Here is a 70,751-nt window from a genome sequence, read left to right on the forward strand (position 1 = left end):
GGCTGCCAGAGGCCTGGGGGACCAAGGCAACGTGGGGGACCTCCATCTGGCCCACGCCTGCTCTCTGGGCCTTAAGACTATATTGTTGAAGGATGAAGAGAAGCCTCGTGTGTGTGTGTGTGTGTGTGTGTGTGTGTGTGTGTGTGTGAACTAAGAGTGCATGTGTGTTCATGCATGTAACATGTAGCGGTCAGAGGTGGGTATCTATTTAGTTTCTTCCTCAATCACTCTCAACATTATTTTTTAATTTAACAATGAAAAAATTTCTATTTTTAAGTGTGTGTGTGTGCCTATATGGGTACCTGCAGAGGCCAGAGGTATCAGATTCCTGAAGCTTGCTTCACAGGCAGTTGTGAACCACACAGTATGGGTGCTAGGACCCAGACTACTGCCCTTTGCAAGGGCAGTACATCTCTCTTCTCACAGAGCCTCGCCCCCTCTGCTGCCCTCCCCCCCTTCTCCCCTCCTCCTCCTCCTCCTCCTCCTCTTCCTCCTCTTCCTCCTCTTCCTCCTCTTCCTCCTCCTCTTCCTCTTCCTCTTCCTCTTCCTCCTCCTCCTCCTCCTCCTCCTCCTCCTCCTCCTCCTCCTCCTCCTCCTTCTTCTTCTTCTTCTTCTTCTTCTTCTTCTAGACAAAGGCTCTCTTCTGAACCTGGAACTTACTTATTCTGCTAGACTGGGAATCTAACTGCCTATTCCACCTCCCTAGCATGGGGACTACAGGTATGTGTCACCACGCCTTGCTTTTTAACATGAGTTCTGGAAGATCAAACTCAGGACCCTCAACTTCCAAGACAATCATTCACCCACAGAGCCAGATCACCCCGAAGTTTTTGACCCTCTTCCTGGATATTTTTTTCTGATTAGAGCCTTTTCATAGCAGGCAGATAAGCCAAGCAGGAAAGCTATGCCAAGCTGCTTGCTGGGGGTGACTGAGTTTGTCTTATCAAGTACCAAAGAGAGGACATAGGGAAAACATAAAACCTGGACCAGTCCTCCAGGAACCCACCACCCTGGTCATGTCACATGTCCAGTGTGAAAGGTCAAAGGGTGTTTCCTTAATCCTCAGCCAGTGCTTTGCACATGTGCATTGCTGAGGTGATAATGTGGCCTGTGTTGCGATGCATGTTCCTTCTAAGAAGCCTCCAGCTTCCTGCCAAGGTCTCTGGGAGTCCTGGGCAGATTCACTTCTTTCCTTCCCTCTATTCCAAGGCCAGAATTTCTCATCCTCTTACACAACCAGCAAAGTCTTGACACAGCCTTCGGCCTGGTCTACCAGGCAGTTAGTTAGCCTGAGATTTGCACAAACTCAAGTGCTGGAGCAGCCAGCAGTCTGAGATCTCTACATCTCTACTGGCGTAGCTGGGCGGGGTGGTGCACACAGTTCATCGAAGCACTGGGAAGCAGAAGCCAGGTGCAGCCCTCTGAGGCCAGCTTGGTTTACAGTGTGAGTTCCAGGCAAAGAATTATATGGTAAGGCCCTATCTCAGAAGAAAGAGAAGGAGGAGGAGGGGGAGGAGGAGAGGAAGAACAGGAGAAGGGGGAGGAGGGGGGAGGACAGAGGAGAGGAGGAGTTCTCCACTGTGAACTGCACCTCCATCTTCAAACATAGAACACTGTTACTGAGTTTTGAGGTTTGTTTTGTTTTGTTTCTGGTGTTGGTGATCTAACGCAAGGCCTCACAGTGTACTTGGCACATTTTCTAATACTGAACTGTACCTGCAAAGCCCTCAGTGATGTTTTAGCTGTGCAGAGCACTCTTGGGAGAGGGAAAGCAAAGGTGGTAGGAGGAGAGTTAGCATTGTGTATGTGTGTGTGTGTGTGTGTGTGTGTGTGTGTGTGTGTGTGTGTGTGCTTGCCTGTGCAGCAGAATAGAGGCCAGAGATCCATTTATTTTCTTTAGTCACTTCTCCACTCTATCTGTCTGTCTGTCTGTCTGTCTGTCTGTCTGTCTATCTGTCTTTCTATCTATCGGTCTTTCACGGAACCTGGAGTTCATCAGTTTGGTTAAGCTGGCTCGCTAACTGAGCTCCAGGAATCCACCAATCTCTACTCCCCTGGTGCTGGGATGATAGATGTGGGTGCTACTATGCTCTTAACTAGGGTGCTGGGGATCCAAACCCAGATCTTTAAAAAAAAAAGATTTTATTTATTTTATGTAGATGAGTACACTGAAGCTGTCTTCAGACACACCAGAAGAGGGCATTGAATCCCATTACAGATGGTTGTGAGCTACCATGGTTGCTGGGAGTTGAAGTCAGGACCTCAGGAAGAAGAGTCAGTGCTCTTAACTGTGGAGCCATCTCTCCAGCTCCCGAACCTGGGTCTTCAGGCTTTATAGCAAGTACTTTACCTGTTGAACCATCTTCCCAGAATCCTTGGTTTCTTGTTTGTTTGTTTGTGTTTGTTTTTTGTTTTGGTTTGGTTTGGTTTGTTTTGGTTTGGTTTGGTTTTTCGAGACAAGGTTTCTCTGTGTAGCCCTGGCTGTCCTGGAACTCACTCTGTAGACCAGGCTGGCCTTGAACTCAGAACTCTGCCTGCCTCTGCCTCCCAAGTGCTGGGATTAAAGGCGTGCGCCACCACTGCCCAGCAATTTTTTTTTTAAACAAAGATATCCTATTGAGAATTGTAAGAAGCCATTTTTAATGTGCAAGCTTTACTAAAATAGACCACAGCTAGATTTATCCATAGGCATAGTTAGCTACCCACTACATCAGATGAATCTACAGAAGACTCAAATTTGGCAAAACATGAAAGCTTTAATCACAGACAAAGTAAAGTCATCCCCAACAGATCGCCAGTGCTCCAGGAGGCTCCTAGCTCTGCCATATCTCAGCTGTGCAATCTTAGGCTGCATAACCTCCTTAGCCTAACATATCAGTAAAGTTGGGAAGCTCTCGGAGCCTTTACAGAGTCCACATGAGCTGTAAGTGAGGCAGGGCATGGAGAACTGCACAAATGCAAGCACACAGGAGAGCCGTAACACATGCCAGGACAGAAGACACTCTGGGGAAGCAGCAGCAAGTTTCAGGCTGTTGTATGTCCATGCTGATGAAACACACAAATGCGTTCAGACAGCTGGGAGAGTCTCTAGAAGTCTGTATCCCATAACACCAAGTTCATGTGAAGGCTACCAAGTGCCAGTCAGCCATCTCGGTGTGATGCTCACTCTGCTGTGTGAGCCCTGTCAGTGTGGCTCACTGTTTCCCCTTCCTTCCCCAGGGCTCGGGGAGAGGTTGTGCTCACTCCTTCAGATAGGAGGACTGCCAGGTGATCAGATGATCAGGAGGGGCAAGTGATAAGGGAAGCCATAGAGAGCCTGTCCTCAGGTGGGCAAGGTTGAAGATATGCCAAAGCCTTGAAATCACTATTAAGCATATATATGTGCCCTGCCCATAAAGGTCCCCTTTGGTTTAGGGGATGTGACAGTTGGCAATGTGGCTCTGTTGGACTCATACTGACCAAAAACACAAGGCTGAGTGCTTCCCCAGAAGAGGAGATAGGATCTGTGTGTCCTGTTCAGCCTCTTCAGCTACATAGGGTCACTGTGTCCCAGCTTAAGGCCACGAGCAGCTGGAGAGTGGGTGGAGCTCCATTTGGACTTAGAGAAAAGCAATCACGGATCAGATTTCATGGCCAAGCCTCACCACCCCACTTTTTCCAATCTCTTCTGGATACATGCCTAAACCGGAACCTCGTAGAGGCCTCTGGGACGTAGACACCCAGCAGGACTCTGCAGGGACCACCTGAGCTAACACCCAATTCCTGCCACCTGCCTGTGCAGGGCAGGGAAGCTGTAGTCTGTGAGTATCCCCAGAACAAGCCTGGGTGGCTCTGACACCTGCAACAACCCCATCAGAGCTCCGCCAAGAAGAAAAAACATCAATATTGTCCCCACACAAGCTGAATTTCCCTCAGCCAGAGCTGAGAACACTGCAAATTTGTAGACTGCGTGGGGATTTTACACTGCCTACAAGGTGCCTGCTTTTCTCCCCTCTAGCTGAACAAGGGGTCAAGTCCTGCTCCATTCTGTGGCATTCCCCTCTGGGTTGGCCATTTCAACCCATGCTGGGTTGGCCTTCATGGGTTATGTCTTAGTTAGGGTTTCCATTGCTTTGAAGAGACACCATGACCATGGCAACTCTTTATTGTTGTTGTTGTTGTTTTGGTGGGGGTTGAGACAGGGTTCCTCTGTGTAGCCCTGGCTGTCCTGGAATTCACTCTGTAGACCAGGCTGGCCTAGAACTCAGAAATCCACCTGCCTCTGCCTCCCAAGAGCTGGGATTAAAGGTGTGTGCCACCAGTGCTGTGTCATTTAGGTGAATTATCACCACCGGGGTTCAGACCTCAGCGCAACTGGAGACCAGCCTGTAGTGCATAGCCCAATGCCCCACAGCAGAGTGCAGGTTGGTATGGTCCTGGAGAAGGAGCTGAGAGTTCTCCGTCTTGATATGTAGGCAGCAGGAGACTGTGTCACTCACTGGGAGTAGCTTGAGCTTAGGACACCTCAAAGCCTGTGACACACAGTGTCACACTTTCTCCAACAAGGCCGCACCTCCTAGTAGTGCCCCTCCCTGTGGGCTAAACATTCAACACAGGAGTCTATGGGGGCCGTTTCTATTCAAACCACCACACGTTACTTTGGGAAGAGTGGGCTGGAAGTGTGGCTCAGTGGCAAAGCACTTGTTTTGTCCTGAGCACAGCAGAGCAAAAACAACAAAACAAACAGCACTAGGAATGGGCTAGGGAGGACTTTTCAAAGTCGTGACATTAGGGCATCATAGTCACAAGCCTCCCAGGGAATGTCCTATGCCACTCTGGGTGCCGGACAGTGAGCAGGGTAAAGTACAGAGGGAGGGGGGAGGCATCCTTACTGCCAAATCAGAAGCATCACTTTCACTTTTAATCACAGGCTGCTCCTCCCTCTCTGGGCTGCCATTCAGTTGGCATCTGCAGTCTCAGCTCTTTTCACATCCTTCTCTATGCATCTGACCTCTGACAGCCTGGCTCACACCAGGTAACCCTCTCGTCAAAGCCACCAGGTTCTCAGCTCTGACCAATGCCAGCACACCATTAACATGATTTTTGCATTTTAAAACAACATACCAATCTTTCAAAGAGTGCTGATGGATAAGCAGTAATTATCAGCTAAGCAATTGGTTGCAGATTGCTAATAATTGCTGTCATTTCCAGTGGGGTTCTTCTCTCTGTTCTCGATCTGTTTTGAAGCTAACAAATATTCTATTCATTGACCTTCTTTTAGCATGGGTAGACTCAGATAAAAAGATACACCACTTAAGTATTTAAAATACCTGTCATATGGTGCCAGTGGGGTAAGGCTGCTTGCCAACAAAGCCGAGTTCCACTCCTGAGACCCACATGTTAGAAGGAGAGAACTGACTCATGAGACTTCTCATCTGGTCTACACGTGTGTACTAGGATATGTAGGTATATGCATGCACACACATGTGTGCTGGCGAGATGGCTCAGTGATTAAGAGTATCTGAAGCTCTTGCATTCCCAGGTTCAGTTCTCAGCATTCAAATGGCATTTCATAACCATCTGTAACGTGTGTGTGTGTGTATATATATATATATATATATATATATACATAAAACAATTTTCAAGAAGCTATTTGTAGGGCTGGTGAGATGGCTCAGCGGTTAAGAGCACTGGCTGCTCTTCTGAAGATCCTGAGTTCAAATCCCAGCAACCACATGAAGGCTTATAACCATCTGTAATAAGATCTGATGCCCTCTTCTGGAGTGTCTGAAGACAGCTACAGTGTACTTACATATAATAAATAAATAAATCTTTAGAAAAAGGAGGAGGAGGAGGAAGCAGCAGCAGCTATTTGTATTTTGGCTGGTGTAATGATATGGTATACCCCCCAAAAGGGGAGGGAAAATCTTAGTCTCTAAGCAGTGATATGCTGATAAATGCCAACTCTGCAAAGATGAAACTCACGCAGGATGTGCAGGAAGCTTGGCACAGTTGCTCAGGTTGCACAGTATTTCCATTGTCTGTGGGTGCCGTCTGGTGTTTCGGTGGTGGCCCATGTGAGGCTTCATGTATGACACACTGATTTTGTACAGAGGGTGAGACACATCGGGAAAAGTACTTGCTCAGCACATTCAAGGCCCTGTGTTCTTTTCATCCCCACTGTGGGGCAAGGGCAATGTCAGACAGCTCAATAGCAGTTCTCTGTGAAACATTATCTACTGCCGCAATTCAGGAAACATGCAGGGTTTTTACAGGCAGAACTCATTGGGCTTCGAGAACAGAGATACACCGTGAATCACAGTCTACAGTTGGTTCCGGATTTTATAGTCCCTCTCCCACATCCTTTTCCCACAACCAGTGTGAATTAGCATCTTTCTAGACAGAAGGATCCCAGAGAGTCTCAGTGTTCTGATTGTTTAGGAGGCAAAACCCCAAGTGTGCGCAAGCTTACTTTCTCTGTGACGTTTCCCCTCGGATTTCCAAAACTACTTTGTGCCTCTGCGTTACCACCCGGGTTGCCTCGAGCTCCTGTCTGTTTTATACCTCTCCGAGTCTCATCCCACCCAGCTCAGAGCAGAGCACATAGCAAGTGCTCACTTGTGACAAATTACCTGGCTGTTGAATACACTTCAACAGCCGGGATAAGAGCAAATTAACTGCCCATTCCCGGCACAGTTATTTAACCTCTCTGGGCCTGTTCTGTCAGCTGTGTCTTCACAATGTTGCTGTGAACATTACACTCTTGTGCCCGGCACTTCATAAACATGTAATGGATGTTAGCTATATTTACCACCAATCCCAAGAGTGCTGGACACCAAGCCGAGGACAAAGCATGCCTATGGGCAGAGAATCAGACTTCAAGGACACCCTGTGACATGGGGCCCACACGCAGGGATGATCTTTATTTTATCTTTTGCAAGATCTCAAAGCACTCGAAATTATCCGCAACAATTCTCAGCGATTCTACGCCACTGGGTGGAATCCACTATTGTCAAGGTAAGGAGGCCACAAGGACCTGATTAAGGCTACTTACTTACTGGGCCAACCACAGGCTAGGAACAGAAATTGGCTCCTGCCACCCCCTCCCTTCCCCCCTTTGTCTCAGCAGCCACCCCTCACCCCACCCCCATGTGGTTCTGGCAAAGCACTCAAGCTGACCACAACTGGGGGGAAGGTCAAAGAACAACATCTGGGGCTCAAATTCATCCTTCCACAAGAAGGCTTTAGCAGGGGTTGGGGGAGTGGCTCAGTGACAGATAGCAAGGCAGCACCCCACTCTAGGCTTCCAGCTGAACACCACAAACAAACAAGCACCCAAGCAAGAGCTGTGGCTGTCTTTCCAACAGCATACAGTCCCCTCTGACTAGGATCCCCTGACCTGACCTGACCTCTGTCAAGTGTATTTGGGATGCCAAAGAAAGGCTCTGTCACACAAGGTACTCTTTTTTTTTTTTAAGATTTGTTTATTTATTTATTTATTATATGTAAGTACACTGTAGCTGTCCTCAGACACTCCAGAAGAGGGAGTCAGATCTCGTTACGGATGGTTGTGAGCCACCATGTGGTTGCTGGGATTTGAACTCCTGACCTTCGGAAGAGCAGTCGGGTGCTCTTACCCACTGAGCCATCTCACCAGCCCACACAAGGTACTCTTGACTGTGTCTGTATTCACATCCCCCACCCCGACTCCACCACTGTCTCCTTCATCACTAGGGTCACACCAGCTTCTTGAGTAGGCCCACAATTCCCTCTGCTGCTTCCAGAGCAGGAAAGCGCACTCTGTAGCCAGGCCCCTGCCCAAGCATCCAGGGACAGAGTTGGCAACAGCTTTATTTACAGCTGCAAAAGCAGCCAAGTACAGAGAACACCGGAAAACACCTAACAAAGCCACCAGGCCGCGCATCCGGGTGTGCACACGTGTGCTTCCAGACCTCTCTCTGCCCCGACTCTCAGGTTACTCCCAGCTCCTTGCTTTAACAATTAGAAGGGTGAATTATTCATGGCACGCCATACTGCTTGCAGAGTCTCCCAGGAGCATACAGACTGTTACCGCCCAAGGAGTCTGCTGCCAAGTCATTTGGACAATGGGTAAGGAAGGCATAAGCAAGCGGACAATGACCTAAGTTGGGGCTCCCAGCTTCATCGCTGAGTAGTAGAAGACAGAAAACAACAGAGAGTCTAAATTGTCTGAATCCCCAGAGGCAGGGACTCAGAACAACGTTAAGCTGGTGAGGACACAAATCAACAATGGAGCCTACAATGGGTTTCATGAAATGTAAGAAACCACCAGAGTGTAGGGCTATGGCCCACTAGTAGAACACTTGTCTTGTATGTATGCAGCCTAAAATTCATGCCCTGGTTGGTGCCTTACAAAAAGCGGGAGCAGGAAGCAGAAAGCCTTTAACACTAGATGTACTTTCTGTTTTGTTTTGTTTTTGAGACAAGATCTTATATTTACCTTAGGTAGCCAAGAAAGACCTAGCCGACCTGGTCCTCCTGCTTCCACCCCTTGAGCGATGAGATTACAGGTGAGTGCTGCCAGTGTTCTTTATACCATTTGGGGATCAACTCCAGGGCTCTAAGCCTGCTGGGCACGCACCTCTACCAACCGAGTTACAAGTTACGTCTCAGGCCCTAAGTTTTGCTTTTGCATACCATCAAGAAAACAAATTCTATTGCTGGTATGATATAACCTGATCTCATAGACATTAAAACGTGCATCTTTTAATTGATAGCATAGCTGGGCAGTGGTGGCACACATCTTTAGTTCCAGCACCCAGGAGTCAGAGGCAGGTGGACCTCTGAGTTCCAGGACAGTCAGAGCTACACAGAGTAACCCCCATCTTGAAACAAACCAACTATAAACGATAATGTATTATTAAAGGAATCTCATGTTTATCAGGTTCTTGCTGTGTTTTAAGACACTTCCTGACTCCCTGCCGACCTTGTCAACGAGAATGAAGAACAGAAAGGGTTAGATGGATTCAGTGCGCATGCGTATGATTTTTGTTGTTTTTTGTTTGTTTAGAATTTTGACACAAAGTCTTGCTATGTATCTCAGGCAACCTCAAACTCTTGATCCTCCTGCCTCTGACTCCTGAGTGCTAGGATTACCCAGTGTTCACAATCACATCTGGCTCTGTTGTGTGTATATGAGACACACTTTTTAGGATGATCATGGCAATTTCCCTCTCCCCTGTCCTGGGTCTGCCAAGCAATTTAGGATATTGTTTAAAAACAAAAAACAAAAAAGCTAGGTATTAAACTCAGGTGCTGTCTGCTAGCAGGTACTATACCTTTGAATTCATTATTAATGGAGAGAGATCTGGGGAAGCAGAAAGGAGGTGCCTTCCAGACATCTCTTTGCAAAATGAACCCTGTCCATGCCTGAGGCTGGGTTATGGGAAAGTTTCGAGCAGTGCTTTCACAAAAGCATCTCAGGACTGAACAGATGCTGGTAGACAGGCAAGCGAGCCTGGCTGGCTTTCTAGTGACAGTGGCCAGATGACCACAGAGGTGGGAGGGATGTCATCCTGAGACCTGCAGGCAGCATACGGTTGGTCAGGGACCTGGGACTGGTTTACACTGGCAATGTGCCATCATGTTCTGAGCTTGGAAATAATTGATGTGACACAGTCTTTTAGGGGAAAATAAAGGCATTTCAGGATGAGGGGAGCTCAGAATCTCCAAAGATAACACCAGCAGCTCTGTGAGGGGTGAATTCAGTGAGAAGAGGCAAAGTGGAGAGGATTAATGAATGTTAAAATGAACATCGTTGATCAAGTTCTGAGCACAGAAACAGGAACTACAAGAAGGGGCCATTTTGAGACCATGGTAGTATAAGCGATAGACTTGGATGGCAAGTTTGACTCAGAAGAAGAAATAGTCAGGAAGAGATGCTGTGGATGGACAGACTAGATAAGGTGTCTGGGACTCATTTTTAAAGAGGTCAAGTTGGGTCAAGGGATTCTGATGTCATGGGGGAGGGGTGAGATTTAAAACTGAAAGAGCTTTAGGGATTCTAATTAATTAAACTTTTAATGCCATCTATTACTCGACTGCATGTGTGCCCACAAGTGGAGGCAGAGGACAACCATGGGTCCGTCTGTCTTTCCACCACTTCTGATTTCAGGTTACGGAGCTGGATGGCAGACCCCTTTCCTACTGAGCCATCTGCCAGTCCTGAACTTATTTTTGAGACAGGATCTCATCAAGTAGCCCAGGCTGGGTTGGAACTATAGCTCTCCTATTTCAGACTCCCCAGACTCCCATTATAGATTCTCCTGCTTCTGGACAGCTGCCAATTTGCAGGTCACATAGAGGTCAAAGACACCCCACCTTAGAATTCAGTACCTTCTGTGGGTCAATTATTTTCCCAATCCACCTGAATTGTCTTGTTCCCTAATTCAAATTTCCCTGACAAGCACATACACATTGGTATTCTGTTTCCTTCTCATTTTTATTATTTTGAACTATGGAATTGATGTAAAAAAAAAATCAGGGGCTGGAAAGATGGCTCAGTGGTAAAGAGCACTGACTGCTCTTCCAGAGGTCTTGAGTTCAAATCCCAGTACCCACAGGGTGGCTCACAACCATCTGTAATGGGATCTAGTGTGTTTGAAGAGAGCAACTTAAAATAAATACATCTTTAAAACAGTTTATAGGCATCCTTCACCAATTGTTCTAAATAGTTTCCCCAGGCTAGCTGTGCAGCCCAGTGGTAGAATACTTACCTAACATGAGTGAGGTCCCAGGCTCAATCCCCAAGCAGAGACAGTTCTGTTTTTCCAGCCTCCCAGTCTGCGGTCTGCCTTCCAAACCTCCACTCAGCCTTTATTTTGTGGGTGCCGGGATGGAACCAGACTCTTGAGTGTGCTAGGCAAGGGCTTTACCACCAAGCTACACCTCTTATTCTGATTGTTTTGTAAATCATTATGAAGACAGGGAAACTAAATTATGGAAATGCCCATTCACCCACAAAAGTTGAGGGAGCATACCCAGGCATCATGGTTCTTGCCTGTAACCTGTCACCTCAGCAGAGGCTAAGGATGCAGGTTTATAAGTTTGAGGCCAGCATGAGCTATATCGAATGATGATGCCCTGCAACACACAACAGTCTCCCCAGAGTTGAGAGAACTCTGAACTGTATATTGAAGTAACGTTTCCTGTTGACTTAACAGTTGGCATGGCTCAGTCATGCTGGTCACCCCTATTTTCCCCGTCTGTGCTCCTGCTGACTTTCTTTCTTTCTTTTTTTCTTTTCTTTTCTTTTTCTTTTTCTTTTTCTCTTTCTTTTCTTTTCTTTTCTTTTCTTTCTTTTTTTTTTTTTTTTGACTTTCTTTAAAGACAGTCCCCAGTCCCACACTGTGGCCATGCTGAGCATTGATTCAGCTGTGGATGGACATCTTCAAAATCATCACATCAGGATGCTTCTAATTAAAGCTGAGGGGTTTTGTTTTTTGTTTTTTGTTTTTTGTTTTTTTATTTTTCATGTCACCCAATAGATGATATTGGAAGTGAGGAAGTTTGAATGGTTTTTCTACCAGAAAGCACAGATGTACCATTGTCTGGCCTGGGATTGTGCTATCACGTCTTCCTATATGAGGTGGCCCAAGTATGATCTCACTGCTGTTCAGGGAGTCGGCCCCTCTTCAGAAATCAGTGCACCCTTTTCCATATCTGGGAGAGACATGGGACCTACTTTATTCTGTAGCTCAGGCCGCTGCTTACAAAGCAAGTGACTTCTGCTCCAGGCCTATCTCTCCGACACCTTCCTTGGAGAACAGCCATCCTTCTAGAGAAGTCTGTCTGTAGCCGGTAACCCCAGCAACTCACTCCACCAGCACTTCCCTGGGGTTAGTGGGGGCTCACAAAGGAAGCTCCGCTTATTCCTCGGGGAGGAGAGAACAGAGAAACCAGGTTAGGGCTGATTAGATTCGAGATGACTTGGGGGATACGCTAAGGTCTTAATTCTTCTGTCTTGTCCTTAAAATTAAGAAAACAAACACTCCTTCCCCCATGCGCACAGATACGTGCATGTGTGTGAATGTTTCTGTGTGTCTGTGTGTTTGTCTATGTGTGTTCTGTGACTCCCTTTACCCAGAGCAAAGCGTTTCGGGTGTCTCCTGATACTGCTTAACATGGCAAAAGACCCCAAATCACTGGAATTAATGGGAAGACTGGAGCAGCCCTGGATAAGACACCAGTGAGGTAATGTCTGCTTTTTATTAAATATCCCAAACAGATTACTCACTCCTGCTAGATAAGGAGTAAAGACCCTGCCATGTTTTAAACACAAACCCTGCTACAAACAAGGTCCCTATACTGGGGACCCACCATGGTATCTGAACTGGTGGCTTGATTGAGCAAATGCTGGCCAGAGAGGAAGACCCGTTAGTTCTGTGATCTTTGCAAACTCCTTTTCACACATGTTGTGAGTCTGGGATTCTTGAATGACATAAGGTCCCCAAGAAGACCCATGGAAAAGTTCCTTTTTTGTGTCCCCGCCAAGTCTATAGGGCTCTGCTTGGCAACTCCTGTCCTCTGGGCTTTCCCTTTTTGTGCCTGGAGCAATTTCTCCCATTAAAGGCATCTTACAAGTTGCAAAGAGTTCCTTTGATGTTGGATCCTCACAAAAGCCTGGTAAAATAAACTGAGAACACTGAGCAAGCTTACAGTGGCTCAGGCTCAGGCTCAGGCTCAGGCCAGGACTTAGGCAACATGCAGATCCGGAAGCTCAGGGGTGTTTTACAACCACTGAGGGGACTGGAGGAAGGTTTGGAGGAGCTGGAGAAACAACCGAAGAACCAGCAGACTCTTCCGTAGAGAGATGTAGAGCATCGGGACCGTCAAGAGCTTCGCTGCCCCCATACCCTCCCTGGCTCTGTGGTAGGGCTCCGGAAGCTACATTTCACAACTTCCTGGCAGATCTCCTGGAAGTGGTGTCAGGCTCTCTCTCATAGTCATCAGTCTCTGGAACAGACCCCAGTGCCTCTGCTTGCCCTGGGTAGACTCCTCCTTCTGCTTGCTGGCTTTCATGTCTGTTGCAAGCCTTTCACCCCAAGCTCCTCACCCCTTGTCAGAGTCTTTAGGAAAGGGCTCATGCAAGGGCACAAACGTCAAGGTGATTTTCCCCTCCTTGCTCAGTTCGGCTAGACGCTCAGGCTGTGTTCTGGGTTAGCCTTGCAGAGGGCTAATAGCCTGCTGTACAGATGGGACATGGTTCTTTCTCAGAAATGCCCATGTTCCTCATTTCTGAGAGCATTATCTGCCTTCCGGGAGCTCAGCACATCTCACTGTACTTTTTCTGCTTTTGGTTTTTCCTTGTAAAGAGGCCTCTAGGCTTTACTAGAGGAAGAAACAGGGAGGCAGGGACCATTGCAAGGAGCTGCCTTCGCAGTCCCAGCAGCGATTACCCGTCAGACCAAAGTGCTTTCTCCGTTCATCTCTCAGTCGTCGGCACGACGCACCCAAGAGATGGAGAAGTCGAGATGTAATCATGAATACCTGGCAAGGCTATGATTTATAGTTTACAAATTTTTAATTTTTCAAATACATCTCACGTTCTTTCTTTCAGTTCTCACAGTAAAACTGTGTCGGGTACAAAGGAGATGTAAACACTCATTTTCTCCCCTTTCTCCCAGGGAGGCTGGGGTGGGGAAACTCCACCATCTCTACAGAGGAGCAAAGCAGGGTCATGAGTATTCAAAACCCAAGTAAATACATTGCAGCCGACCCGAGACTCAAATACAGCTTCCTGGCTATCTTCAGAATCCCAGAGTCCTGGGATGAGTATGGGGTCTCTTCCTCTTCAGTCCTTTCCCCAGTTTGTCCTGTTATGCCGCAGCGTCTCAAACGTCTCAAGTATGTCCAGTCTCATTGTTCATGGACTTGGTTCTAAGCATTTTGAATCCCTTAACTACTGTGTTCCTCATAACACACCAAGGTAGGTATCAGCATTATTGCTACTCTTCGTGAGGAGACTGAGGTGCTTGGTGCTTGGGAGCTTGGTCCAAGGGACTGTCACCTGTATGCAGCAGAGGAATCGAGCTCTGCAGGCGTGGCGGCTGGACCTAGGCCCCTTGTCACTGTACTTCCCTCCACTTATGCTTCCGTGCAAGCACCTGCTCTTCAGGCTTCAGCAAGTCCCTCGGAGGCAAGGATGCTTTTGTTTTGATCCTTCTTTGACCCTAAGCATGGCATCTGGTACAGGGTACATGATCGGTAACTATCTGCTGAAAAAAAAAAATGCAGGGGTAGCTAAGTTAGGAAGGAAGTTAGAAGAGAAAAATTCCAGCGCTGAGCTAGGGTTGGTGCTCAGTGATAGAGCATTTGCTTGGCAAGGGGGCCACAGGTCCAAGCTGCAGCACTGGAAACGAAAAACAAAGCAACATGAACAAAAAAAATCCCAGTGCCAGAGATGTAGCCCTGCTAGATGATGTAGCCATGCTAGATGATGTAACCCTGCTAGATGGTGTAGCCCTGCTAGATGATGTAACCCTGCTAGATGGTGTAGCCCTGCTAGATGGTGTAGCCCTGCTAGATGGTGTAGCCCTGCTAGATGGTGTAGCCCTGCTAGATGGTGTAGCCCTGCTAGATGATGATATAGCCATGGCAACTGGTAGAATACTTGCCGAGCATCCCCAAGTACTAGGTACTGTTTTCAGCACCACGTGTAACAGGAAGTGAGGACACAAACTCTACAAAAGTCGGGAGGTAGAAGCAGGGAGATCAGACATTCAAGGCCAGCTTAGGACGAATGGGGCCTTTTCTAACAAAGAAGGAGAGATCTCGGAGATAAACTGATGACGGCTTTCTTCTGATTCTACACGAGACATTAAACAACTGCAAAACCAGATTCCGGATTCCAACGCAGTCTGTTTGCTGCTGGGACCGGCGCTCCCACTGAGCTAGCCCTGGAGCTTGAGGACCTGGATTGGGCAGGAACCCCACCTGAGCCCTGTCTTCAGGCTCTGAGGCTATGATTCTGGGTCTGAGTTTAGAACAGCTAAGCAGCCCCCGCCCCCCAGAAACTGGAAATGAGACCCCTAGCTTCTGCACTCAGCTAGAATCAACGCCGAGGGCTCCCCAGATCCCCCCAAGGGACCAGCTGCTCAGTGTGGGACAAACCCAAAGCAGATGCCCACAGAGGGCTGCAAACTGCAAATTGAGATCTAATGTGAGCCATCTGGTCTGCTGAAATGGCCAACAGGAGGGACAGAGGCCTGGAACCTTCCCAGAAGTGGGCTTATCTCGGGGAAACGGTGACTCAGCTCACCCAGAACAAAAGCCTCTAAGGAAATCCTTTGAAATCGGCCTCGATGACCCTTCCTGAGTAGCCAGGTTGGAGGACTCTACCTGAGGGTGACCCCAGATATAGAGTTGAGGGTCTGTGAGCACAGTCATGGTTAGGTAAATCTGCATAGCTTAGGAGAAGGAAGCATGTGGAGTTGAGAATCATTCCAGCAGGCTAGTGAGATTGCTCCGTGAGGGTTAGGGCCACTGCTGCCAAGGCTAACGACCTGCATTTGCTCTCTGGGACCTACATGGTAGAAGGAACGAATCAACGCTGGCAGGTTGTTCTCTGACCTTCCATGTGGAGCACGACACCCGTGTGCGTGTGCACACGCATAAAGAGATTTGGAAATACCTTTGGAAATGACTGATTCTGCAGCCACCTGAGGAGCAGCGAGAAGTGTCAGGATGGCTAGGGGCCAACAGCTTCCCCCAGAAGTGGGAAACTTTAGCCTTGGTTTTGGGGAATAGCTTTCCGGTGTCTTCTTCTAGACATAGTCACTATTGCATGGGGGTTGGGGGAGCAACCAATTACAGGTCTAATTATCTTCCTTCTGCCGCTTTCCTGGCCGCAGTTGCCAAGGCTCTTGCCAAAACTCTGCTTCTCCAATACCTGGATCCAAGGAACCCCATGTCTCAAGGGGAAGGAAGGTTCTTCTTCCCAGAGCAGCCGTGAGCTTCAAAGCTTCTCTCCCCTTGAGGTCCTCTAGTCCCAGCGACTGGATGGAGGAGAGGTGGCAGTGCCAGCCACTTGGCACTAGAAGATGACACATGGGGGTACTCACCACATTCGCCCTGGCCCCCATCATTGCCCCCCAGGAAGTTAGAAGGCATCTGTAAGGCCTGTTTGTGCTTGTACTCAGGGCTCCTCGGTCAGGGCTTGCTTGGAGCTGAGGCTGTGTGGGCCTCACAGCTGAGCAGCTGGCAATGGGCCAAGTGCTGGCAGGGGCACGCCAGTGTTCTCAAAGCACCTTGGGGTGACCCCTACCTCCTTGCCTTTCAAAGTAGTCCTTCCACCTCTGCCCACAGCTTAGCCAGAGACTTGTTTACCGTCTCTTGCTGGTATAGGAAGGGCTCCCTTTTGGAGGGTGCTAGAGCTGCCGCGGCTTTTTTTACTGGTAAAAAATGACTCAGCTCTAAAAACCCGGGTGCCCCAGGGGCCTGAACTTGCAGAGTTGTGGGGGGAAAACAAGGGGCCATGCTTCAGGGCTCTAAGCTTGTATCCCCAAGGGAGGTATGTTGGGAAGTTATGAAAACGGAGCAGAACCTGGCTGATTTTAGGCTGTCCTGAGAACAGGTATGTGTGGGTAGGCTCAGCGAGGCTACAGGATATACATTGATCCACTACTTACCCCAACCCCGTTTTATGTGGAAGGGGAGGGGCCGCCTAGCAGCCCCGGTTTCATCTGAGCTAGAGAAGGAAGGCTGCACCATGAAGAGCAAAACTAGATGTGTTTCATGAGCCTTACCCATCCATTCCGACAGCTCCGGAGAGCTCAGTGCTTATATTCAAGTCAACAGCTCGAGGACTGCAGAATCTCAGTCGGTGACTAAGAAGACTATTTCCCTTAACACTTTGCACGTGGGGTGGTTTTCTGGCGCACTGTCATCTTGGGCACTGGTGAAGACTTACAGAGCAGGACTGTCTGTTTGCATGGGCCTGTGTCTGAGGTACCGAGCCATAAAGGGCTGGCCCTCCCTCTCAGCTTCTGCACTCTGGCGCCGTTTGAAGAGTAGCGCAGCGCTGGGCGTGGTGGCGCACGCCTTTAATCCCAGCACTCGGGAGGCAGAGGCAGGTGGATCTCTGAGTTCGAGGCCAGCCTGGTCTACAAAGTGAGTTCCAGGACAGCCAGGGCTACACAGAGAAACCCTGTCTCGGGAAAAAAAAAAAAGAGTAGCGCAGCTTCCAACATTAAAGGAACAGACAGCCCATCCATGCTTGGCCCTGGTCACACCCGAGGAACACAGAACGTCACATCTTAGCACGGAGCTTTGCACATGCTATTCTTCTCTCCCACAGGGGGCTGGAGGGCCCTGTGTGGTGTGAGGAAGGGGAGGGAGTGCCGAGGAGAGAAGTCAGGTGGAGAGGTTGGCAAGGAAGGAAGAGGGCTAGGGAACTGCACGCAGGACTCCCAAGGCTGAGTGGGGAAACTGACACAGGACCCTGCCCAACATCATCTCACCCCCTTATCTTCTCCGTCTGCTCCTCCACAGTCACGGAGCACCTAGTGGCCAGAGACCTCAACCCTTCTCTGTATTTTCTGCATGCTGCAGCCCCATAATCCATGCTGCTAAGTATGCCGCTAGGCGAGTCCCATATCCCATGTCGCATGCCGCATGCACCACGGCTTGAAGCGGGCGGGTGGAAGATCTTCCTCAGCACAGCTCCAGCCCGCACTGCCCTCTCCAAGGCCTCTTCACCAGAGGGTTATTCTAGGCATGTGAGGTCATCATGGTATTCCCAGGACCCCCACCCCGCCCCCACCCACTAGTGACACCTGTTGCTCTGTGTCCTTGCTCACCCCTGCTTGGATCAGAAAGCCTGATTGACCATTTCATACGACGTACATTGTCCTTCCCTCTAAATTCCAGCTCCTTGGCACAGCCTGTACAAAAGGACTCAGAAGAAACATTACTACGGTCACACTCTTCGATGCTGGTCCCCTTCTCGAAACCTAAGAAAGCTCTTGCAACCAGGAGGATGCTGGGGAGGGGTCCCCTGACCTTTTGGACTGGATGACCAATGAGCTGACAGCTGTGTGCAATCAGGACTCCACAGTCCCCGTTCTCTAGGCCACCCAGAGGGTTTCCACAGCTGAGCGGAGCCTGCTGCTGAGTGGAGATGTCATCTGATTCATTAATTAAAGCGAACACTGTTCATCCAGTGCTCTGGGGCATGGTTTAAAAAAAGAACCCAGAACATTTACCATTTGATAGAAATAGCATTCGTCAGCGGGAGAGGTAACTGAAGTTTTACTCTTAGCCCCTTCATTCCAAGAGTACCCCCACCCTGTCCCGGTTCCCACCTTCCTTACCATGCTGCTTTGTTGACGAGGGAATCCCTGCCAGAGTTTGCTAATTGGGTTAATGGAGTGACTATGTAATTGTTCCCTCTCCCACAGCCCAGCCCACCCCACTGGCTGCTTTCCGACTACCTGCCTCTCACCACTTTCAGGATAGTTAATTTGCAACAACAACTTCCATTGTCGTCCACATCTGGGACTTTGGGGTTTTAAGTGATGCTCCCTAAGGCAGAGGACAGAAATGCGGCTATTTTGGTTTGTGTGGCCTACAATGGAGCCATTCTGTGGAGTTTCTGAGCAGTGCGGGGCTACCCAGGGAGAGGGGAAATTGGAGCCCGGCTCTGATGGGACCTGGGCCAGGGAAGAAGAGGGAGGAACAGGGGGAGGTCACCGACTGGGTCAAATCCCGACCTTTTCTTCCAGCTACTGGGATTTGAATTTCATTTTAATAAGATGCAGATGAAACCTACGGGCTGAGCCTCGGGAATCTCAGTGCTTTGCCTTCGACCTCTGGTCTCCAGCACCGGCAGCTTGTACCAAAGGAGGTGGCCCTAAGGGTGGCTTTGCTGGTGTCCGAGGTTCAGTCAGGGCACTCTTTGTGCTCAACACCCTTGGGAAAGCACCAACACCTATATCCCTCTCCCCTCCCAAACAAGACAAACCCAAACACCCCAAGGCTTTTCTCCTGTTGTTTTTGGGGTGTGTTTGTTCTGTTTGAAATCTGTTTCACTTAATGGATTATTAGTGGTTCAAATCACAAAAACATCAGCATCCTTGAGGCAGGGCACAGGAGAGCTGGAGGCCACCTCCAGGACCTCAGAGGTGCACCGGGTGTCTTAGAGGTGGGGCTGAGTCGACTCCCAGGCTGCGTCCCAGCACCTGGGCTTGGATGCCCGGCAGGCTCTTGCACTGCCTGCCCTTGTTGCCCTGCCCCAGTCCCAATACGATCTTGAGGCAGCAGGACAGGGATTCTGAGCGATGGACCTGGCTGACAGGATAGTTCAGGAATAGAGCAATTACCTACTCATGTACTAGAAAATAAAAATAAGTAAAATCATGGTAGGTATCCTAGCACTCAGAGGGCAGAGACAGGAGGATTGCCACAAGTTTCAAAACTTGTCCCAAAAAGACAAAACTAAACAATCAAACAAAACCCAAAAACCTAAACATACAAATAGCCCACCACTACCACCACCACCACAACAAAAAAACAACCAATAAAGACAGAAATTCCAGGGACTATTGAATTTGGGCCATTGGAGATTAGCCTTGGTGGCGTCCCAGAGCACACACTTCTCCCAACCCTTTGGACATATTTTGAGTATACACTGATAGGTTAGGTTGTCTTGTCCTGACTGAGTTACCTGGTCAGGCAGGGGCCGGAAGACTTCTGTGGAACCCTGAGTGTTGTGTGCCCCCTTGTGGAAGGGCTCCATCAGTGCACATTTCCATTTCCAGGTAAATTTGACCGACCTCCTCACCTACCTGTGCTCTCTTATTAGCGTGTAAACATCTCGTGTGCTTCTCTGGACTCTCTGAAGCTCATCCACTTGGTTGGCAGACCCAGGAAGAGGCACCCAGGAGCTCAATAAGTAACACTGGATTGGAAATTCCTGGCCAAGCTTTTCTGGTGAAAAGAAGTGTCAGGATTGTTTGGGTGTCTAAGAAGGTAAAGTGTGGAGACAGCACAGCATCTGAATGTCTGTGTCCCCAAAGGTTCCCGGGAAGCACTCAAGACTGATCTCCAAGGACCCACACTCAATAGTCCCTGGGTTTTAAGCAAATGGCAGACACCTTCCAGCTAAGCTGAGTTCCTGCAGCTTGGAGTCTGGTCTCCTCAGGAAGGGCTGATTCTGAGCCAGTACTTGGCTTGGATCTACTGCACAGCACTGCCCTCCGCTGGTCTGAGCCCTTCTGCTGGGAGGGCCTCCTCAGGTTTCCCTCCCTCCTTCCTTGGGGCAAGAGTGTTCTGGATAAACAGGATTTTTTAGTTGGCTTCTCTTAGCAGGTGTGTTTTACCCAGCCTGTCTTGCTTTGGGTCCATGAAACCTGGGAAGGTAGAAGAACAAAGTCTTCCTTGATGCTGCTGGCACATAGTGGGTTCTATAAATATTTATTTCGGGAGAATAAACATAGCCACACATGTTTGGCATGCCAGCTGCACTTGGGACACTCGGGACTATTGTGATGCCCATTAGAGGAGGAATTCATTTAAGGACCCACACCTGTTCTTAGTTCAGAACAGCTGCTGCCCTGTGTGTAGAAGCCAAACCAAGGAAAACAGAGGGGGACAAAAGTTCAAGCAGGAGAAGCGCGCTCAGAAATAGTCATTCCATTCAAAACACTATTGGAGGGTTTTTTTCTCTTCCTTTTGCAGTGAAACTCAGGATCTCACGCATAGTGGCCAGGTGCCCTGCCAACAACACTTTACAGAGCAGAGTCCCTTCCTTTTCTCGCTTACCAGCTACTGTCCCCATTAGTTACTGTCCCCGTTGCTGAGATAAAATAGCGTGACAAAAGCCACTTAAGGAAGGAAGGAAGGAAGGAAGGAAGGAAGGAAGGAAGGAAGGAAGGAAGGAAGGAAGGACTTTGGTTGGCTCACAGTGTCAGCCCCATCATGGCCAGCAAGACAATGAATGAGGCAGAGTCTGAGGCGGCTGGTCAGATCATGTCCACAGTCAGAAAGCAGGAAATAATGAGTGTGTCCTGCTCACTTTGTTGTTGTTGTTTGCTTGTTTTGAGTCAGAGTGCCTCTCTCTATATATTCCTGGCTGTCCTAGAACTCACTATGTAGACCATGCTGTCCTCAGAATCACAGAGATCTGTCTGCCTCTGTCTCTTTGGTGCTGGGATTAAATGCATGAAATGTATGTGCCATCACACCTGGCTCACTTTATCCTTTTTATACAGTCTGGGAGTCCAGCCTAGAGAATGGAGCTGCTCACAATACTTCCACCTCAGTTAACCTCATCAATATAATCTCCCACAGGCCTCCTCATGGCCTGTCTCCCAAGTGATTATAGATCCACCAGGTTGACAAGTGAGAATAATCATCTTACTGGCCACTGAAACTTTTGGGTAAAAGATATAGAACCAGGGGCTGGAGAGACGGCTGAGCGGTTAAGAGCACTGACTGCTCTTCCAGAGGTCCTGAGTTCAATTCCCAACAACCACATGGTGGCTCACAACCATCTGTAATGGGATCTGATGCCCTCTTCTGGTGTGTCTGAAGACAGCTACAGTGTGCACATATACATTAAATAAATAAATAAATCTTTAAAAAAAGATATAGAACTAAAGGTAAGTAGCAGATGAAACCAGGGTCTGCCAGCTCTCAGGAATCAGCATGCTCTGGCCCTTGCTGTGGCAAGCTTGCATAGGTATTTGTAAACTTGCCTTCTTGTCTCTGCTCCTGACCCCATTAACCTTTTTTTTTTAAAGATTTATTTATTAGGTATAGAGCATATATGACTGCAGGCTAGAGAAGGGCACCAGATCTCATTATAGATGGTTATTCACCACCAAGCGGTTGCTGGGAATCGAACTCAGGGCCTTTGGAAGAGCAGCCAGTGCTCTTAGCCCCTGAGCCATCTCTCCAGCTTGACTCCATTAGCCTTAAAACATTCTGCTCAGCACAATGACTGGTCTGTAAGAAGAACGAGACTTGAAGTTACAGAATTCCTGGCTGTCAATCACAGGGTATGAGTGACAATAATCTGCCAACGCTCCTAAGTCGGAAGGAATCAGGTATTACATCTATTGCTTAGACATTATTATGATTTACTGAAAAACTGTTTTAATCTCTCAAATTCAAGTCTGGGGTTAGCCCAGGACCTGGCAGTTCAGAGAAGAGGTCTAGACTCAGTACTAATCCAGGCATCCTAGAGCACAGTAGGTAAAACTAATGGCTGCTACCTTGGGATTCCAATGCCTAAGGGAGGCAGGGAAGGCTACCATGGAGCCAGGGCAATTTTCCCTGAGGGCAAAACAAAACTCTGGAACAGAAATGACCATCTTATAATGACCAAGCCAGCTCAGTCAGTCGACGGATTCTCCGGGGAGGGAACGAGGATCAAAACGCAAATATGACCACTAGACAACACTGTAGCATGACCCAGCCTGTTCTGAGGCTGAAGCAGGTTTAATTTTGCCCAGTCTGCTTTTATACCATTTTAAGCACGTGCAAATAATATGGTCAGTTCTAGGTTAAGGAACAAACAAGGCAATAAACACAAATAGTCAAGGGACAAACAAGACAATAAACAAAGTCCCTTGATCAATGTTTCCAGTGGCTTATCTGAATGTCCAAGATAACAGAAATGCCACATTCTTCTGCTGAGGTTACCTTGAGCTTTGTATTAGCCCAATGTTAATATTCTTATCTGAGACTATTTCCTGGTCTTAACCTAAAGTCAAATTCTTGCCTGGAGCCTACTTCCGTGTCCTGGCCCAATGTTTCTTGTAAAGTTTTTAGAAGCGGCCCCCCAAGCTCTCCTCATTATAGAACACTGTAATGTGATTTCCGGATGCAGGTAAGATTTGTGACGATATTAACTGTGAAGACGGAGGAAAGCCCCATCCTCAGTATAATAGCAAGAGTAAGGGCATAACGAGGGGCCATAACTACAGATAAGTAGTGACTTCAGTCTAGAAATAGTCTGAAGTGAATGAATTTCCTAGAGTGGGTTGGATCACATAGAATGTGGATGGAATAAGAGAAGAGAGCTGGCGGGTGTGGTGGCGCATGTCTTTAATCCCAGTACTTGGGAGGCAAGAGGCAGGCGAAGTTTCTGAGTTCGAGGCCAGCCTGGTCTACAGTGAATTCCAGGACAGCCAGGGATACACAGAGAAACCCTGTCTCAAACAAACAACAAGAACAAAAGACAGCCTAATTGATTTGCTCCTAGTGATTGGCTCCTAAGGCTTTCTGCATCTCAAGAGAAGAGAGCTTACAAAATTAAACCACAAAACTGAGGAAGGTGAGGGAGAAAGGAAGACCTTGGCTGCCTGTTAGGGTCTATAGGTGCTTGCGATGGTAAATCTTCATTTTCAGCTGGATGGGGCTTAGAATCACACAGAAATACACTCCTGGGTATGACTAGGAGGGTGTTTTCAGGGTAGACCCTCCTTGAATGTGGGCAGCTCCATCCCCTAGGCTGTAGTCTTAGGTAGGAAGGAAGAAGTCAGCCGAACACCAGCATTCATCTGTCTTTGCTTCATGACTGTGGATATAATTAATATGAGTGAGTAGCTGCCTCACTCTCCTGTTGCCATAACGTCCTGATCATGATGGGCTGGATCCTCAAATTCTGAGCCACAATACATGTTTCCTTCCTTAAGTTGCTTTTCTCTGGTATTTCTTCACAGCGAAGTAGAAAATTAATAATGTTTGAAAGTGGATTTCTCCTGGATCTCCATGGGATAGGGATCCATCTTCAAGAGGCTGAAAAGAGTAGGCCCTTGGAGTTTTTAGGAATGGAGCTATCTTTCAACTCTAAGCAGATGAATCCATAATGCTAGACCTTGTAGCTTGAGTACAATTAGAGACACAAGTAAGACTTGGTAAGGTTTATTTATGTTGGGGATTGGTGCTAATGCTTTGTCTTATTTAGGCTTTCAAAAAGCTGTGCTCCCAGACCTGAGGGTTCCTGCTCCTGGTTGGCTTCCATTGCTAATAAAGAATTGCTGAAGTGGGGCATGGTGGCACACGCCTTTAATCCCAGCACTCCGGAGGCAGAGGCAGGCAGATTTCTGAGTTCGAGGCCAGCCTGGTCTACAAAGTGAGTTCCAGGACAGCCAGGACTATACAGAGAAACCCTGTCTCAAAAAACAAACAAACAAACAAACAGAATTTCTGTGGGCAGAAAGACAGAGGTGGCCTTTTAGATTTTGGAGAATCACCATGACCCAGAGGGAGAAAGATCAGATGTAAGAGCTGCAGAAAGAAAGCAACCAGTCAAGTAAGATTTCAGGAAAATGGCTGTAGCAGCCACTCCTGATTGGGCCTGGGGTAGCAGAGATGAAATGTTGATTTAACAAGTGACTCAGGAAAGTTGGAGGGGAGAATATATGCTAGCCGCAGGGAGGATTAGAAATGCCCAGCCACTGAGCTAGTCAAGGCTAGTCGAAATTAGCTGGCATATCATTCACGAATCCAGAGAGCTTGTGTGTGTGTGTGTGTGTGTGTGTGTGTCCAGCAGGAGGCCAAAGCGGTTTAACTAATTTACTGCTACAGGTATAGGCCAAACAGCTTCAGGTAGTCTTTTATTCCGTGGAAAGGGTTTTTAAGTAACCCTATTCCCTGGATTAATGCAAGGGTAAAATCCAGAAAAACTAAGGTTTAAGCTAGAGGCTGCATATACTCTGTATTCAGTGGTGACGCCTGTACGACTACCAGAATATAATCTACTGAGATTGATAACAATCTTCAGGATTTAATAAGAAGCGGTCAACATGGAGAAAGTTGTACCATAAAGGACTCTGAAAGAGTCAAATGAGTGGTAGTCTTGGGGTAATTTGGGATTTTAAAAGAGAGGTTGAGAGGAGACTATTGAGTTGTCAAGTTGCCAAGACTACTGTCGGGGTGAGCTTGGGAGACGCCGATTAAGAGTTCCAGGAACTCCTCTTTCTACCTTTGCAGAGTACTAACGGTGCCGGGTGGTGTGAACATATTGGTAATGAAATCTGGACCATTATCAGACTGTAGGTACTGGAAAAGCCCAAAGCAAGAAATGAAGTGTCTGTAAGGATGCTGACGACCTCTGAGACACTTTCTTCTTGGTGGGAAATGCCTTTGTCTATCCAGAGAGGGCACTCAGTGGGTATCTGCTTCCTTTGCATGGGTGCATATAAGTAAAATTCGCTTGCCAACTTTCTTCCTGTACTGAGGGAGCGTGGTTTCTCTACGCTGCACACAAGTATAGGGGGAGCAGGTTTAAGCCCCACCCCCCATTGGCCTCCCAAGTAGGGCAGGCTTTAGAGACACATCACAATGTCTAAGGAACACTGTGTCTATGAAGACAGGCTCTATTAGAACTTGGAGGGATTTCGCCCTCAAATATATGGCCCAATAAGAAGGGCTTTCACTGGGAGGATCCAGAGAGCAGCAGTCTGTTTTCTGGGCTTTGTAACTCTGTCTCTGAAGTGATTGTGAAACCCTGGTCTTGGGACCTAGGAGGACGGGATCGGGATTGGGAATTTAGACAGTCTGCGGTAAAGGCTCAGCTGCCTGTTTAGCCTGCTTGGGTGTTCCCATGAGAGATGTCCGAGTGGCCATTTTAGTGGGCTTTGAGATGCATAAGCCCATCTGAATTAGAGTCTGGGTGGCTTCTAGAGTGGTCCGAACCTCAGGAGCATGTTTACCCAAGCTGTTACAGGCAGTAAAGAGGCCCCTTTCTCTCCAGATGGCTACACGGGTGTGGGTTACATAGAAATCACAGGATGAATCTGTGTGAATCTCATTCTTGCTCCAAGCTAGAGGGCTCTGGTGAGGGTAATTAGTTCTGCTCTTGGGGCTGATGTGAAGTCACTTGGAATGATCCAGATTCTATGCTCTTTGTGAAGTTCACTACTGCATACTCTGAATGTCCCTGTCTTATATCCATAAAACAGCTACTATTCATGAACCAGGTAGCCTCAGCTTGGGAAAGTAGAGAGAGGAGCTTGTAGACCTGGGTTAGTGTAGTGGGAAGGATTATTTTCTCTCACAGCCCTTGGGATTAGTGTACCAAGCGCTCTTCGCACCGCTGTGACATCATGGCAGACAAAAGCCACCTAAGGAAGGAAAAGCAGATGGCTCAGTGTGGGGTGGGTGCAGGAGTGTGCGGTGACTGGTCACACTGCTTCCAGTCAGGATGTAGAGAGGTGGATGCTGGTGCTCAGCTCACAGTCTCCTTTTATGGCCCAGGGCCCCAGCCCATGGGATGGAGCCACCACATTTCAGATGGATCTTTCCACGCCAATTAACCTAATCTAGAAACTCTCTCACAAACATAGCCAGTCGTTTGTCTGCTAAATGAAAATCAATATTATAGTAAGGTTTGACTGTAGGGTTGTAAAACGAAAGGGTTTGTAGTAACTTCCGAAGCCTGGTTCTCTTGACTCTGCCTTGGAGAGATAAGCAAGGGGGCTTTGAGGACTCCAACATTTTGATTAAACCCCAACACTATGCCCTTTGACTTGTACAGGTGTGAAAGAGGGAATATTAAGATTTGTTGGAAAAAAAATATTTGCTGGGACCAATCTAAAAGAGGTAGGGTTAGAGGGTGTGAACATGATCAAGGCACATTGTGGACATGTGTGAAGATGTCATAACGAAACTCATTGTTATGTACACTGCTAAAAATGTTTACAAACTCCTCTTCCAAGAAGGCCTTTCTGCTGGACTGTCCTTTGTCTCGTCTCGTTTGTTTCTGCTCTTCAGCGTCCCCATAGCCCCTGCAATATGTCCCTTGTTCTAAGGGAATAGAAGCCTTCTTCTGAAGCTAATCTTATTCACAAGTGACTTTAACCTTCGTAGAGATGACTCAGCTAACCACCCAGCCTCCTGGGAACTTGAGCTGTAAAGCCCTAATGTTTGAGCAGACCTTCAAGCATCCCCCGGGAGGCTGACTTCAGAGTCCCTTTGTTTCACCCCCTTTAAAAAAAATCAAAATAATTGCTATCTATTTAGCCCAGGTACCATGATGGCCTCTTGCTAGGACTGCCATCATTCTTGTTTCTTTCTTCCTTTCTTTTCTTTGCTTATTTCTTTTTTTAAAAAGATTTATTTAGGGGGGCTGGTGAGATGGCTCAGTGGGTAAGAGCACCCGACTGTTCTTTCGAAGATCCGGAGTTCAAATCCCAGCAACCACATGGTGGCTCACAACCATGTGTAAGGAGTGTCTGAAGACAGCTACAGTGTACTTACATATAATAAATAAATAAATCTTAAAAAAAAAGGACTGAAGGTTTGTCCCAGAGACTGCTCAATGTTTAAAAAAAAAAAGATTTATTTATTTATTTATTTATTTATTTATTTATTATGAGTATGCTGTTGCTGTCTTGAGACACACCGGAGGAGGGCATCGGATCTAATTACAGGTGGTTGTAAGGCACCATGTGGTTGCTGGGATTTGAACTCAGGACCTTTGGAAGAGTAGTCGGTGCTCTTAACTGCTGAGGCATCTCTCCAGCCCTGCTTGTTTATTTCTAAGTAGCCCAGTTTGGCCTTGGACTAAATAGCTGGGACTTTCCGCAAACTCATGACATAAAAAAAGAAAAAGAAAGAGCAAAAGAAAAAAAGGAAGGAAGGAAAGAAGGAAGAAAAGAGAAAGAAAATGAATGAAAGGAAAGAAAAGAGAAAAAATGAAAGAAAGAAAAAGAAAGAGAAAGAAGGAAAAAGAAAAGAAGTCGGGCAGGGGTGGCGCACGCCTTTAATCCCAGCACTTGGGAGGCAGAGGCAGGCGGATTTCTGAGTTCAAGGCCAGCCTGGTCTACAGAGAGAGTTCCAGGACAGCCAGGGATACACAGAAAAACCCTGTCTTGAAAAACAAACAAACAAACAAACAAACAAAGAAGAAAGAAAGAAAAAGAAAAGAAAAAGATAGGGAAGAGGAAGGCAAGATGGGGAGGAGAATGTGGCTAAGTTCAGTGGCAGAGACCTTGTCTAGAATGCACAATCCTTAGCACTGAAAACCCAAAACAATACAAGACAAAACAAAACAAAAAACCCAACAAAACTGTTTAAAGCTGATCAATGGGGGCTGGTGAGAGGGCTCAGGGTTAAGAGCACTGACTGCTCTTCCAGAGGTCATGAATGAGTTCAAATCCCAGCAACCACATGGTGGCTCACAACCATCTGTAATGAGAAACAAAAAATAAAAACAACAACAGCAACAACAACAACAAACCTTTGGGCCCGGATTGAGGAGGGGCAGAGCAAGATGGAGAAGGGAAGGGGGAAAAAGCAGCTCAATGGACAGGGGGATGTAATTTTTAGTAAGAGTAAACATTCGTGGGGCCAGGAGTGAAGACAGAGGAAATGAATTACAAGGAGGCATGAAGAAATTTCTAGAGGTGAAAAATACCCCCATATATTGATTATGACATTAGGCAAGTAGGTATATGCTCTGTGGCTGTGTGACGTGTGTGTATATGTATTTTTTTCAGAATCCATGATCGTATATTCTCAAAGCCGATGTTTACTGCACACATAAACTATATACCCCAATAAAATTTCTTTTAAAAGCTGTCCTGTGTCACACTCTGCCTGAGGGAAAGACTCAAATTTCGTATCCTAGCAGATGCCACAGTGTAGCTTCCTTCTCTCTGTGCTTCTTCTCTTCCTCCATTCCCTTGAACACTACTGTTCCTCTTAAGTACACGTACACTGCAGATCTTAAATGTGCCTAGAGGTCTCGCCCTTCTCTACTCCCTATTCAGTTTGTCTCACCTCTGGGAGCCTTGCTCCTTTTTGTTCCACTGACCCGATACAAAAGTCTACCACAGAAAGTTTTTGGTTGCGCGTCCGTTATGTCTCCCCAACTCCTTGATTAGGCTTTGAGTGTGACAGCTGCGCCTTGTCATCACCACGACTGTGACTTGGGTACCAGGTCACAGAGCTCCTTAGTCTTTGGAAAGGCAGCACAGGCACTATCCCCTCCAGCCCTGCAGGCGGCGCTGTGGCAGCCGCCCTCTCCTCTCCCGACCTCTCAGAGCGGAGGCCCCGCCCCCCGACATCACGCCTCCTGCCCATTGGACAGGCGCGCGGCCGAGGCTGGCCAATGGCGTGAGCGCTCGTGAGCCTCCGTCTTTGCGCCGCCGGAGTGCAGCGCTGTGGGCGGTTGCGGGAGAGCGGCGGGCCGCCGGGGCGACAGCGCCGTGACTCGCTTCGCGGCCTTGTTCCTCGCTGCCTGAAGCCACGATGCCTCAGTTCCAGACCTGGGAGGAGTTCAGCCGGGCGGCCGAGAAGCTCTACCTGGCGGACCCCATGAAGGTGAGTCGCTGCAGGGACCGCCCTGGGGCCCGGGGCTTCTCTACCCTTGGCGCGGCCTGAGCACGCCCAGGAAACAGTCGGCCCACCCGGTGCCACTGTCCCTTCGTCTGCTTCCGACTGACCCGGAGACCCAGTGACCCAGCGAGGCGACCCCAGCAGCTACAGGCAGGGCGGTTTCCGCAGCGCCGGACCCCACAGCGGCCTGCACCCGGGGGAGCTCCTAACTTCCGCTCGGGATCTGGTTGGTTTACGTGTCGCTGAGTGGGCTCCTCCCCCTGCACCGTCGCTTTCCTGTCCGTCGCTTAGTTTAGTGCCCCTTTCCTTTCCTACCCAGACCCGAGAGTACCAGCTTATAAAATGGTGCTACTGTACGTCCCAGTTAGGAAGCACCTGCTCTACTTTTTTTTTTTTTTTTTTGGATAGTGGGGATTTTTAGTCTTTTCCTGGACCAGTTGAAACATGGAGACTGTTTGCACTCTCACGTTAGACATAAATGTTTGCAAGCGGTTTCATTCCCCAAAGCAAACTACCCAGTCCCATCTCAGCAGTTCAGAACAAGTTCCGGGAGGGGGACACAAAGGTCAGCTTCATCATTCCTTAAAGGATTGTTGAAGGTATGGTAGACGCATGTTTTATGAATATACACGTTAAGGAAAAAGAAAACAAAAACAAAAAAACCGATGAGCAGCTAACAATCTCAAGAACCCGGGCTCAGTGCATAACACGAACTCTGTGTGTGTGTGTGTGTATCATAATGAGACTGCAGAGACACTCAGCATGCAGAACTCACTTAAGGATGGAAAGAGGGAATCTACTCCTTAAATTTGCCCTCTGACCACACATCTCTCACACTAACATGTACACACACAGACACACACATGTAAGTAAAAATCAAAAATATATTGGTACTGGCAGCTTGCGGTGGCAGTACTTACTACAGGATTTTACAGGGAGCATCTTTTACTTTTGGTTGTGAGCATAGCCTTTAGCAGCTAAGCCATCTCTCCAAGCCCACAGGAAGCATCTTTTAAGAAGGTCAGTCCATTAATTCTTACGTATGTCAGTGTTTGCTTGTGCACATGGGGTGCCTGCCCTGCTGGGGTCAGAAGAGGGCATTGAATCCCCGGGAAATGGAGTTAGGCATGGGTGTGAGCCACCTTGTGGGTGCTGGGAGCCAAATCTGTGTCTACCTGCATTAGAACCACAGGAAGACCAGAGTAGACAGTAGAACATTCGGAACCATCCTTGTGTATTTTTAAGCTCCTATCTTCTCATGCGTCCTAGATGGGCCTCATTAATGTCCTGTGGAGATGAGAGTGATCTTGAACTCTGGGTGTTAGCTCCCCCGGCCCTTCTTTTTATTTCTCAGGAACTCAGAGATCCGCCTGCCTCTGCCTCCCGAGTGCTGGGATTAAAGGCGTGTGCCACCACACCCGGCTGCAGGCTCCCTTTTTAAGGCAACATTTAAAACTAATGATCTTATTAAAGTGATAATAAATGGCTAGGTAGATTAGGTATTTTTGAAATTGTGTAGTTTGTGACAGTGGTGGCTTCTTGTATGTACTTTCATGTGGTTCATTTCCTCAGTTGGGCAGTGTGCTGTAAGGTGGTATAAGGTTTGTCCAGAAGGGCCTGATACTGACAACAGTATACAGTGTCTGCATTTAGTAAAGAGACTGTAGATACACCAGCACACATTGAGTGACTATTTGAAGATGTAGTTGCGGGGCCAGTGAAAGTAGAAGTGTCAGGGAGTTGTGATGAGAAGGAGACACAGAGGAGGAGCTGGCCAGATCTGTCCAGGAGAAAATCCTTGTGGCCTCCAAACTTAAGTATAAACCCTGGATCTGAACTCCAGTCCATTCTGGTCCTCGTAGGGCTAACGAAGACAGTTTGTTGGTCTCTAGGATTTGTGTGCGGGAATTCTGCTTTCTGTACCCAGCACATTCAGTGTGGAACCAATGTACCTTTTCACCCTTTACTCTTCCCTTTATGGCTTGAACTGAAATGCTGTTGCTGGTGAGCTGAAAGAGCCCGTGGTTGCTCTGTCTTCCTTTTAGTCCCTCCCTTACGTTTCTGCTACCGTGGTCTGAGAATACCGACACTGCCGTGTCCTCTGCTTAAAACCAGTTCTTCATTGATTACTGAATGAAGTCCTGACTCCCAGTCGCACTGTCTTGATTCAGTCATTCTGGCTTCAGACTTGGTGAAGCCATAGATACATCAGCTCTTTGTTCAGAGTGCTTATACTTTCTTCAGCCTTCTCTATATGAAAACAAAACATGTATTTTCAAAGCCACATCCCAAGAAAAGTGGTTCTTGGCCTCTTTTTCCTTTAGCACTTTTACCAGTATTTTTCTTTATAGGACTTTTTTTTTTTAAATAGACTTAATTCACTTTATTTTTCTTGTATAAAAACCCTCATATGATAGCCACAGATGGAACCTGGGTCCTCTGAACAGATACTCCAGTGTGGGTTTTCACAAGGTGGCCAGTGAATTCCTGATAAAGAGACTTGAATAACAAAGTTTCTTTCCAGAGGTCAGGGGTCAGGTAGCTGTAGGTCTTGGAGGTTGCACCACTGGTGGCCTTGGCAGTGTTATCCAGGGTGGCAGTGCAGCCCCTGGCTGATTAATGGCACTTATCAATATTGGCCATCATTAGTAGTTTTTTGGGCACAGGAGCAGAGACAATGCCAGTGCTTCTGGGGGCAGAAATAAGATGCACCAGCACAGAGCCACAGTGGCCTGTCACCTTGCATGGGACATTGTGGGGCTTGCTAGTCTTGTTCCCCAGTAGCCTCTCCAAATAGGGACAATGGAGAGCTTGGCCAAGATGGCGGCCCCTAGATGGCTGTGGGTTCCTCCTTGGAGCATGGAACACCAAGACCAACATGACCATTGTAGTTCCCAGTAGTGTCAAAAGCCTTGAACCTGTCCACCGGCCGCCAAGCGTCTGTTTCTGTATGAGCAGGGTTTTAGAACCTCCCTTGAGGGAGGGATGTGCTCAGGGAAGATGAGTAGTCTGGGAGCTCCACGACTTGGTCCTCATGTCCTTACCTTGGTGACGGGGACCCACTCCTTGTCTTGGCTTTGCCTCCAAGAGCTCCCTGGCCTCGTCTGATCACAGCCCCCACGGCTGCCAGATCACTGCCTCCACCTCTTACTCCTGGCCCCAGGTCCTCCATGCCTCCTGGGGTTCCAGGATCATCTCCATTTCCCGAATAAGAGGCTGCCTTTCTAGGACCTTTATTTTAATTCACTCTGTTTTGTATTGATTATTTTGGTTGTTGAATTAAAAGTTCTTAACTAGACAGGAACCTTGACCTTTTTGTCTCTGTGACTCTATTGAAATGGATGCTTATTTTGAACTGTAACAGTATTTTTTATCTAACAGTTAAAATCCTTCAGGTTGCCACACTGAACTAACTTTAAGTTTGTGGGGCTTTGGGAAGTGTAGGGAGCAGGGAAAGGCTGGTGATTCTTGGTGTTTGTTTTTGTTTTGCTTTGTTTTGTTGGGGGGTGTTGGTTTTGTTTTTGTTTTTGTTTTTCTGAGACAGGGTTTCTCTGTCTAGCCCTAGTAGCTATCCTGGAATTCACTCTAGACCAGGCTGGCCTCAAACTCAGGCCTGCCTCTGCTGGGATTAAAGGTGTGTGCCACCAGTGCCCTCTGTCTGTTGCTGCTTTTAAATAAGTATTTTTATTGCAGGTACGGGTGGTTCTCAAATACAGGCATGTTGATGGGAATTTGTGTATCAAAGTAACGGATGATCTAGTTGTAAGTATACACTTTTACTTGTTGGGTCGGGGGATTTGAGTTGACTACTTGTTTGAGGTTGTTCATGTAGAGTCTGCAGATGACCTACTAGGTGCATGCGTCCCACATGGAAGAACTTGGTTCTAAAGTTCTTCTTTTAGACTCAACAAATAACGAACTTGCTCCATGAAGACAGTGTGTCAGCTGTGGCTCAGTAGACCTTCTTCAGACCTGGCCAGAGAAACAAGACAAACTGAGTAGGTTTCCTTCTCATGGGAAGAAGCAAATGATTATATAGAGTCTTTGTTTTTGGGACAGGTTCTGTCTGTTTTCCTGGCTGTCCATGAACTCAGTATGTAGTAGACCAGGCCGGCCTCGAACTCAGAGTGCTATTATCAACATATACTACCATGCTTTGCTCTGTAAATGATGACAAACAGAGCCAGGGACTCGTTACTGTCCGTCTGTCTGTCTGCCTCCCCCCCTCCCTGTGCAGCCCTCCACTGGTACTGCTCCTTGTGTGAGCTCCTCCGTGCTGTGATCTCTAGCTCTTTGCTCTTATCACCTCCTGTTCCTTTTTTGTGGTGTGAAGACCATTCTCTGATTTTCTAGCCCTGGTAGCTCTACTTTATGTTGCCTTTGCTTTTCTGTGTTCCCCCTCTGCTAATTATTAGATGTTTCTATTGTGTTTTATAACAAAGGAAAAAGAGCCAAGGATGTGTTTGATAAGAGGCGCGGTATGGTGAGGTGGGAGGGGTGCCTCGGCGGGCCCATGCTGAAGTTTCCCTTCCCCCTGAGAGACCAGCCATAGGACAGGTATAGTGTAGAATAGTGTATTTAGGGCATGGGAAAGGGAGTTGGGAAGGGAGTAGAGACAGAAGGGGGTGGGGGAAGGAGAGGAGAGGCTGGCCAGGAACATGTGGGGAAGGAGGAGAGGGGAAGGGGAGAGAGGGAGAAAGAGTTCAGAGAGAAGAGAGGCAGAGAAAGAGAAGGGGCAGAGAGCAAGAGAGAGGAGGGGGCAAACGGCCCCTTTTATAGTAATCCAGCCATATTAGCGGTTGCCATGTAACTGTGGGGTGGAGCCTAGAAGGAATGCTAACAGTTTCCCCATAAATACTGCATTTTACCAGCATTCTGGCCTTGGCTATTCTTCTGAGCAGTTCATTTGATTCCTGCAGTCTGGTGCTTCCTATAGCATGTCTGCTTGGGCATTTATGTATGTGGTCCGTCTTTCTTCTGAGGCTCTGACTAACTCTGAAGTCAGGTAATTTTTCTTCATGCAGCTGTTAGAGTTAGCCTTCCCAGAGTGGATCTTTTCAGCTCTTCCTGCCAGTAGGCATGCTGTCAACCACCTGCCAGAAACCTGGTATCTTAGGGTTTTACTGCTGTGAACAGATACCATGACCAAGTCAAGTCTTATAAAGGACAACATTTAATTGGACCTGGCTTCCAGGTTCAGAGGTTCAGTCCATTATGAAGGTGGGAGCATGGCAGTGTCCAGGCAGGCATGGTGCAGGAGGAGCTGAGAGTTCTACATCTTCACCTGAAGGCTTCCAGGCAGCTAGGATGAGGGTCTTAAAGCCCAAACCTACAGTGACATGCCTACTCCAACAAGGCCACATCTCCTAATAGTGCCACTCCCTGGGCCAAGCACATACAAGCATTCACAGCTGGCATGGCATTTTCCCCTTCCCTTCTCCTGTTATGCCTACTGCTGGTTTACTTGAAAAAGTGGCATTTTGATCCCTTATAATACACATGACACACACACACACACACACACACACACTCTCTCTCTCTCTCTCTCTCTCTCTCTCTCTCTCTTCTCCCCCCCCCCCCCATTCAAGGGTCTTCCACAGCTACACCTGCTGTACTATTGAGCATATCTCTAGCCTGCTGGAATGATTTTTAAAAGTGCAAACTTGATTAATTCCTTTTAAAAAATCCTCTTACTTTTGGTATAGCATTGGAAATGTAAATGAGTTAAATACCTAATAAAAAATGGAAAAAAAAAAATCCTCTTAAACTTCATCCTCATGTCCCCTCTAACGTTTTTTTCTACTTTACTTAAGAGACTATTTTTCTCAAGTTGGAAATCTATAAATATATAAATTCACCTTAATAGTAAAAGTCTTCTTTTGTTTCCTGATACAGGGTCTCATGAGCCCACACTAACCTGACTTGCTGTGTATCTGAGAATAATGTTGAACATTTTGACATTTATTTATTTTAGGTGTTTGGGTATTTTGCTGCATGTCTGTGTGCCAGATGCATGCCTGTGCCTTAGCAAGCCTGAAGAGGGCGCCAGTTCCCTGGAGCTGGAGCTATAGGTGGCTGTAGACAGTGGGACTTAACTTGCAGTGTTTGAGAGTTTTCTAGAAAGTTTCTTTACTTTCCTCTATGGCAATGGCATTTAAAAATAGAAAATTAAGCTAGGATTAAAGAAAAGGGTAAGAAAGCAGTTGCTGGCTGCTCGGTATGGCACCTGAGAGAGCAGAGCAGAATCCGGCAGTAAAGGCTCCCGCGTGTTTGCCTACTCACTGGCTTCTGTCACTACTGCTATCTGGATTTGCTCAGTTTGTGTATCTTTCCTTTCTCTGACAGTGTTTGGTGTACAGAACAGACCAAGCGCAAGACGTAAAGAAGATTGAGAAATTCCACAGTCAGTTAATGCGACTTATGGTGGCCAAGGAATCCCGCAATGTCACTATGGAAACAGAATGAATGGTTTGACATGAAGACGACTGTTCCGTTATTGGGAAGTAATCAGCTTTTGAAACTGAGAGTGTTGGGAAGGATATACTTACGTAATGGAGCTGTCAAAGCCGAGAGACCAGCCTGCGTCCTAAAGTTTGCTTTAGAGAGTAGGAATGTCGGGGTTTCCAGTTAGAAAACCTTTATTTTTGGAAACGGAATAAAAATCTCTTAGAAACTTTTGCAGATAATTTGATGTTGGGCAAATATATATAATTATTTTTTCTGGTAAATTCATGTCAGTAATTTGTTGAAGAGTTAACAAGAAAAGGTCTTTCTAGATTGTGTCTAAGATGAAATAAAATGTAACTTTTGCTGCAGTGGTATGTTTCTTTTGGAGTACAACATGTATGCCGTTTACAACACACACATGGTAACGGGGATCACATGCTCCATGGTGCGCACGATCCTGTGGTGTGAAGAGCAGGTCTGCTTTACCTTTCTTGCCAGGTTCAAACTGTGTTTTTAAATGGAAGGGATTTGTGGCATCCACTTGCTGAGCGGTGAACAGAGCGAGACGCAGTTATGTGTGCACCGGCAGATACTGACACTGATGGCTGACAGTGTGTGCGTCCTTCACGCCGGTGTGCAACGTACGCAGTGTTTACTCAGTGTGGCTCCCGCCTCAGACTGAATTAAAGTATTACTATAGCATGCCTCTCAGAACTGCTAGCTTCCTAATAAACCACAAATCCACCGTTTCTATGTAGCTTGTATTTGTAAAGTCTGAGTTTACCGTCTGAATGTAAAGTTCCGTGTTGTCCGCTCACGACGGAAGTGAAGAAGATACTGCATTCAAGTGTTTTTTGTAAAAGTTTGTCATGGTGAATAACTTGAAATTTTTATTAGTTATAAGAATTTTAGTCTGTTTTAGAGGTCAGTAAATAAAATACAAGCATCCTGGTTTTGTTGAAGTTTTGGATTTCTTGTATAGGTTTCTTTTGTTTCCTTCTCTTTGTTTAGCTAGGGTCTCACTAGCCCTGGTTGTCCTGGAACTCATTGTAGAGGCCAGGCTGGCCTTGAACTTACAGAGATCCACCCTGCTTCTGCCTCCGAGTTGGGACTGAAGGCATGTGCCCCCACAGCTGGGTTGCATGGATTCCCTGACTAGGGCGCACAGCACTAATTTCATCTGAAGTGAATCCAAGGATGCTGCAGGTGAATGTTGCTGATATTTTTCTCATCATCTTTATTGCACGAGTCTCTGAGCTACTTGTTGATGGTAAAATCGTTTTTTTGACTTGGGAAAGTGCAATCAAGTATTGCTTTGTTAGTGTCATGCTCTTTGGCCTTAAGTTTTCTTCCCAGAACTAATGAGAGGAAGGGAGTGTGGCCTTTTTCTCATCACATCTACTTTTTACTACAGCTGGAGCAGCACTTGGGAGGGAAGGGCTTCCGTTTGGCTGAGTCCTTAGAACCCCATAGTAAACTCCAGCAGTCACATCTCCGGAGCTGTGTAGCGTTGTGCCCCAGTCTTTATCTTTCCTCAGCATCTTGGGATGTTGGGATTAACTTGTATGCATGTATTTCAGACATCTGTTTCGTGTCATTTGATCAAAATACAGGGCAGGAACCTCAAATATATTTATATGTAAGTAATTAAAAAAAAACAATAAATAAAATGAGTGCTGAGGAAACTGAAGCTGGAGGATCGAGAGTTCAAGGCCAGCCTTGACTACTTGGCTGCTAATGAAATTGTTCATTAAAAATATCCTCAGGGGGGCCTAGCAAACACAGAAGTGGATGCTCACAGTCAGCTATTGGATGGATCACAGGGCCCCCAATGGAGGAGCTAGAGAAAGTACCCAAGGAGCTAAAGGGATCTGCAACCCTACAGGTGGAACAACATTATGAACTAACCAGTACCCTGGAGCTCTTGACTCTAGCTGCATATGTATCAAAAGATGGCCTAGTCGGCTATCACTGAAAAGAGAGGCCCATTGGACACGCAAACTATATGCCCCAGTACAGGGGAACGCCAGGGCCAAAAAGGGGGAGTGGGTGGGTAGGGGAGTGGGGGTGGGTGGGTATGGGGAACTTTTGGTATAGCATTGGAAATGTAAATGAGCTAAATACCTAATAAAAAATGGAAAAAAAATATCCTCAGGGGACTGGAGAGACAGCTCGGTGATTAAGAGCACTGGCTGCTCTTCCAGAGGCCCTGAGTTCAATTCCCAGCAACCACATGATGGCTCACAACTATCTGTAATCTGATCTGATGCCCTCTTCTGGTGTGTCTGAAGACAGCTACAGAGTGCTCATATACATTAAATACATACATACACACATACATACATACATACATACTTCTTGGGGTTGGGGATTTTGCTCAGTGGAAGGCCCTGGGTTCAGTCCTCAGCTCTGGGAAAATAACAGAATATCTTCAGTTTAATGGATGCCATTTCCACCTCAGTAAGTTGTTTCTGGCAGGAAAGAAAGGAGACACTGCAGTGACTGCCACATGTAGCTAACAGCCTGCACTGGCTGCAGCCATAACTCCCTGCGGGGTCACTCTGACCCAGCTGCCCCATGTCCCAGTGTGACGGGTGCTGGTCTCTGGCCTCTTCTGTCTCCTTCCTTCTCTCCCTCTGTTCCCAGGCATCAGGCCATCTTGCCCCTTCACCAGTTGCTGCCAGCGAGTCTCACACTAACTGTTCCAGCTTTGTCTGCTGTCTGGGAGGCGAGTTAGTGCCCATTTGAATTGCAAAATGTTAGCATTTTCTGCTGAGTGGAAAGTTAGTTGAATTTAAGTTCCTGGGTGTCAGGTGTAAAATGGCATTAGTAATAATACTTACCTCAGTTATGAGGATCAAGTGAATTAATATCAGTGCCTGGCACATAGCAACTCTGTTTAAAATTACTAAATTAGAATGCACTCCATATTTAGGACACGCTTTACTGAATACATTGCAAATGCCTTCCCCATTTCTGTTATAGGTTGTTTGCTGCTGTTGTTGTTTTGGCCTAGGAATACTATTTTGCGTTTCTAGAAATTGATTTGTTTTCTATTTGTGTTTTAACACATTGCCATTCATTTCACTCGTTGCTAAATTCAGTTACTTAATATGACACATTCAATTCTTCAGTGTTGGAAATGAGCCTTAAATGGCTAAAACCAAGGTGTGGCACAGCTGGTCTTCCTGAGGCTGAGAGAAACTTTCCTATCTGCCCACCTGCCTCCCTCCCCCTCCTTCAGTGTGTGTGTGTGTGTGTGATATGTGTGTGTGAGTGGACATTCCACATCTGCCTGGGGAAAGTGGGTAGACATCTTGCAGAGTTGATTTTTTTCCTTCCATCATGTGGATAGTGGACATTGAATTCAGGTTATCAGGTTTGGTGACAACATCTTTACCCACTGAGCCTTCTCTCCCAGCTTTGTGACACAGTCACAGGCTCATGGTGTCACAGCACTGACATTTTTTTTTAAAACCTGTTCTCACATTGATCTCCTTTTGCCTTGTCTCCTTAGAAAGACACTTGTGCCAACCCAGGACAGCCCCAGGATAATCTTGCCTCTTGATCATGAGTTCGTCTTGGCCTATAAAGATGTGGTCACAGGTTCTAGGGCTTAGGATGTCATTAATCTTCTGGGCTATTCAGGCTATCACAGATATCTTTTGTTATAGAGAAACTTTGAAGTTTTGAATCACAGTTGTCCTTTGGAACTTGTGGGACTGCACTTTCAGTTACCAAAATCCACACACACTCAAGTCTTACCTGAGATGGTAAAATATTTGTATATAGGAAAGCTGAGCAATGGCTCCCCAGATTCCCTCTGACTACCCACTTCTGACAGTGCCTGAGCACCCTTGTCCCTCAGGAAGTCACCTGGGCAGTAGGGGAGTTAGGCACAAAGGGCTGCTTGTCAGATATGACCAGTCCACATAGACACACGCAGAACCCAGGTGGTGGGTGGGCACAGGCTCTGAACTGCATAGCCAGGCTTTGAACTCTAGGAACACCAATCGCAGGCTCAGGTAGCCTGGCTGATGACTCTACTGTGGCATAGAACTCTCAGACCTCATGCTTGGCATACAGTGGGCACCTGCCTGACATAGTAGCCCTGCTCAAATGTCCATCATTATTACTGTAGTAACATTTTTATTGCATTTAATTGTGGTTGTGTATTGTGTCGCTATGCCCACACCACCAGGCGTGTGTGGAAGTCACACAGCTTGGAAGAGTTGGCTGTCTACACCATGTAGGCCCCGGGAATTGAACAAAAGTTGTCAGGCTTGGCAGCAGGCACATTTATCCACTGAGCTGTGTCATGAACCTCACTGTCAGCTGCCATTGTAGACGCCTGTCTCCCCACCTCTTTGTGGCCCCCATTGTAGACTTATAGTACTCGCAGTGCTGGACAGGGAGGCGCAGGAGACAGAGCCCTGGGTGGGGACAAAGTATGTTGTTGCCACTTTGTCTTTTTGCAGAGTGGGCCTCAGTCTCTCCCTTGCAAAAGGGATTCAGAAGAGAAGTATTTGCATTGCAGAGAGAAGGTGGGCCCTGCCTGGATGGGAGACAGAAGGGCTGAGCAGGACACTGGTTCTGGGTCTGGGGCAGAAGTGGCATGTGGGGCCGGAAAGGATGCAGGAGGTGGATGGGGACCTTCTCAAATGTCCTGGAGCCCCGGGTTGCTCATCTGGCTCTCCCTCCCTCCAGAGCACTCAGGCCTGCCGATGCTGCTTTCCCCCTGCTGGACTGGTCCTGTCCCAGTACCAGGACCTGCTCTGCTGACACGCATGAAGGATGAATAAAAGGGATGAATCCGGGATCCATTTCAACCTCCAGGGACCTTGGCCTTGGCCAAGTCACTTGCTAAGCTTCCATTTCCTCTCCAGAGAATAAATAGCTGGCATCCCCTGGGACACAGCAGCCGCTTATGTGGTGACAGCAGAAGTGCTGTCATTGATGGTATCATGGGCTATTGGGAAGAGCAGAGAGCAGCTTTCATGCCTTGGTTTCCCCGCAGTCCGGTCATGTTAAACTTGTCTGTCCTGGCCACCCATTCCCACCAACCTTCCACAGTGTCAAGTCCTGAAGGCAGGCACTTCATCCTGCTGTGTCCTCAGGGCCTGGCCCATGGTAAGTGCTTTGTAAAAGTGCCTATTAAATGGATGCATGTGACCAGTGGCCAGCGTCTCACTCAGCCTTTCTCCCTTGAAGCACTTAGAGGAGGACGCTCCGGGGCTGGTCCGAGGACTTAGCATGTAAAGGTGAAGCCGGATGCTCTCAGTTCAGCCCCTAGAACCAGTGTGGTGGAAGAAAAGAACCAACCACCACACAAACGCTCACATACCAATAAAGAAAATGCTTATTCAAAAAAGGTATGCTTACCCTCCAGGACTTAATACAGCAACCCCACTTGGTGGTTGTGTGTGTACATGTGTGCGTGCATGTGTGTATGTGTGCATGTGTGTGTGCTAGTGTTCTTTAGTAAGCTCTTACAAGGTGTTCCCTGCGCTGTCTCAGTATTTTCAGCCTCAGTGGCAGACACCATCTCCTACGACGACGACAACATGAGTAGGTGTGCTGAGGCTTTAAGAAAAGCCATTGGCCGAGAGGCCCCACTTAGAACCCAGGGTTTGAGGGCAGCACAGGACGGTGTCCTTCCAGCCCACATCATCTCCCTTTCTAGTGGGTCACTGCCTCTGAAGCCCACAGTTAATGAGCAGTTAAAACATGTCACTCTGAGAGTCTGGCAACTGAAGCTGGGAACCAGCCGTGATGGCAGACTGAGCAAAGAACCCTGAAAGCCAAAGCCCAAGCTGCGCGAGACTCCCCCTGCTCAGGCTCTGTCGATGGTGGGCAGCAGAGGCGGTGGCGGCGGCGACAGAGGCGGCGGCGGCGGCAGCAGGGAAGCAGAGGTAGCAGAGGAGGAGGAGGCTGCGGCAGCGATGACGGTGAAGTTCAGAGGAATGTGCAACTTCCTAGACAGCTCTCAGAAGAAACTAGGCCTTGGGTCATTGCCCCACCCGCCCTGCAGGCTCCCTCTAAGTAGCTGTTTCCTGGGAACAGTCTCCTCACACCGCATTGGCTCCTGTGGGATATTTATAAGCGACATCAGAATCACGGGTGTTTTTTTCAGATAGCTGGCTTGCAGATGATGATGGTCATACCGAACTTGCTCAGCCTCGAGAAGCCAGGATGGTGGCCAGGCTCCAGTGACCTTCTAACTGGGCGGGAACTTCTTGAGTTCCCATGTGAAGGGCAGGCAGATGCCGTCAGCACCTACTCACAGATGCAGACCTTGAACCTGAGATGTGTAGCCTTACAGACTCCAACCCTCTCTTCATTCAGCTGGGGACCCTAAGGGAGTCCCCCATCTGTTAGCCAGTAGCCCCTAGAATCGAGTGTCAGGTTGCCCTGAAGATTAATGGCCCTAAAGTGCCCCCAGATGAACTCCATAAAGGATGGTGTCGTCACTGAGGGGAAAATGGAAGCCCTTACATTCAGCTCCATAATGCCCTGGGGATAGAGGAAATGAACCCAAAGATTCTATCCATCAGCCTGTGCGACCTCTGCCTCTGGCTTGCCCACACATGTCATCTGAGTGTATTTATGTCACCTTATTAGAGACTACAGCACGAACTGTATTCTTTTAAATCTGCCCTTTAAAAGCTAACGGGTCAGAGAATGAATCGTCTGTAGCAATAAAGCGGTAATATATGATGACTCGGGGAGCAGGCAGATGGCGAAAGACGGCTCTTGTCAGTCCTGGGCTCAGAATGCCGCGTGGGGCTGCCCCTGACCAGAGGACTCAGGAAGATTTGGGGATTGGGAGCGTGTATCCTGGTTGACCTAGGTGAGGTGACAGAACACAGAAAGCAGATCCACGAATCCATGTCAGGTTGCTGTCTATCAGCTTAAACTCCTGCTTCAGGGGATCCAGCGCCCTCTTCTGACCTCCATGAGCACTGCACCAAAATGCACAAACACACAACCCCCCACACATACACATAAATGAAAAATAATATACAACATTTTGTTTGTTTTTGTCTTGTTTTTCGAGACAGGGTTTCTCTGTGTAGCCCTGGCTGTCCTGGAACTCACTTTGTAGACCAGGCTGGCCTTGAACTCAGAAATCTGCCTGCCTCTGCCTCCTGAGTGCTGGGATTAAAGGCGTGCGCCACCACGCCCGGCTAATATACAATATTTTAACAAATGTGGTTGTGAAACTAGAGAGAAGGCTCAGGAGTAACACTTGCCGCTCTCTCAGAGGACCAGGGTTTTATTTCTAGCACCCACATGACAGCTCACGGCCATCCATAACTCCAGTTCCAAGGAGCTCACAATCCCTCTTCTGGGCTCTGAGGGCAGCAAGCACTCATACAATGTCCTTACATATATCAGGTAAAAAACTCATATACATTAAAATCTTTTAAAATGTGATTGTAGTGTCTCCTGCTCTGTCTGGCCAAATCCTATTCATCTGTATTTTCTACAGACTTGAATTGCCACTCTCTTCCCACTAGGTTGTTGGGGTCTGGATTTGTAAAGCTGTATCAAACTGTGTGTGTGTGTGTGTGTGTGTGTGTGCAAATACACTGTGCATCTGCACACATGTGCATGCTTGATTGAGTGTGTGTACTTGATCTTTCATGTTGGAGTCAGAATTGGGAAAATAAAAGATGGTGGGAAGGGGGACCCACCCCATCTCTCATCTCTGGGAGGGTTGGGCTCACTGCTAATCAAGCAGCCCCCTGGGGTGGGGGGAACTGTGGTATCTGAGCTGCCACCATGGTCCCTTAGTGCCAGCACTTCAATTCATGGCTGAAGCATTCTACACACAATCACCCCAGCATAGAGGAAGACTGGCCATGCAAACGTGTACAGGCTGCCTTTCGGAGCCATCCACTCCACCTCCCAAGGGCTGCTTCAAGCCTTCTCCAGCAGCCTCTGCTGCCAGGTTCCAGTGTTGGGATGTCCTCAAAGAGCTTGTTTCCCTGGGCTGAAAGTATCTCTCTCTCTATTCTGATGTTTGTCGAAGAAAGAGGTAGAAGAGACTGTGGACAGGCTCAGTCTGACGGTCACTGGGAATGAGTGGCGTCATTGTTGTGAAAGATGGCGTATGCTTTCGCTTGTGAACTCCCCTTCTTGTGGTAGACTGGCCACACCTGTCATTTGTGGCTGCCATGTGTGTCCAAACCATTTGCACATGTGCTCACAGTTCCCCTCTGGTTCTGGGTGCTGAGCCTTGGGGGTCAGGGAGGGGTCCTGGCTCATGTTCCCGCTAGACCTACTATTCCTATGGACTGGAGGGTCCCTGCGAGAAGGAGACTTGGGTGACAGTGTCCCTGTGAATCCCTATTTCTGGAGACACGGCAGGTCCCTTGCCCATGTCGGTGAAGCTGTATGTAACCTGGGCCTTATGCCTTTGAGGACATTTGTGACCTTGCTGGTGCCCCACCTGCCCACCTGCTTCTCCAGTGGCTGGCGACCCGTGTGTCTCACTCCCAAGAGAAACCAACTTTGCAGAAGCACACAGGCTCCAAGGTGCAGGAACTGCCTTGACTCAGTCTGAGACAGATCTTGCCCAAGCTGAGAAAGAGGTTGGCCCAGGCAGTATTGCCTTTCCCCAGTCAAAGTCCAGGCTGGGCGATTAGGACCGTGGGCTGGGCTATGCTGATCCCACTGGCCAGGCTGGCTGGGGAAATTAGCATAGCCCACCTGGCAAGGGCAGGGCAGGCATCCAGCCACCCTGAGGCGTGGGGCACCCGAAAGTCTCAGGGAGAACAGGAGCCACTGAGCTGGAGAGAGGGAGAGGTGAGCTGGGTTCGTGGCTGTAACGGTGCTGGAAGACCGGTGCAGCTTGACCCCAACCTTGGCTCGCTTACAAAATGATAGATCAGCGGCCAGAAAGCTATTCTGGAGTCAGAAAAGATCAGGAAGGGGCCTCCTTCTAAGTAACTTCTGGCTAAACAGGGTGACCATCCCTTAGCCATTTTCCACTCGAGCCCTCTGAGGCAGAAGCCTCCTACGGATCCAGCTACCGCCCTTGGCATTGGCATAAGCCAGGTGACTGCTCCAAATGAGCTGCTCCCTCAAGGCTCTGAGTTGCAGATTGGGGCCCCGGGTGGGGCTCAGAACACACTTATATCGCCACCTAGTGGGTACAGCAGGAACTGCAGCCCATCCTCACTCTAGACAGGGTTCCCAGAGCAACCCAAGACACAGCCATGAGATACTGGACTTAAGTAAAACAACAACAACAGAAACAAATGAGGCTCTGGGAGGTGAATTTTCCAAAACTAGCTGCCAGGCGGCAGAGCCAGACTGGAAAACTGCTCCTAACACTGGACAATGTTGCTTTTCCTACTTCCTACTACGAAGGAGGGTAGATGTCTTTCTGAGCTACAATCACACACCACTACCTTCCATATGGAAGCCGTTGTTCATGCATTTGTTTATGGCTTACCAAGGTATGCAAGGCACTGTGGTGGTCCCCATGGATACAAGGAAGGTAAGAATTCTTCCCCAGGGAGCCACTGAAGAGGCAGACAATAAACCAGTAAGCGAGCACACACAACTTCAGTCCTGGAGAGAGAACATTGGGTGTTGGGGAATCTCACTTAGATCTGTGAAGGAGAGCCAAGCTGATCCCTAAAGGTCACAGGGTCACTGTGCTCAAATTTGGGGGAGAGGAACATTTGGTGAGGAAGCTCAGAAGTGTGGAGACCTCAGAGTGGGTGATGTGCCATTCCCCAGAACAATAGGGTGAGGAGCTGGAAGGGAGGAGTGTGCTCATGCAGACCCTAGAGGAAGCGAGGGCTGGGATTCCCAGTAACAGGACACTGGGGGGACGACACAGGGGACTCATCTGGCTTGCGTGTCTTCTAGGAACTCCACAGGGGCAGGAAGGATGGGGTACAGTGGGGCCAGGTTGGCCAGAGAGACTCCGGGATAGACATGACCGTGGGTCGGAGACTTTCAGAACGCAGTAAAGCAACGTATTTGCCAGGGATTCTCTGTGCCCTCTGAGTTTGTATCTGGGCCGGCGCCTGCTGGCTTCCACTGCTAAGGCAGAAAGCCAGAGCTGCAAGGATCGTAGTCCTGGATGATAAATGATGCTCACTGGCTGTGACTTCAATCCCTTTCATACTGGGTCCCTGAGCCACCACAGAAGAAGTCAATGACTGCCATGTTGTGAGGAAACACCAGGAACACGTAGCAGCCATTCTAGTCCACAGTCCCAACTGGAGCCCTCTCCGGATCTCCGCTTCTGGCCGTCTCATCAGTCACCCTAGCCCTCGAGGCTAGCGCACAGAGGCAGTGGGCTCAGTGGCCCGTGTGTCACCGTGCCTGTGCCCTCTCTAGCTGCCAAGTCCGCGCTCTGTGCTTCCTCCTTTCTCTCCCCAGGTTCCTTTCTCCCCACGGAGACAGTACCAAGGCCCGAATGGCCTCCTCTAGAACACCTCTCTGACGCACCCTCTCTTCCCAATACGTGCCATCAATACCTTAGAGGAATGGGTCGTGTGTCACAAACATTGTGGGATGTTTACCACCTGGACAGTGGGGCAGATCCTGGGAGCAGACCAGGATGTCAGAGCAAACACTTTCTCGGAGAGGCGAACGAGAGGAGCAGGAGAACAGCACAAGGTTGGGAATCACACCAAAACAAACAGCTGGGTGAATAAACCCCTTCTCTACCCTCCAAGAGCAACTCGCTTGAGGATTGATTTGATCATCAAGGCCAGAGGTGGCACGGTGGTATGCCAGCCTCTATCACTCAGAGCTTCAGCCTGTTAACTCAGCTAAACCCCCGACAGTGCCAAGAGATAGGAATTGTTATTGTTAGCACCATTGTCGTTGTCGTCGTCGTCGTCATCGTCGTCGTCATCATCACTCTGCGCCACTGCCACCACCATCATCACCACCATCATTTTTACAGCAAGAGGAATGTGAATCATGGAGGGATTACATAAATAAATAAAATTAATTAAATAAAGTCCTGAGTTCCCACAGGACAGAACCTTGACAATTTTTTTTTAAAGCTCTGGTATCAGCTATTGAACTTTTAAATATCCCATGTAATAACTGAAAGATTCTGTCACTGAAATGGAAAAGATTGTATGAGAGACCAACGTGGCTCTGTCAGCCAGGTTCGCTGATATAAAATACCTGAACTGGATCAACTTGTAAGGCAGGGCAGTCTGTTTATGCTCCTTGTTTCAGAGAGCACAGAACATCACGGTGGGAGCATGCAACTGCGGAAACAGCTCAGCTCACCGGGTCTGGGAGGGCAGGACTTGGGAGGTGGAGGCAAGAGGACCTTGAGTTTGAGGGTAGCCTGAGGACGAACTTACACCCCCGTCTCAAACAACCCAAACCACCAAGCAAAAAACCTAAAACCCCAACCATGACATCGCCTCCCCCTTCTTCACCTCTACCGCTATCCACAGCACCCGCACAGAGCTCCATCACAACACGACCACGCCTTTCGGAAAACACCACGCTCTTTCAGGTTGACTAAACCTGGGTGAGTGAGATTCCGGCTCTACCACTCTTAGTTTTCTGATCCAAGATAGGTTGACTTGTGGAGAGTTCTCTGCGCTTACGATGTACAGGTCGTCTAATCTTTGGGGGACTTGGGTTCCCTCCAATGCAGGGAAGGAAATGGATTCAAAGACACAGAGTTTTATTGCTTTGTGACTTAGTAGGACTCACTGCAGGCAGGCAGGTCCAGGATCTCTCTTCCCATTGGCGCATTCTATTTGGAGCCAGGATCTCTCTTCCCATTGGCACATTCTATTTGGAGCCAGGATCTCTCTTCCCATTGGTGCATTCTATTTGGATCCAGGATCTCTCTTCCCATTGGTGCATTCTATTTGGAGCCAGGATCTCTCTTCCCATTGGTGCATTCTATTTGGAGCCAGGATCTCTCTTCCCATTGGCGCATTCTATTTGGATCCAGGGAAGGAAAGAACACGGATCTTGACTTGGTGCCAGTTCCATTTTCAGCCAAACTTCAAGCGTAGGCGGGTCAGGTGCATAGTTGTTCCTTGCTTTGGCGCCGCCTGCTGGAGACAGAGACAAAGTCGCTTAAGGCCCAGGAGTTACATTATGTTGTGGACAGACATCCAAACCCCTCTACAGTCAGCTATTGCTGTCAGTGGGGGCTCTGGAAAGGTTGAAGCTCTAGCTTCATCATTTACCATCACTCTGAGGCCGGTGGAAAGGAAATCACCTCTCTTTGCCTCTGTGTAGCTGTAAGCTTTGGATTGGCTTGGTTCTCACTCCTTGAGTTGTTCAAAGGTCTGAGATATGTTAGCTGAGCACTTACGGTGCCTGGGAAACAGTGAATGCAGTGCATTATGGGAGCAAGTGGTGGAGCTAAGCTGTTCCCCTCATGCAAGCCAGGGTCCCAACATCCTCATTTTCCCACTGGCCAAGGTTCCTTCCACAATGCTGTACCTCCCGTAGGTTGTACCACTTCCGACAGTACCACGGGACAATGCTCTACCTTCTGAGGTCAAAGCTTTCAAACAAAGACGTGGCCATTGTGGGGGACATAGAAGATCCAAACTACAGCACACTCCAACTAAAAGGAGAGCACCGTTTCTCCCTCTGAGCTGTTTTAGCTCTCATGGTTACTGACCACATTCTGGCTAGGCTCCTGCTTCTCACTGCCTGACATTTCCCCTGAAGCATGCTTCCCCAATTTTAACAGGATGCAGCCCCCCCCCCACACTGCTGCTTCCAAGAAGACAGTTCCTGACACTTATCCTTTTTAGGGCACACTCAAAAACCCTTTGACTACAGCATTATTTCTTCTCTAATTTATTCCCAACTATATGTTACATATTAACTTGTTGATTCCTCCTTCTCCTCCTTCTTCTACTTTTTTGGTTTTTTGAGACAGGGTTTCTCTGTGTTGCCCTGGCTGTCCTGGAACTCACTTTGTAGACCAGGCTGGCCTCGAACTCAGAAATCTGCCTGTCTCTGCCTCCCAAGTACTGGGATTAAAGGCGCGCGCCACCACCGCCTGGCTAGAGATGCAGTTTTTTTGTTTTTGTTTTGTTTTTTATCTGATGGGAATCAGAGACAGAAGAGCAGGTCCTTGGTGCTCTCTGGGCCTTGATTCTTTTCAGCTCAGAGGTGGGGCCAGGTGCTCCAGCAGTGAGTCGGTGTCTTGTCGAAAGGGAGCTGGCCCCTTGGTTTCCAGAAAGGTCCACTCAGGCTTCAAAGGCAGGATGTGAGGAAATGCCTTGTTTTCAAGTTGAATATGAACCCAGCACATACGAATTCTGATCTCTTGGGAGGACCTCTTTGTGACTGAGAATCAGGCTCTCAGTGACTGTCCTCTGAGGGTCCGCATTTGAACTTAGGGTGTGAGGGTGTGGCTAAACCCACTTTCATGTTCTGGGTCTCCTAGGACAAAAGCAAGGATGGTTGGCAGATGGTGTACCTGCTGTTCCGCACTGCCTGGAGGAAGGAACAGGGGCATCTGACCAGAAAAGGGACCGGAATTGTGGGCTCTCATGTGGAACGTGACAGAAAGGATGAAGTGTAGCCCAGGCAGGCTAGGGCCTGCCACGTGTCTTCAGCAGCTTAGTATGCTGCTGTGTCCTGAACAGCTCCTGAGCCAGGCTGGGCAGTGCTGAGAGCTCTTGCTTATGTGTACCCTGGAGCTGCTGTTAGGATGGCTCATGGTTAAGTTTCATTCTAAATTGGTTATAGTAAAATTGTACGGAAGGGGAAGCTTTCTGGATTTTAGAAACAAATCCCCACGGACTTCCAATGACCCAGTTAGAGCTCCCTCTTGGCTTGTGAGCCTACTGAGGGGCTATCAGGTTAAAGGATTTTCTGTTTGGTAATTTTTCACGAAATTTCCTCTCCCCTTCTTTGAATGTGTATGAATATATGTGTGTGCATGTGTGCCTGTGTCTCTGTGTGTGTGTGTCTGTGCATGTGTGGCTGTGTGTATATATAGAGCTGTATATATGTGTGTGTGTCTATGTGTCTCTGTGTGTGTGTGTGTGTGTGTGAGTGTGTGTGCCTGTGTATATGTGTGTCTATGTGTGTGAGTGTGTGTGTGTGTGCCTGTGTATATGTGAGTGTGTGTGCCTGTGTATGTGTGAGTGTGTCTCTATGTGTGTGTGTGGTCAGGATGTCCTGCAGGAGTTCTGTTAGCATGCACAGGGCTGTGCACTCCCTCGAGTTAAACAGAGCCCACAGCCCACCAGGGGGAGGCCTGAGCAGGGTGTTTTCTGTGTAACAGTCCAGGCTGTCCTAGAACTCCATCTGTAGACCAGACTGGCTTCGACCACACAACCTGCCTCTGTCTCCCGAGTGCTGGGATCAAAGGGGTGTGCCGTCACAGCCCGCTTGCTAATGAAGACCAGATGCTGCTAATGGCCTGAAAGATCCTGACAGAATGTAAAAGGTCACAGAAGCCCTGAAACTGGCAAAATAGATTTAATTGTTAGCAGAACTAGCTTCACTGATTTAGAAAAATAGAGGTGCACAATGCTCTGGCTGCTCTTTGAACACATGTGTCTGCCAATGTTCTGACCGTTCCTTGAATCCATGTGTGTGCCCACTGCTGCACCTCACTGCCAGGTGTTTGTGATATTGGTTGCTGAGAAAGAGTCAGAAAATCTCCCCAGCAACCACAGCTGGGGCCAATCCGGGGTGCATCTGCACCAGACTCTTTCCTTGTACCCCTCCCATACCCATTTCTTGAGAAATCATTTTAGAATAGACATTGTTTAGATTGGGAAATCCCCTATTCCCCTCTTCTCCTTCCCCCCCCCCCTGAGGGCCTATAAAAACTGGGACCCCTTCCCCCTCGGGATCGACTCTTCTACCCCTGCATGGGATATGAGTCGTCCCCAGAGCTCTGGCTTTCCCCGAATAAAGCCTCCTGTGGTTTGCATCAAGTTTAGTCTCTCTTGAGTTCTTGGAGGGTCCACTATTATCCCGAGACTTGAGTGAGGGTCTCCCTTCGGTGGTCTTTCATTGGGGGCCAAGAATGCAAACTGTGAACACAGGCACAAACGCGGAGTCCATAGGTGCTACCCTAATGTTGCCACCATGGCCCTGTTCCTTTTTGCTGAGTTGTTGTAAACCTCACCTCTGAGCATGCTGTCAGCGGTGAGGGGACAGAGACAGGGCTACACATTGTCACCCTGAATAACCTTAAGAGTTCCTCTAATGTTTTAGGAGCCTCCACTCAGGCCAAACTGGGATTGGTGGCTTCAATGCAAAAAAGAATTAAGCCAGGCGTGGTGGTGCACGCCTTTAATCCCAGCACTCGGGAGGCAGAGGCAGAGGCAGAGGCAGGCGGATTTCTGAGTTCGAGGCCAGCCTGGTCTACAAAGTGAGTTCCAGGACAGCCAGGGCTATACAGGGAAGCTCTGTCTCGAAAAACCAAAAAAAAAAAAAAAAAAAAAAAAAAAAGAATTTCAGGCCCAGGCAGTTTGAAGCAGTGTTGAAGATCTTTTTAAAGATATCTGAGGCTAGGACATTGTGGGGTAAGGAAAAAAGAAAGACTCACCCAAGTGTGAGTGTGGGCTCCCCAAGGGAGTGTCACAGCAGTAAGCATGTGTACGTGTGGTTCCCAAGGGACATCTTAGAAGACTGCTTTCCCCTTTTCCTTTTGACACCTGGGACTGTGAGGCTTCAGGGGCAGCTCAGTTGGAATTATAACTTGGTCACATAAAACTAGATGCCATTAAAGTTGTTCAAGGGATTTTCGGGGCGGGGGGAGGTGCATGCCTTTCTTTGTAGAATCAGGTTTCTGGTGGATTCCTAGAAGATTCCAGAAGAGAGGAAGACGGTTCTTAATTGTGAAGGAATTCTTGTTGGTTTTTGTTGTTGTTGTTCTTTGGGTTTCTTGTTTTGTTTTGTTTTGTTTTGTTTTGTTTTCTTTCCTCGTGAGAGGCTTTAGCCAGACTTCTTGATGTCACGGTTAGCTTTAGTTGTCACCTTGACAGCGAGTTCCCAGCAAGCAGAGAAGAACCACAGCTGAAGAACTGCCGTGATCTGATTGGCTCTGTGAGGTGTGTTCTTAATTGCTATTTGATGTAGGAAGGCCCCACCTACTGTAGGCGGTGCTAGTGATAGAACCTAGTGGGGAAACCCCCACTCAATTCCCGATTCGGCGGGCACCCAAAGAATCATGAAAAGGCCTTGATGTAATTACACGAGGTCGTTTAATGACGGAGCTCCGGACCGACATGCATCCCACACAGGAGATAACGGATGTCGGCCACGAGGCTCGAAAGCTAGGGGGTTTTATGGGGTAAGGGGTTTAGGGGTGTGGAATTCAGCATAGCGACACACTACTGCCTTATTCAAACATCAACAGAAAAATTACATGTACGTGCAGGGTGTCAGAGTTCTGTGAGTTGTTGTCTCAGTTCAGATAGCCCTGTTATGTCCTCACATTCCTCTTTATCTTTAAGGTTAAGCTGTTCCCAGGAATGTTTTAACTACGGGGCATACCCGGGTTTGTTTTTCTTTTTTCTCAGTCCCAGGCAGCCTCTAGGCTCACAAACAACCAGCAATTTCTGAGTAACTTTATATGACTTACATGTCTTGAAATTTCATCTTTCTTTCACTAGCCCCCTGTAGGCGGTGCTGTCCCTACGCAGGCAGACCTGGGCTGTTTAAGAATGCAAACAGTGAACAAAGGCACAAACAAACCTCTGCCTCCATAGGTGTCCACTCTAAGGAGCCAACCCAGTGGGTGGCTGTCTTCCATGGTTTCCGCCTCAGTGTCCGTTTATGCTCCTGCCCCGGCTTCTCTTGGTGATGGACTGTAACCGATAGCCAAATAAACCTCTCCCTCCCTGCGTTGCCTTTGGTCACAGTATTTATGACAGCAAAAGAAAGAAAACTAGAACACCAGGGAAGGAACTGCTCTCCTTTCTCACGTCTCCATAATTTCCCTGTCTTCTAACTCAGTGTCCTGACTGAGGACAGGAGATGGAAGGATGTCTAACCACAATAACCACAAAGGGATATTACCACAATGCTCTCTGGAATGTGCAGATAGGCTCATTCTTGAAACTCTTTGAAGTCACAAATTCCCGCTTTGCCTATTAACACTGCCTATTAACTAGAGAGGTTTGTTGTTGTTGTTTTGTTTTGTTCTGTTTTTTGTTTTTGTTTTAAAGACAGACAAGTAGCTAGGTGGTGGTGGTGATTCACACCTTTAATTGGATCCAGCACTGGGGATCATGAGGCAGATGGATCCCTGCGTTAGAGACCAGCCTGGTCTACACAGTAAGTTCCAGGACAGCCAGGGCTCCGCAGAGAAACCCTCTCTCAAACAGCAACAACATCAACAACAGTAATAAAAATTTTAAAATGAAAATTAAAAATAAAAGAAAGATATGCAACTGAAAGTTAAATAGTGGTTAGTAAAGACTGGAAATTAAATATTGGAAAAGATTAGGGGTAAAAGGAGAAGGGGGGGTTTGTTGGATGTGATCCATTCTCCTCATGTGAGATGCTTCACTGAACACTGTTAACCCGGAATTAGTATATGCTGATAAATACAAGGCATAGACCTGGTGACTCTCTCTCTCCTGCAGGACAGTGTGTGTCTGGGCATTCCATCCACTCTTGGCGTAGGAAGGTTAAAATCTTGTGTTGGACTCCTGCCTAGGCAAAGTGTCATTATCAGCCACCTCAAGAGGCTGCACGAGATATAATTGTCACTAATCGTGTTTGCAGTCACAGGGAAAAGCATACTGGGTAACATAAGCAGATGACCTCTGAAGTTTTCTCAGGAAATTCCAAGACAGAATGACAGCTCTCTGGATGGAGCTTTGGGAAGTCTTCTAGCCTGGCTCCTCTCCTGAGGCTGTAGGCACACTCTTTGCCTGATTGCTGGCACCTAGTTTTCCAAGGTACCATGTGGGTCAGGGAAGGAGGTGCTAAGAATAGAATCATTTAAACACCGGAGGGCACCGTGTCATTAGCAAATCAGTAGCAGCCATTTCTGGGGTTAAAGGCATACTCTACGGTTATAAGTTTTTGGTTGAATTTTAGAGTTCTGAGTTAACAGGAGTAGTTGTTATGTGTTACTGAACAGTTAATATATTTATTTTAAAAGCCTGTATTTTCGGGTTAGGGAGCGAGGAAGAAAAAGGAAGATGTAAGGAAAATAAGGACACGCTCAGACTTAGCTCCACTGCAGAAAGCTTGCTGAGCCTGCACCAGGCCCTAGCTTCAGTATCCAGCAATGCAAAAGGGCAGAAAAGGGAAGGAAATAAATAAGTAGGAAGAACTGAATAAAAGATATCAAGTGGAGGTCTGATGTGATTGGTGCTAAGGCGAGGTCTTGCTTCTTGCTGTAGTTTCTCCTGACTCCTGGTTTTTGTATTTCTCAGTTTGGAGTTTTACTGTATAAAAGAGGTCCCAGCTGGGCGTGGTGGTGCACGCCTTTAATCCCAGCACTCGGGAGGCAGCACAGGCAGATTTCTGAGTTCGAGGCCAGCCTGGTCTACAGAGTGAGTTCCAGGACAGCCAGGGCTACACAGAGAAACCCTGTCTCGAAAAACTAAACCAAACCAACCAACCAACCAAACAAACAAACAAGAGGTCCCTTTTCCCACTTCATCTTTTAGAGAAAGATTTATTTATTTTTATTTTTGAGTATGAGTGTTTCGTCTGCATTTATGTCTTGCACCATGTGTATGCAATACTCATGGCAGCCAGAAGAGGGCACTAGATCCCTTGCAATAGGCTTTAACAGATGGTTGTGAGCTGTCATGTGCATGCTTGGAACCAAACCTGGCTCTTCTTGAAGAGCAGGAAGTGCTCTTAACTACTGTGCTGTCTCTCTATCCCCCACTGAATTATTTATTAAGCTATTGAATTATATTAAGTGTGGAGTTACAGGTATTTATTTTATGGCATCATTTTTCCTATCATTTGACCTGTCCACTGTGTATTGGTTCACAATTTGTGTGTGTGTGTGTGTGTGTGTTGGTAGGTCAGAGGTCAACTTCAAGTATCTTCTATTGCTTTCCACCTTAATTTTTTTTTTTTTTTTCCAGACAGGGTTTCTCTGTGTAGCCTTGGCTGTCCTGGAACTCACTTTGTAGACCAGGCCGTCCTGGGACTCAGAAATCCACCTGCCTCTGTCTCCCAAGTGCTGGGTTTAAAGGTGTGAGCCACTACCACCCGGCTTCACTTTAATTTTTGACATAGGGTTTCTCACAGAACATGAAGTTTGACATCCTGGCTAGACTTGTAAGTCCCCAGGGAGAATCTATTTGTTTTTACTGGCCACACCCTAAGAACTAGAGTTATGAGAGCATGCCACCACAACCTAATTTTATGTGGAAGCTGAAGATCTGAACTCAGCGAACCCTCTCCTCAGCCTTCCCTCTTGTGTTTTGAGATGGGATCGCTCACTAACCTGGAACTTACCCATCTGGCTGGTCTGGCTGGCCACTGAGCTCCCAGAGATCTGCCTGCCTCTGTCTCTCCAGCACTAGGGTCATCTTTGTGCGAATGCCTGTATGTGAGTATGTGTGTATGTGGTGTGTGTACATGCATGTGTGTGCTAGAGTGTGTGTGCATACTCATGCATGTGTGCTAGTGTGTGTGTGTAAGGTATCGGTCAGTAGTGGGTGTTTTTTCTTGACTGTTCTCCATCTGTATTTTTTGTTTTTGTTTTTTGAGACAGGGTCTGTATTTTTTTTTATTCCCACACAATATGCTTTGTTTTCTCCCCTCGCCTCCCCTCCCCTCCCTTCCCTTCCCCTCCCCTCCCCTCCCCTCCCCTCCCCTCTCCTCTCCTCTCCTCTCCTCTCCTCTCCTCTCCTCTCCTCTCCTCTCCTCTCCTCTCCTTTCCTTTCCTTTCCTTTCCTTTCCTTTCCTTTCCTTTCCTTTCCTTTCCTTTTCTCTTTGTTTTTGATTGGGTATTTTCTTTTCTTTTTTTTTTTTTATTAGGTATTTTCCTCGTTTACATTTTCAATGTTATCCCAAAAGTCCCCCATACCCACCCCCCCAATCCCCTACCCACCCACTCCCCCTTTTTGGCCCCGGCGTTCCCCTGTACTGGGGCATATAAAGTTTGCAAGTCCAATGGGCCTCTCTTTGCAGTGATGGCCGACTAGGCCTGATTGGGTATTTTCTTTATTTACATTTCAAATGTTTTCCCCTTTCCAGGTCTCCCCTTCAGGAACCTCCTATCCCATCCCTCCTCTCCTTGCCTCTATGTGGATGCTCTCCCTCCCACCCACTTCCATCTTCCCTCACTGGCATTCCCCTACACTGGGGCATCAAACACCTCAGGCCCAAGAGCCTCTCCTCCCACTGATGTCCAACAAGGCCATCCTCTGCCATATATTTGGCCAGGACCATGGGTGGCTCCATGTGTATTCTTTGGTTGGTGGTCCAGGCCCTGGGAGCTCCAGGGGGTCCAGCCTGTTGACACTGTTGCTCCCTCCATGGGGCTGTAAACCCCCTCAGCTTCTTCAGTCCCTTCCCCAACTCCCCCATCGGGGACTCCCGAGCTCAGTCCAATGGTTAGCTGCAAGCTTCTGCCTCTGTCTTTGTCAGGTTCTGGCAGAACCTCTCAGGAGACAGCCTTATCAGGCTCCCATCAGCAAGCACTTCCTGGCATCCACATAACATCCGGGTTTGGTGGCTGTATATGGGATGGATCCCCAGGTGGGGGTAGTCTCTGGATGGCCTTTCCTTTGTCTCTGCTCCTTGTGGTGGCACACACCAGTAGGGTCATGCAGGAGGCATGAGTTGGAGGCCAACTTGGGCTCCACCTGTATTTTTTAAGACAAGGTCTCCTACTGAAACAGAAGCCCATCAGTTCAGCTAGGCAAGCTGGCTAATGATCTTCAGGAACCCGCTTGTCTCCACACCACCTCCTCGTTTTTTGGGTGTGATTCTATTCTTGGTTGTCAACTTGACTATTTCTGGAATTAACTAAAACCCGAAATGGCTGGGCACACCTGGGTGGGATTTGTTTTTTCTCAGTTAAATCATTTGAAATGGGAAGACCCACTTCTAATCTAGATCTTTGAAGTGGGAAGATCCACATTTAACCTGGGCCACGCCTTCTGCTGGCAGCCCATATAAATGACACGGAAGAAGGAAGTTCTTCCTCTGCCTGCTTGCTCTCACTAGCGAGTTCCTTCCTTCCCTGGCATTAGAGCCTGCTTCTTTCTGATTCTGGTGTATACTGAAGACCACCTGAGACATCTAGTCTTGTAGACTAAACAACTGCTGGACTTTGGACCTTCTGTTTGTACACAGCCGTGGTTGGACTAGTTAGACCAGAGCCTGTAAGCCATTCTAATAAATCTTCTTTATACATACATACATACTACATTCTGTACATATAGCATGTGTACATATACAGAGAGATTGTATATATATATATTCATCCTATAAGTTCTGTTCTAGAACTCTGACACACTGGGGTTGCAGGTGTGTGTGAGGACACATCCAGCCTGTCACATGGATTCTGGGGACCTGAACTCAGGCCCTTATGCTTGCACGACAGGCTCTCTATGACTGAGCCATCTCCCCAGTCCCATGATTCCTTTCTTTGTAAGCAAGTTACATAAAGAAAAGGCAGCTCTGTCTGTCAGAGGAGATACTTCTGTAAGATTTCTTTCCCATCCCTTGTGTATCTCCCATGTCATTACATCGGTATGGAATGACATATTCACTTTATGCTTTCAGATATGGCCTATGACTGAAACCATTTATTTTACTAATCACATTCTTTCCATGTTCATGGTTTCAAGATCTTTTTGTTGTTGTTGTTGTTTTGTTTTGTTTGTTTTATGAGACAGGGTTTCTCTGTGTAGCTCTGGCTGTCCTGGAACTCACTCTGTAGACCAGACTGGCCTCAAACTCATAGATCCCCCTGCCTCTGTCTCCCAAGTGCTGGGATTAAAGGCATGTGCCACCACGCACAGCGGTTTCAAGTTCTTTTAGCTTAGTTCTTTTTCTTTTTAAAGATTTATTTATTTATTTATTTATTTATTTAATGTATATGAATACTGTAGCTGTCTTCAGACGCACCAGAAGAGGGTATCAGATCCCATTACAGATGGTTGTGAGCCACTATGTGGTTGCTGGGAATTGAACTCAGGACCCCTGGAAGAGCAGTCAGTGCTCCTAACCACTGAGTCATCTCTCCAGCCCCCTTAGCTTAGTTTTTGTATCTTTTGTCATGAATTTATATTTTGGGACACATATCTTATCTGGCATAACATGCTCAGGATCCTTTTATATTTCTCTTGTCAGATTCTAGATGAGCCATATCTCCAAGAAACCAAGTTTATCTTGTTGATGTGTAATAGATCCAACTAGGTAATCAGCTGAGCCTACTCTAAAGCCTAAGGAGCTTGCTGTGCAGGCTTGATGATTACCAGTTCAATCCCCAGAGCTCACAGAAAGGTGGAAGGGGAGACCTGACTCCAAAACATTGTCCTCTGACTTCTCCATGTATGTCATGGTAACTTCCCCTGTATATACACCATGCTCACAGGTGCACACATGCACACACACACACACACACACACACACACACACAAATACACTAATAAACATTTTAAATGTTATCCTCACAAATTTATTCTAGATTGACAGACAAGTTTACATACTTGTGTAATATAGTGTAAGTTGACACACGTGTACATTGAATAACAAGCAGATCAGAATGATGATCATGTCCTTAGAGGACAGGGAGAGATTGGTAATTGTGCTGCAAACTGGCCTCAGCCGGCCCCTCAACCCACAGGAGAATCAGGGTACCAGTACATCTTGCGCGCACCGGACTGGCCAGCAGTAACGACGCTGCAACAGGATCCTTCTGCATACGTTTATTGGGAGAGCTTGATTGCAGAGGCGAAGAGACCCTGAGCCCAGAACTGGTGCTGCTTCTATAGGCCTAGGAGAGGCGTGTTTCACACCCGGATTGGTTATGCACTAAGCCTCATTTGCATGTTCCTCATCTGATTGGCTACTCTCTCTCTGTGTACCTCACAGAGCCTCATTATCATACCTCATTTGCATGTCTCACATCTGATTGGTTATACTCCCAAAGCCTCATTATCATGCCCAGGCCAGGCAGTGTCTTTGCAAAAAACTTTACTGCATATGTACACATTGGTTGTTTGTCCAAACTTATACGTGGTGGCCAGCAGTAGTCAGTGCCACTCTGCAACGGCACATGTGGCTTCCCACAAGTACAGGTGAGCAAGGAGTTGGTGGATGACAAACAGACATGGACACCAGAGAGAGTGCTATATCTGAATGTAATTTCTCAAAGCAAGCACCAAACTTATAATACAGAAGAAAAATAAGAAAGCTAGATGATACATCAGCCAAGGTACATTGAGATGCATAATGGTTCTTTACACAAAACAGAGAAAATGCATACATAAAAGCTGGCAGGAGGGCTGGAGAGATAGCTCAGCTGTTAAGAGCACTGACTGCTCTTCCGAAGGTCCTGAGTTCAAATCCCAGCAACTACATGGTGGCTCACAACCATCTGTAATGAGATCTGATGCCCTCTTCTAGAGTGTCTGTCTGAAAACAGCTATAATGTACTTACATAAAATAAATAAATAAATAAATCTTTAAAAAAATAGCTGGCAGGAACCAGGCAGTGTTTACAACTGAGATAGGAACAACCCTATCTAAAATCAGCTATTCACAGGAACCAGGTGAAAGGTCTGATGCAATGCTAGTCTACTGTTAAACCCACCACCAGGGGTCCCTTAGTAAATACCTAATTATGCTTTTCCTCTGGGCCTAGTGAAAACATGCACCAGGGGAATTCTGTACTACAACCCTTTCATGAATAATACTTCAGTTCCTCCTAAAACCACAACCCACTTTCTTTCTACTATTATGTAATGTAGGCTGCCATTCATGTCTGTAATGAGAATTCTAAGTATACTATTTGAGCCAGCCCTGAGATTACTAGCTCCTATCCGGCAACTGTGAGATGCCTGATTGCTGTCAGCACTGGGGCATTTTGTCTGAATAAGTAACATTCTCACGAAATTCCAAGCCCAGGGTCAGCTCAAGGACTGCCTAGGACATGGGTGAAGGCCAGGGAGTAAAGTTCAACCTGATTTATGTATTTGTAAGATCATTTCTTGGAGGCACCTATAATAAAACAATACTGAAAGAAAGCACACAGATCCATTCACTGACTAACGCAGTGACAGGTTTGGAGCATTCATGCCAAGGTTCCAGGAGACTGAGTTCCCGTGAAACTCGGGTCTGCAACTGTGTCCCAAGATTTTGGGCCTGTCATGCAGTCTTCACTGGACTGGGTGTGACATAGTGTGCTGTGTTTTCTCCTAGATTATATATTCAGGCCTCACATAAAAACCATTAACCCATTTCTGCTAATTTTTAGGTATGAAATAAGGGTCCAGTTTGATTACTCTGCCACTGTCCTCTGGACCATTTGTTCAAAATAGTGTCCTTTCCCTGTTGTGTATCTTGTCAAAGGTCAGCTGAGCATGTATGTCTATATTTTTGGGGTTTTGATTAGTGTATGCATGTTTCTTATTATTTAAGAACCACAATGCTCCAGTTATTATAGCTTTATGATATATTTTGAAATCAGGAAACTTATCCTCATGCCTTTGTTCTGTCTCATGTCTTTTGTTTTGCTCATTGAAGGCCATTTTAGTTCATTTGGACTCTTATCTATGAAGATCACAGACTGAATAGTTCATAAAGTATAGATATGTATTTTCTCATTATTTTTAGATAGCAGGATTTCCAAGGCTGACATCTGACAAGCGTTCTGATATGTGAAATCTGAGTCTGATTCACACAGGAAGAACTCTCATTGGGGAATAACTTCTCTTCCTCCTTCTTTCCCCTCCCCCTTTCCTCTCTCCCCTTATCTCTCTCCTGCTTCCCCTCTTCCTCCTTCCCCTCTTCCTCCTTCCCCTCTTCCTTTCCCCCTCCTCCCCCTCTCTTCCTCTTTCCCTCTCTCCTTCTCCCTTTTCTTCTTTTTAAAAAAGATTTTTAAATTTATTTTATGTATATGAGTACACTGTAGCTGTACAGATGGTTGTGAGCCTTCATGTGGTTGTTTAGAATTGAATTTAGGACCTCTGCTCTCTCCAGTCAACCCCACTCACTCTTGTCGGCCCTACTCTGGCACAAAGATTTATTTATTATTATACTTAAGTACACTGTGACTGTCTTCAGATGCACCAAAAGAGGGCATCAGATCTAGTTATGGGTGGTTGTGAGCGTGAACTCATGACCTTCAGAAGAGCAGTCAGTGGTCTTACCTCTTAGCCTCATAGTGTATAGATCATAATATATAGAATTTTGATTCATGATCACAATCATGATAATAATCCATGATAATAATTTACATACCTAGTTATTGAACTAAAGGCCACCATGACTACTGACATATTAAAAGTGTTGAAAATTCTCATATATAATATGTGAGCTACTCTATGCTGTAATAATTCAGTCTTCCTTCGGACTACTAGAATTATTAGTAACTTTTATTATTTCAGAATGGCTTATGTTTCAATGGTAAACTATATATTTTTTGATGCTTATGCCAAAAGTAGGTTTAACGGAGAAAGCATTTCAATGTCTTTATTTTTATCTAGCCCAGAGATCATGTATGGTATGCCTTGATTGATTACCCTGAAGTCAATGTGCTAGTTCTTGTGAAGGAAGCTTGTTCATCACAGAATAATCAAATATTTACTGTTGGCCCTGTGTGTTTTTCAAACAGTTAATCATACGTTGTTCAGTACTGATGAACACCAAAGGACTGAACGTGGCATAACCACTGGACACAAACATCTGGACACAGCGATGGGTTGGGTCATTATTCCACATAACTCTCCAGGAGGAGGCAATGGAATCCAGACAGTACGTGACCAAAAAGAAGCTCACTAGCAACAGAATGTTCCGGACGGCCCTCTGCTCTGGGGATGCTTTGCGGGAAATGCTGGTGTTGTGAAGGTACTGACACTGCCTTTTATGTCTGCACAAGACAGTCACCATGTATATACTTGAAAGTACCATGAGCCCTACTAGAGAGGCATCCCGGAAGGCAGCCAGTATAGAAAGTAAGTGTCTCATGGTGTCACTAACAACCCAGAGAGAGCAGGATTTAGTGACCAGTATGAGAATGTGTGAGGTCACATTGTGGGCGGCCACAATGGAGTTTGAAAAAACATTAATGGACATGTGGAAGGCCCACAGGGAAAGAAAGCAGCACAAGTTGTGCCAGAGGGAGTTAGGTTTGACCTTTGCCAAACAGGAACTTCTGGGGCTGAGGAGGATGACCTGGAGGACGCTCAGGTGACATGTGGCACAAATGGAGACACCCCTCATCAGCCTGTACAAGGAGATCACTGATTTACATGTGAAGTCATCCCAAAACCCCTGGGACCCCAAAATGTCTGTAGCCATGGCAGCCATGGCCAGCAGCATCACGATGTGGCTTAGAGCCAGGACACCAATGGTTATGTTGATGGGCTTGTGCCTGAGTTCCTGAAAGAATGTGACCACGTGGGAGAGCAGGAGGATGGTGTTGGCTGAGACCCCAAAGACAATTTCAGAAAAAAAAGCATTTCTTATGCCATTGATATTGTATACTGGGTCGTTTCTGTTCATCTTATGGGGGAAAGGAACACACAAGGACACATCTGAAAGCAATGCAAGAAAAACCAGTTATTACCCACTGCTGTCGTTATCCATCTCAGCCCACACTATGGCTGTCTCGGAATGGATAAATCATGGTGTAGCCTGATCTGATCCTCATGTTCTCCAGGGACCATCCCCTCTCCCTTCTCCCCTCTCCTCCCCTCTCCTCCCCTCTCCTTCCCTCTCCCCTCTCCTTCCCTCTCCCCTCTCCCCTCTCCTTCCCTCTCCCCTTTCCCCCCTCCTTCCCTCTCCCCTCTCCTCCCCTCTCCTCCCCTCTCCTTTCTCCCCTCCCATCACTTTCTGGTCATGGCTGAATTCTATATCCTAATACTTGTTCCTGCAGTACATGTACTTTCTTATACTACAAAAATTACCATATAGTAGAGCAGATCTTACCTGAATAATATATATATATATATCTTTTTTTTTTTTTTTTTTTTTTTTTTTTTGGGCAACAGCAATGTCTTGCTTGGCTTTAGCCCTCCTCTTCCTCCTCCTTTTCTTTGAGACAGGATTTCATGTTGCACTGGCTAGCCTCGAAGACACTATGTAGCTAAGAGTGATCTTGAATTTCTAGTTCTCTCCTCCAGCACGCCCCCCCTCCCCGCCCCCCTCCCTGTCAGGTATGTACCATTATGGTTTGTGTGGTGCCTGGAATCCAACCCAGGGCATTGTGCCTGTGAGGTGAGCACTCTATCATCTGAGCTCCACTCTTAACTCCTCAATCTGCTTCCTCCCTCTTGATGTCAGTACAAAGTAACAGTTGTATCTTTTTGGTAGACTTAAATGAGGAAGTAGCATAGAAACAGAAATGAGGTCTTCCAAGTGTCAATGGATCAGATAACTACTTATCAGTATTAACATTATTGCTATTAGTATCAGTATTAACTTTATTCTAGCTGATGTATTACTAGAACAGATCTTGATACATCAACAGAAGGAATGTTGGTCCCTGTGGACTGATTCACACTGGTTGAATGAACATCCATGATCTGCTATACTATGAGAATGATCTTAAGTAGCCTATAACTCCAAGGTCCAGTCATCGTTTATATGAGAAAAGATGAGCTATACATACCAAGCTTGAGAGTGTTTCAAGTCTGTGATGATGTCTATAAAAAAGCAGCGATTGCTTTTTATTATTGTGTAGTTTCTCATACATGTAATGGGATATTTAGTACAGTTCTTTTAATAGTTGATCAATTCAGTCTCTGTTAAAAGATACAAAAGTTATCAAAAGCTTAGAATGGAATATAGTATCTGGTAGAATTTTAGATTTTTCCACTTTAACTTCCCAAGGTGGGACAGAGATTTCACATGGGTGGTGTTGTTGCTATTGTTTTGTTTTTAAATCATCATGCCAGAGTGACTAGTTCATTTGAATACAATCCAGCTATTAACTGGTAGAAACACAGGTTGATCAATATGTTTCTCTTTAGGTATGTGGAGTTGGTATGGTTGGTAGAATTGGAATTAAAGTAGGGTGTAACAATAAATTATTTCTTGGCTCTTTAGACCACAAAATTTTGCAAAATAGGACACTAATGGTGTGCCCCTCCCCCAGCCTTGAGGGGGCTGGATCAGACCTTGTCTGCCACAGTCAGCTAGCCCACCTAGGGTGGAATCTTCCGACCTAGGTAAAGTCTATTGTGTGCCCCATCTGCAGCTTCCTGCAAGAAGCCACCACCTGCTGAGCAGCTGAGCTTGTCTTCCTGAGGGGACCCTGACAAGGTGACAAGATCCTGGCATAGTTGGGGATGGATGGGTCTCCCCTCTTTAGACATTCAGACCCTAGAATTAAAGTTGAGCCTTGATCAGAGGACTTCGTCTTGGCTCACTCGTTATTTCTCTCGCCATCCTTCCCATCCATCCCCAGCTTTCCTTTCAGGAACCCAGGAACCCGTGGCTGCTGGCGGCTACATAACAGAATATAAAATTGTTAAAGATGCTTTTTATTTTTTTAAGCTCTTATTTTACATCCTGTGCACATGCCTGTGGGTGTCTGCAGGTGTGTGTCTGTGACTGCAGGTCTCTGCTGAGGCCAGAAGACAGTCAGTATATTCTGGATCTGATCTGTGGGCTCCTGATTTGGGTGTTAGGGACAGAGAGAGCATGGATCCTCTGTAAACTCAGTATGTTCACTTAAGTATTGAGCCATCTCTCTGCACCCAAGGTTTTTGTTTTTTGTTTTGTTGGCTGTGAAGAGTTTTACTGGGGGTGGGGGGCGCTGCAAAAACCCTGTAGTCGGACACCCACTACAAGCTGTATGCTTATGGGGCAGAAAGGGAGTGGGCAGAGGAGCTTATGGGTCAAAGATCGACTGTTGTTAGGAGTGATCACAGAATGGTGGTGAGCAGAAGGATGCAGATGCTGATGATAAACCTTTTACGCCATCCATTACTGCAGGCTCTGTAGCAGCCCCAAGATCCTTTTCAGTTTAGTTTTTTCATTAAAACTATTTTTTATACAATATATTCTGATTATAATTTTCCCTCCCTCAACTCTGCCAAGGTCCTCCCCCACCTCTTTCCCCATGCAAATCCATACCTTCTTTCTTTCATTCTTTAGAAAACAGGCAAATAATAATAATAATAGCAACAAAACAAAAAGGAAAAAGAAAAACATAAGAAATGCACTATACATAGACCATTAAAACACCAGAATAGTAATATAAAAAAAATGCCCAAACAAAGCAATATGAGACATAAACATTTACAAAAATACTGTTGAGTTCATTTTGTGTTGGCTATCTATTGCTAGGCATGGGGCCTGACCTTTAGTGTTTATACACCCAGTGAGACTCCATTAGAGAAAACTAACTTTTACTTTGTAAACAGTTATCAATTAGAGATAGCTTCTTGGTTAGGGATGGAGGCTCATGTCTGCTTTCCTCTCTCAGAGCTGAGACTTCATCTGACTTAGACCTCTGCAGGCCCTGTGAATGTTGCCACAATCTCTTTGTCAACTGTGTGATGACTGAAAGACATCTTTCTCTCAAGTACTAAATAAGACAAATGACACAATTTGGTAAATTTAGAAGTATCCACCTGGGGCTGGAGAGATGGCTCAGCGATTAAGAGCACTGACTACTCTTCCAGAGGTCCTGAATTCAATTCCCAGCAACCAAGTGCTGGCTCACAACCATCTGTAATGGGAATCTGATGCCCTCTTTTGGTGTGTCTGAAGACAGTGACAGTATACTCACATAAAAATAAATAAATCTTAGAAAGAAAGAAAGAAAGAAAGAAAGAAAGAAAGAAAGAAAGAAAGAAAGAGAGAAAGAAAGAAAAAAGATCCACCTGTATGTGTAACCCTGAAACATGAGGAGAGGCAGCAGAAACTATATCCCCAACTGTCCAAGTTTTCTGTTGGACACACAACACCATCCTTGTTTAATACTTATATGTATTATAAAGTGTGGTGTGCCGCGATTTCTTTCTAATACATTACTCCACTAGCAAATAGATTCTGGAGAATGTGACCCCTTTATGAACACAAATTTAAAAGGATCTTGTTAGTGTCTTCTCTTCTGCTGTGCCTCTCTTCCTCCTGAACACACATCTGCCTTTCTTAGCTTGGTCTAGAAGAAGGGGCAGAAAGATGTTCTCTGGCATCTGCAGAGAAAAGACCTTCCTCAACGTGGCCCTAGGATCTGTCGCTATAGAGACAGCATCTGGCTCATTTTATGTACCAAGTCCAAACATTGCATTTTGTGGGCTGGAGTGATGATGGGTCAGATGTCAAATGCACAGGCTGCTTTTCCAGAGGACCAGGGTTTGTTTCCCAGAACCCACATAGGGGCTAACAACCACTGTAATTTTAGTCACAGGATATCCAATGTCCTCTTCTTCTGTGCTCTGCAGGCAAGGCTTACTTGTGGACCACAGACACAGACATGAGTAACAAGGAAAATAAAAGGACTTTAGAAACAGGTCACGTCAGATAGCACTATCTTGGGAAAGAGGAAGGGAAGCGTCCATAAAGAAATAAGGAAAGAGAACATACAGAAATACTAGAGAGACAAGTGAGCTGGTAGTGAGGTCTGCAAATTCTTCAGAGGAAGAAGGACGGAGTTAAGACTCCCTCATCACATGGACCAGAGAAGCAGGCATTCCAATCATCTGTGTTTTGCCTTTATGAATTTGATGGAAAGAAAATCCTGTGACATGAGATATCTTCAAAGGGTCCCCCCAAATAGTGATAATGTTCAAGTCGTTGTACTGAGCCCCGTGGTCAGGGGAGGAGCAGAGAGTGTAGGGGAGAGAAAAGCCTTTAGCAGACACCAGTAAGTGTGGGCACTCATTACCTTGTGGGCAATCATATTAAGGGAGCAGGTCTGGGGGATCCATACATTTTCTCATCCACACCATGAACAAAAGCATCTAAGCATCTTAAAATTGGATGAGGTGCAAATGATATTCATCCCTGGACCAAGCAGCTCACAAGCATCCTTCCATATGTGGAAGAACACGGGCGTCCTTCCATATGTGGAAGAACACGGGCGTCCTTCCATATGTGGATGAACACGGGCGTCTTTCCATATGTGGAAGAACAGGAACATCTTTACATATGTAGAAGAACATGAGCATCCATCCTTACATATATGGAAGAACATGCTTTGATCTGTCTTTGTTCACAGCTCAACTTGACCAACGTTGTCCTCCTTACCATCGACAAAGTCAAAATGGACCAAAGGTGCTGGGACATGAAACTGGCCCTGCTTCATGCAGGAGAGTTTAAACACAGGCTATACTGGGCAGCATCTTTTACCATGGGGCACAATTCTAGCTGGGAAACCATAAAGAGCACAGGGAGAAAAGGCTGGTACCCGAGGGAAGAGAAGAGCATCGCACAACTGACCTCATAACCGTGTGTCCCACCACTTAGGAAGTGTCAAATGTGAGTACAGAGTGTGCAACTGATGTGTGCAAGTGGCAGGAAACACACCATGGGAATGTGGTAAACAAAAGCCCAGGAAACTATATGGGCGGATGTGGGGCAGCTCTTGTGAAAAACAAACGGATTGCTTTTGAAGAATAGCAAGACTATAAAGGCAGAGCTCAGCTGGAGCACTTAACATATTTTACATCTCTATTGAGCAAAAGCCAGAAGAAACAAAACAGGAAGCCTTGGAGGATTGCTGTCTCAGAGACCCCAAGCTGTCATTACCAGGACACCAAACCAGTCCTGGCAGAGTTCAGCAGAGAGACCAGAGTTCAGTCAGCTCTCTTGCCAAGCAGATTTAATGTTCATGTCTCAACAAACTCCTGTAATTAAGTAACAACTGAAGAAATATGTTTATGATAAATTTCTCCAATGGTATAAATGAGAGGTGAAACTTGAATTTAAAAGAACAAGGCAGAATTGGCTTCAGTTGCCCACAGTTTCCTCTAAACAAAATGAGTTTTGTCAATACCCACTAGCAGAGAAATAGGCAGGGGTATTGCATAGATGAATCACACACAGAGAGACAGGATTAATGGTCACAAATATTTTGTATTCTCAGCTCTTGGAAATTACATTCCCAGGTGTTTTGGGGCCAGAAAAAGAAGACAAACACAATTATTTATTTAAAATATATATACTGGAAAATTGAATTATCTGTACTGTATTTGATTTGACACTTCCTAAGTGATAGGACACATATTTATGAACTAATACCATTAATTTGTATTTTGTGAAGGTCAAATTTAGGCAGTTTTCCCGAGGACATACTTGTGGATATTTTTGAGTAATGTGGAATTGTGGTGGCTGAAGAAATGTTTTCACTACACACTTTATTTCCATAAATTTAAAGTATGCAATACTATTCTCTTAAATTTCTTGGCTTAAGACTCACACATGCCAATCATCCAGTCATAGTTCCATTTTATTTATACATCAGAGGTAAGACAGAAAACACTTAATAAACATGAGTTAAAGCTTACCTCCTCCCGGTTCTGTGCAAAAGAAGCAACATTTAAAGTCAGTAGAACACAAAGTTACTTAAGTATTGATGCAGTTACATTATTTGGAAAACAAATGACAGAATTAAATTGATGCAGTTACATTATTTGGAAAACAAATGACAGAATTACTTCTTAGGGTATGAAGTTGATATTTCAAGTTTCAATTAAAAGACATCGTTATCCTAAAAAACAAATTTCTCTCACCAAGTGGCTTGGCTGTGTAGGATGGTGGGAGGTGGGTGTCTAATCTGAGGCTACCAAAACCTCACTTGGAAATCCAGTTTGGTTCCTTGAACCTAAGAACCAATGTACTCACCAACAGAATCTATGCCTATGGACTGAAACAGCGCCTACTCAAGCAGAGACGTGGGGAGATGCAGCGCATCTGAGAACTAACATGTTAAGTAAATAACACCGTTAGCTAAGTTCTCTGCAGCTCTGTAATTTTAATGTCTGTGGTAAGGTGACAAGATCTCACTGGGGAGCAAAGAACAGTGGTGTTCCCAATGGAACATTTTGCCTCTTAATTTCATTTTATTGTCTCCTGCATAATAGCTATCTGGGGAGAGCTGTGCACAAAACTTTTTTCTTAAGTACCAGTGACACATTCGGGTGAGGAATGAGAAGGGTCCCAGTCTTGCAGGTGACCCCAATGTCTCCCGTTCTCACGTTAAGATAAGCCATTTTGTACTTTGTCATCCCTCTCCTCTTGGGTCAGAGATGTTTGGTTCCTCTCATGAGTTCTCAGCGGACTGAGGGTCCTCTTCTACCTTGATGGACACCTTCTCCGGCTCAATCCTGGCACAGGGGACTTGGTTTCCAGATAGGATTGTTCTTGTATTTTTATGGTTTCCAGACACTCAGTTTTATGTTTCAAAATGTAACGAGTTTAAAAGTAAAATTTCAAAGAAATAAAATTTAAAAAATAGAGACACTGGAAGTTGGGGTTGGGGTGTCATAAGCAAACTGAGCACAGCCTAAGCAGAAGAGGAGCGGGGAGAGGAAGCTGAAAGGCCATCCCTCATCTTCACTGATGGATTCAGCAAGAGGCTCAAACACCCTCTGGAAATAATACAGAATTATGTTCCGTCCTACAAAGCGGTTTGTGCAAAATTGTGAAAAAAGAAATGGAGCCTTCTGATGTGCCAGGTATAGAATTAGAAGATGTTATGTTAAAGCAACTATTATGAATTTTTTAAAGATTGTAATAGATAGGGTAGATGAAAGGCCAGGAGTGTCCTCAGAGAAGTGGAAACTTAAAGGCAACCAATAGAAATACATAACAACAATGAAAATAATATCCAGCCAATACTTTTGTGTGCAGGAACCTGGGAAGATTAGAAAATGCAGGAGAAAGGTTTAACCAGATTCCTGACAGAAAGTTTACACCTGTTAGGTACATTTAAGAAGAAAGGAAAAAAATAAAACCTTTTCCTTGTGAAAGATACAATGTTTAAAATAGTAAGTAAGAAGACAGACATGGTAGCACTCACCTTTAATTCTAGTACTTGGGAGGCAGAGGCAGGTGGATCTCTGAGTTTGAGGCCAGCATGGTCTACAGAACTAGTTCCAGACCAACCAGGGCTATCTATGTAGAGAGACTGTTTCTTAAAACAAAAACAAACAAATGAACAAACAAAACAACAACAAACTTCAAGTGGTTAAATAAACACTGTAACATTCATCTACAGAGGAGAATAAAAATTAGAAAAAAATTGATGCCCTAGGCATTTCCAATCTTATTTGATGGTTAATAGTGTCAACTTAGAGGATCTAAAATCTCCTAGGAGACGAGTCTGGGGCCTGTCTGTGAACCGGCTGTTATATCGGGTTAATTGGGTAGAAAGACCCACTCTAACTGAGTGGCACCATTCCGTGGGCTGGAGCGCTAGACTACAACAGTGATCTGAACACTGACTGGTGTTCCTTTTGTGTGTGTGCTTCCTAAATACAGAGGCAACATGACCAGCAGCCTCATGGTCCTGCCACTGTTCTGTCTTCCTCATTGGACTCTGTCCTCCAACCGTAAACAAAATAAACCATTACTTGCTGTTGTCAGGTATTATGTTGGAGCAAGAAGAGAATTTATTTATTTATTTATTTATTTTTTGAGACAGGGTTTCTCTGGCTGTCCTGGAACTCACTTTGTAGATCAGGCTGGCCTTGAACTCAGAAATCTGCCTGCCTCTGCCTCCCGAGTGCTGGGATTAAAGGCGTGCACCACCACAGCAAGAAGAGAATTTCAAAAAGAAAATTGATACAGATGTGAATTTATCATGATAAAACCAGTTGCATAGGCTTTTGATCTAGTTTCTTGGAGTGATATAGGAAAAATTCATCTAGAGCCACCTGCATTTT

At 46.7% G+C, this 70,751-nt stretch overlaps 2 protein-coding genes, 2 long non-coding RNA genes and 1 pseudogene across 9 annotated transcripts; 2 read left to right on the top strand and 3 right to left on the bottom strand.

Moving 5' to 3' along the window:
* The first annotated feature begins 633 nt into the window (after window positions 1-633).
* Gm39719 lies at window positions 634-17,958 on the top strand. 3 transcript variants are annotated; one of them, XR_865804.2, is made up of 4 exons: window positions 634-720; window positions 6,921-6,996; window positions 8,464-8,528; window positions 17,887-17,958. It is a non-coding gene; the product is annotated as a predicted gene, 39719 (long non-coding RNA). The 3 variants fall into 3 exon arrangements; XR_001779584.2 differs by lacking the exon at window positions 17,887-17,958 and adding an exon at window positions 8,903-9,071; XR_865805.2 differs by lacking the exons at window positions 634-720; window positions 6,921-6,996 and adding an exon at window positions 7,816-8,088.
* Window positions 13,522-29,083, bottom strand: Gm33725. Of its 4 annotated transcripts, XR_001779583.2 has the most exons (4): window positions 28,750-29,083; window positions 19,803-19,944; window positions 17,817-19,305; window positions 13,522-14,234 (listed from the first exon to the last, which is right to left on the bottom strand). It is a non-coding gene; the product is annotated as a predicted gene, 33725 (long non-coding RNA). The 4 variants fall into 4 exon arrangements; XR_373761.4 differs by lacking the exon at window positions 17,817-19,305 and having other exon boundaries at window positions 13,522-14,231; XR_373760.4 differs by lacking the exon at window positions 17,817-19,305.
* On the top strand, window positions 29,054-36,732 carry Srp9 (signal recognition particle 9). The gene is made up of 3 exons (NM_012058.3): window positions 29,054-29,292; window positions 33,001-33,069; window positions 35,653-36,732. The coding sequence occupies exons 1-3, from the start codon at window positions 29,221-29,223 to the stop codon at window positions 35,770-35,772; spliced, it is 261 nt and encodes an 86-aa protein (NP_036188.1). The 5' UTR covers window positions 29,054-29,220; the 3' UTR covers window positions 35,773-36,732.
* On the bottom strand, window positions 31,723-32,506 carry Gm17968 (predicted gene, 17968; annotated as a pseudogene).
* Window positions 36,733-61,494: 24,762 nt separating the features above from the next.
* On the bottom strand, window positions 61,495-62,415 carry Vmn1r1 (vomeronasal 1 receptor 1). The gene has a single exon (NM_001166728.1). It carries the CDS (start codon window positions 62,413-62,415, stop codon window positions 61,495-61,497), a length of 921 nt encoding a protein of 306 aa, NP_001160200.1.
* Window positions 62,416-70,751: the final 8,336 nt, after the last annotated feature.

Source organism: Mus musculus, chromosome 1 (assembly GCF_000001635.26).
Source record: "Mus musculus strain C57BL/6J chromosome 1, GRCm38.p6 C57BL/6J".
NCBI classification, from domain to species: domain Eukaryota; kingdom Metazoa; phylum Chordata; class Mammalia; order Rodentia; family Muridae; genus Mus; species Mus musculus.

Excerpts from the sequence above, each read along its gene's own strand:
- Srp9 (NM_012058.3), top strand. The coding sequence starts at position 29,221 with ATGCCTCAGTTCCAGACCTGGGAGGAGTTCAGCCGGGCGGCCGAGAAG. Across the intron at positions 29,293-33,000 it reads ACCTGGCGGACCCCATGAAG|GTACGGGTGGTTCTCAAATA; the intron begins GTGAGTCGCTGC and ends TTTTTATTGCAG. Across the intron at positions 33,070-35,652 it reads AAGTAACGGATGATCTAGTT|TGTTTGGTGTACAGAACAGA; the intron begins GTAAGTATACAC and ends TTTCTCTGACAG.
- Vmn1r1 (NM_001166728.1), bottom strand. The coding sequence starts at position 62,415 with ATGAACAGAAACGACCCAGTATACAATATCAATGGCATAAGAAATGCT.